The 72,089-nt window shown below is 38.3% G+C and overlaps 2 long non-coding RNA genes across 3 annotated transcripts; both read right to left on the reverse strand.

Moving 5' to 3' along the window:
* Positions 1 to 9,628: 9,628 nt before the first annotated feature.
* On the reverse strand, positions 9,629 to 17,175 carry LOC118157422. Its single transcript, XR_004746637.1, has 4 exons — positions 16,368 to 17,175; positions 15,686 to 15,768; positions 13,644 to 13,701; positions 9,629 to 11,708 (listed from the first exon to the last, which is right to left on the reverse strand). It is a non-coding gene; the product is annotated as an uncharacterized LOC118157422 (long non-coding RNA).
* A 4,810-nt stretch (positions 17,176 to 21,985) lies between these two features.
* LOC118157423 lies at positions 21,986 to 41,701 on the reverse strand. Of its 2 annotated transcripts, none has more exons than XR_004746638.1 (3): positions 41,559 to 41,701; positions 34,652 to 34,789; positions 21,986 to 22,360 (listed from the first exon to the last, which is right to left on the reverse strand). It is a non-coding gene; the product is annotated as an uncharacterized LOC118157423 (long non-coding RNA). The 2 variants fall into 2 exon arrangements; XR_004746639.1 differs by lacking the exon at positions 41,559 to 41,701 and adding an exon at positions 41,385 to 41,521.
* Positions 41,702 to 72,089: the final 30,388 nt, after the last annotated feature.

Genomic DNA, 72,089 nt, shown 5'->3' on the forward strand with positions numbered 1-72,089 from the left:
TCAAAACGCCACCCTTCTTTATTTGTCTGTTCTTGTCTCTAATTGCATTTCTCCTTTTCACACACACACATACACATGCATACACACTTTTTTCTAATCCACCAATAACAATCTTCTCTGCTGTTTGTCAGCTTCTCACACGCATCTCCACCCTGCCCCTCACACATGGAGTGCTCTCCCTGAACTGAGCTGTCAGGAGATTGTCCTCGTACTTTGAAATCTATCCTTAAAAATCCACCTCTGTGGCAACATCTAAAAGAAATCAGCTAATTAATGATGGTTATGTTGAGGGGCAGATGGAATAGCTGACATTTACTTTACAACAATCAGAAAAAAAAAAAAAAGAAAAAAGAAAAAAAAGAAATGAAAAAAAAAAAAACTTTTGTGTATCTTTATCTATGCTAGACTGCGCTTCCAAAAGGACAGCAATACGGATGGAGCAGTGACTAGATCCTGCAGGCTGTGCACATCTTTCACTACTCTTCACCTGGTTTGCATGTTTAAACTATGAACTCCACAGGATAGCATCTGTAAATATGTCTACCCTTCATACCGTGTAGTAACTGATAACCTTTAAATGAAATCGGAGAGGATAGTCAGAGCAGCAGGGAGCTCCTAGCATGTAGCTAATTTATTCAGAACGTATTCTGTATCATGCACTACATGCCCACAGCAATTAACACACTGACAAAATTATCTTACTTAAATTATCTTGGAAGTGCGTAGCATAAACATAAATAACAATACTGAGTTGAGTAGCTTGCTACTATGACAATGTCAAATACTGAAAATACAACATAACTGGACTTACACTTAACCTGCAAAAAGCCAACTGTTCAAACTCATGTGTGCTTGACTTCAGAAATGCTGCCACCCAAAAGCATCCACTTGTATCTACTATATTTGTAGTTGCTCACAGGAAACAAACAAGATCTTACTGTGAATTGAAATCTGTAAGTTTCCTGACATCTGTAAAATTCTGCTACTTTGATAGCCTACCTATTAGGCTAGAAAGCAGAGACACACCTCTTGCTAACCTCTCCTTTTGGATTGCTCTTGGCTACAGAAATTGGCACGCCATAACCACATGAGCCCAATAAACAAATCAAACCTTTCTTTGCTTACTCATCTTCTGTGGAAAACCTGTTTTAAGTTCTTGGTGCGTCACTTTTCAATAACTAAGAAGTGTAAAATATCTACTTGTTGACAAATTTGTTGCAAAGCTTAAACATTTAGAGAAAGGCAAATGAAAAACAGTGGTAGAACAGGACTGCTGCCACAATAAACTGCTTCAGACTGGAACAGTTAATCCAGATAGTAATCTGCAGCAGGTGAATGAAAGTTTTCATCTATTCCAAAAGATGCAGCTAAACAGACAGTGACTCAGAAGAAAAGATTCATTTTCACTCCTTTTATATTGACAGAAAAACACTTATTTTATATTACACTTATATTTATAAAACAGTGCTCACTTTATAGACATTCTCCTTCTTCCAAAACCCACAAGGAAACTTAAACAGACTCACACACACAAAAAAATAATAAAATAAAACAAAATAAGAAAAAAAAGTTCTACTCCCTACTACAGTCTTATCTGAAAAGAACCCAGATCACGCCCAACCCACTAGCACTGACCCACTGCTATGAATTTTTGAATTTCTGAGATATCAGGACAGATCAGGTGCAATTATGCAAAGACATAATAACATCACCTGAGGAGCCCAAATGACTTTCCTAATTCATTTCCACACAATGTGACCCTATCATAATCATTCATAGGTGAACAGTTCATGGCTGTACCCAGAGTTTCCATTCCCAAATAGGCCCAGTGAGAACCAACACACAGCCCAGCAGTCACCTGCTGTGTAACACCTTCTCACAGGAGCCTCACCCAATGGGTCCTGAGACGAACAGGAGCACTGCAAAAGAGACACCCAAGCAAGCCTGCTGGGGTGGATGAGGAAGCTAATTGAAAAAGAGCATGCTCAGATCAAGTGAATGTAATTTGGACTAAAAACCTTAGATTATGCAATATGTCAAAGTCACTATCAATTTAGTATCAGGACCTTGTAATATTATTGTGATATTAGTTCTACCTATCAGAGAAATGTAAATGTCTTATTATTTCAGGTTCAGAAAACAACATACGAAATGAGGTGTTTACCCATTTTATGTATTAAGCAGGGAAACCTATACATGCTTTTTTCTTCATTTCTTCTTTTTTTTTTTTTCTTAATTAAATTGATGGTTCTAGCAGGTAGGGGAGGAACATGTAGCTCGTAATGGTAAGGAAAAGAAGTGTGTGGGATCTTCTTTTGAGTATAATTCTTTAGTACATTAAATGAGATGAACAAAAGAGAAATTAAACATAATACTGTGCCATGGTACTGTGACATAAGTGTCAACTTAGAATTTCAAATACAATTACAAGAGCCTTCTAATAATTATATAGGTGGCAAACAAGGCTTTAGGGCAAACATATGTGGCAAAAAATGACTAATGGCATTCTACAGAAAATCAGCTAAACCTGACCCCTCCTATGCATCGTATTCTGGTAAGGTCAACTTGGTGGAAAGGTTAAGAGCAGTTAATGTTAAACACTGACCCATCCCTCCCCAGTCTTTTCCATATTCATAAGAAACTATCATCCATATTCATGTAACAAGATAAGTACCTTCAACATACAGAGGTTAAAAAAAAAAATAAAAAATGAAGATTTTACTTCTTTACAATCTTATTCAGTGCCATGACACTAATTCCCAGAGCATGGATCAGGACATAAATTAGGGCATCTGTAAACCTGGGCAGGATGGGTGAGCAGAAAACACTGAGCAGCCTCTGGATGATCTTAAATATTGAAATTATGTGTACTGTAATCCTGAAATTGCAACAACTCGCAGAAAACACAATTTCAGTACATGGGTAGAGCACTTACAAATAATGCATGACGCATATAGATATATAAGATGCATGCAAGTGTCTGCCTTACAGATCCAGCTGCATGCCTGTAAATACATGGGTACCTAGAACCTGAACTTCTAGGCCTCACAGGTAAACTGCATGAGGCCCAAGGCTGATATATGAAATCTTAGGCCAGTGCCCTCCAAACACAATATAAACAAAAGGTACATACACCCCCTTGCCAATCCAAGACTGGAACTACTGATTCTTTTCTAGTAGAAAACTATCTAATAAATTCATAATGTAGTATGTTCCTCCTCCTTTTGTGTTTTCAATACTTTTGGTGCACAGCACTGAATACATTTGGAAATTAATATAACTCAGACCAGGGAAACTCCTGGATCTTTTGCAGAGTTATATAGGGTTTACGTGGCAAGGTTTTAGTAATAGGGGGGCTGCAGGGGTGGCCTCTGTGAGAAGAATCCAAAAGCTGCCCCATGTCAGATGACAGCCAGCTAGCTCCAGCTGTATCCAAAAGGGACCTGCCGCTTTTCTTGCTTTTTTTTTTTTTTTTTTTTTTCCAGGGTGGGGGAAGGAGGCTGGTTTGGTTTTGTTTGTTTGTTTTGTGAAGTGGGAGGAATTTTTCCCCTCAAACCCCTGTCGAGCCCTGTGGGGTTTCCAAGCAGTTTGTGGGCGTTGGGGCCATGCCACCCACCTCACACCGTAACGCGGCAGACACTGAGCAAGGGCACACGCTCCGACTTCCCACATGTGCAGGAGCCAGCCCCAGGCTGGCAGGCAGCAGGAAGGTGCGGGCTGATGGCAACACTGATAGGGGCAGAGGGCCCGCTGCCTTCACATCCCAGCCCTGGCACTGACGCCCACACCCGGTGCCTTGTGGCTTTGAGGAGGCGGCCGTGGCCATGGCGAGGTCTCAGGGGAGATTATGGGGAGAGGGTAGCTGGGTGCTCTGTACCTGGCAGTGAAGAGCCTGTAAACTGTCTCTGGAGATTAAAAAGTTTCTTTAAGATCTCCTCTCTTGTTTGTAATATACTACTAGGCTGTAGGGTGTCCTCTAATTCCCACCCTGGTGTTACAATGATACTGTGTTATCCTCCACCACAGTCATAGCAGCGTTTCATTTTCTTACCTTGCACTCCTTTCTCTTTAGAAGGATAGGGCATTTTTCCCCTTTTACGTTTACTTCAAAGAAAGTGAAACTGTGTCTGTATTAATCAACTTCTCTTCCTAAGGTGCTTAAATGATCCCATGGTCTCCCTCTAAAACTGTAATGTCTGAGCATCTTGCTGTCTTTAATGCATTTCATCCTTACAACAGCCCTCTGAAGCAAGGAAGCTGTCTCATTTTACTGGACACGAATGGAGAGTGAGGGAGGAAGGGGAGGAGGTCTCTGAGGCCAAGGGGCAGCAGAGCCCAGGTCTCCCAAAGCACATCCTCAGACAGGGCAGCCCCTCATTGTGGCTGTACATGCTCTATGATGGTAACATAGATCGTCAGCCCCTCACAGCAAAAAGAGTTTCTTCCCAGATTCATGCTGGGGTGCTTTGCTGAAGTGAATGTAACTCCCAGTACACTGCAGAGACCAGGCTGCATGTGAGTAAGGCAATAGCAGCCAAAACTCAACAAACAAGGTCCATAAGAGTTCTGAAGCTCCTAAATTCACATTATGACTTTTATGCTTTTCTGATATAAATTCCTTAAAAGGTGAAACAGAGAAAGATCCATTATGGCACAGTACATCTTCTAACCCAGCACTTTATTTTGCTTGAGCTCCTGAGGAGTTTCAGAAAAAGCATTGAGAAAGTTTACAAATATGTAAGAAAACTTTATTTCCCTCCCTTGAGAAACATTTTTTGTCACTAACTGCTGCAAAGGAAGTATATCACTAATGAAATCAACTGTCCCAGTTCTGATTTAGCAGACATGAAAAAAAAAAAAAAAAAAAAAAAAAAACTATTTCAAAATTGCTATATGAAGGAAATTATGTCTTTTAAAACTTCATAGATTTATTTGGATGGGGAAGAAGGCAGAAGTTAAATGTTGGTAAAAAATGATTTCTAAATAATTTGATTTCACTGTTGATTCTATACCAAGATTTTTCAGCATGTTTATTAGCACTAAAGCTGAGCTGTAACTGCAGAACTGGAACATTGCAGAATTAGCTGATGATACTGCAACTAACAAAAACTTTAGAAGAAAATAACTTAAAAATAAATGTGGCTTTTAAAATTTAGTGACCATACTTAATCAAATACTTATTTGATAAAATATTATCCAGAGTTGTCTTTAGACAGCAAAAATAAAGTAAGAGCAGTTGTGAAGGCACACCATAATGAAAACAGATTACTCAGAAAAATAATTTATAGTATTTTCTATATGGCAATGTGGTGATATCTAAGACAATTTGGGCAATGGTATATAATGTTATACCATAGAACGCTATGGAGACTACCTATGGAGATTAATTTACCCCACCAACACCCCCTTTTGTTTTAGCAGGACTTAATCAGACTAGGCAAAGCACCACACTGTCCCAGTTTGCTGCTGCCTAGCTCCATTGTGGATGTATCCTCTATATCAGATTTGTGATTGCTTCTGAAGGTCACTATATAATGATAAAACAGAAATATACTTTACATGCACAATTTTTAACCCTTTCTCACCAGAATAAATTGTTTGACCCTTACTTTCCTGATTCTATGCACCTTGTGGCCTCCTCTTTGGAGCAATTTCATATAACACAGACGTCAGTGAACGGACGGTTTGCTTGTGTAGTTGTGGTGGTTTTACCCGGCTGGGCAGCTGAGCTCCACCAGAACTGCTCTCTCTCACTCCCCCTCCTCAAAGGGAAAAAGAGAGAAAATAGGATGGAAAGGGCTCGGGGATTGACATACGAGCAGGAGATCATCACAGGCAAAACAGACTCAACATAGGGAGATTAATATAATTTATCACCTATCACTAGTGGACTAGAATAGTGAGAAACTAAAAACAAACTAGAAACACCTTGCCCTCCTCCCCCATCCACCCTCTTCTACGTCCTCCCCAAGTGGCACAGGGGAACAGGGAATGGGGGCTGTGGTCAGTCCCTAATGCTTCATCTCTGCTTCTCCTTCACAGTCACTCTCTGCCACTGCACCACGTGGGGTTCCACCCACAGGATGCTGTCCTTCCTGAACTGATCCTGCATGGACTTCCCACAGGCAGCAGCTCTTAAAGAACTGCTCCCACATGGCTCTGCACCACGGGGTCCATCCCCCATGAGCAAACTGCTCCAGCACAGGTCCCCACGGGTGGCAGCTCCCCCCAACCCCCCTGCTCCTGCGGGGGCTCTCCATGGGCCGCAGCCTCCTCCAGGCCACATCCACCTGCTCCACCGGGGGCTCCTCCACAGGCTGCAGCGTAGAGATCTGCTCCAGGTGGGACCCATGGGCTGCAGGGGGACAGCCTGCCCCACCAGGGGCCTCTCCACAGGCTGCAGGGGAACTGCTGCTGCATGCCTCCTGCCCTCTTTCTGCACTGACCTGCTTCTTATTCCTCACTCTCGCAGCTGCTGTTGCACAGCAGGGTTTGTTTTTTTTTTTCCTTTCTTAAATCTGCTCTAACAGAGGTCCAACCAACGCTGCTTATTGGCTCTGCTCTGGCCAGCGGTGGGTCCCTTTTGGAGCCTGCTTGAGCTGGCTGTCATCTGACAAGGGGCAACTTCTGGGCTTTTCTTAAAGAGGTCACCCCTGCAGCCCCCCCGCTACCAAAACATTGCCATGTAAACCCAACAATAGTGAGGAGAACATACCTGTGTAGAAACGTCACTAACAGTAATGGGAGTTTTACATGCAGACAAGGAGATCAGCAGATCCCCTGACAGGATCCTGCCCATTTTAGAAATCTGAATTTGTTAGTCAGAAAATTTTCAGCAAATATCATATAGTTTAAATGCCTTTGAGGGTATCTCTCTGCAGAATTCCACAGTTCTCTAAGAAAGTTATACAAAGAAACAATCTAGCACATTTTGTGCTTTCTTGGCAAATGAATGGGGAAAGTCCTGTCAGCATTGTGGGCTCTTCAGTGTGGAAAGGCTCAGTAGACATGCTGAGAGTACAGCAGTGGTTTGGGTTAAAATATAAATTGCTGCCTTAGATTACACACTTTTCTGTGTTTATGTTTCCATTTGTCAACGTATCTACACCAAATTCTTTGTGGCTTTGGCACATTTCAAGGGAGCAGTTCTTCATCCCACTAATCTACAGAATTACTTTAGTTCTTTGACAATGAGAATTACAGAGCCTTTTACTCAAGTAAATCGGGCACATCAGGATTCATGTAGATGTAGAGCTTCTTAAAGAAGCTGGACTACATAGGCTCAACCTCTTGCCATATGATTTTGATGGCCTTTAGTAGAGCCTCTCTTGGCTAATATCATGTAAAACAGTCTTTCATTCTGTTTGTCCCTAAAATCCTGAGTTTTCCACTTCACTCCCAAAATTTAGTTCAATGTGCAAGGTTACAGACTTTGTACCTTTTCTCCTCACTTGTCAGAGTGCAGGAGGGCTGTATTTGTTCTTGCTTTACCATTCAGTATGGCTGAAAAGAAGCTTCAGCAACACTCCCCTTTGCTCACAATAAGCAGTTTAACAGCAAATGTAGTTCCTGCCCTTGCTGGATATCCCAGCTTTCACTGACAGTGCAGTCTACAGACACAGCAGTCCTGCCAGGAACGGAGAGAGCTTTTGTCTGCTTAGTCTGTGAGGCCTGATATCAGCTCTGGACTCTATGCATGCCCAGATCTCCCTCTACTTTGCCTTTTATCTAGCAACTCTTTAGTCCTTTAAATAACAAAGCTCAGGCTGATTTTCACCTAATTCTGCTTTGTGCCTTTTTTAGACTTACATTTTAAAAAGTCTCTCCACCCCCATCTCTTGTAATCAATAGAATGGAATCAATATTTAAGGGTCAAGCCCTTTTCTTTTTCCTGTGGTTAAGCTTTTTCTAGCCTTGCATCTTAAATAAAACCTGTATTCCCAACCATCTGTAAAAAGGATAGGAGGAAAAAAGCCAGCTGATTAGTGTCTCTCTTTTAGGTCTTAGGGTAATGGCTGCTTTTACCTTTCTAGTTTAATTCAGCACATTTACAAAGCATTAAATCTGTCAGTATGGCATTAACTTCTATCATGTGCATATTAATAGGAATAATAATCAAAACATCAAATGAGTTTGGGTGTTAAAACTGGTAATATTTTCTTTAAGTGCTAGTACACGTTTGGCTTGGAAGGTGCTCAATATTGCAAAGAATTTTAAAACTAAGATTTATCTGCTATCCATATAGAAGTGTTTTGTGGTAAACCTGATCATTTGTACCTCAGAGGGCATGACTTTGTCATCATGCTGATGTTTTCATGGAACACATTTGTAAAACACAATTTCTAACTTTTGTCACTTCCATTAAGAAGAATGTTGATTAAGTGGAATCAGCATGTAAGAAAATATTTAGCAGCTGTTCTCTTATTGCAAAATCATAAATATATGGAAAAATAATCACACAGATATTTTATGCCAATTAGTAAATACTTTTAATTAAAGCATGTTAAACATTACAGCATCATCTTAATATTACTGAAATTCAAATAAAATGTAAGGATGGTGGAATTAGGGGGGGGAAATCTTCACTGATATATTAGAAGTGTTTTGTTAACAAACCAGCTGAATTGGTTCAGAAAGATTCCCATTTTGTATGATTTTTAATATCTTCCATCTATACATTTTATACCATTGCAGTGCTTTCATATATATATATATATAAAGCTGCTTTCCCTTTAAACAGCACAGACGATGGCAAAACTACTGCATTACCAGAAATTTTTTGCAGCTTTGATGTTGTCAACATAGAACAGTTGTAAATCAAGAATATATTTTGAAATATCCTAAATCAGTTTTTACAAATCAGGTCTTGTAGCAACAGCTTTCAAATAATAGAAGAATACAGCCATGGGAATTCATATTTATGGCTGAGGGTAAGTAGGAATTAAATGTATCTATTTCACTTATGTTGCAAAGTACTATTATTCAATGGTCTAAAATATTATCAATTTATTTGTATTCACTTTTTATTAGGAAAGAGGTGCATAACCATGTAGGTTTCAATGATAGATAATAATAATCAGGAAAAGAAATACTCCCTGGTGAGGATGAAAGGTATGCTACCTTCTCAGAGACTCAATACTATATCTTCAGGAAAAGCTGTGTACATACAAGAACACTGTCCTGGAACATACTAAAGGAGTTGACTGGCTTTGTCGACTTCAAAGTAAAAGCCTTTGCTATACCCTCTTCTCATATCTAATCATTTTTGCCTTGCACACACCACCTACACACCTAACACTTCACTGACAATGCTTGCCTTTCCCCACTACCCCCAAACACAATGGAAAGTTAATTGAATGTTTTATGCTTTAGCAATATCAAAGAAATGAAAAGAACGTAGGTTTCAACTGTATTTCAATAATAAGTGCATTAATTTTTACCTTTTAACTGACACTTGTACTAATTTCCTTAAATGCTCTTTTTTACTCTTTTTTGATCTGTCTGGCTTTGTCGGGTCTGATGATGAGGGCTTACTTCAAATGCAAAAAGATTAGCTCTCTTTCCTTTAATAGCACAATTATAGCTTGTGTGATGTCTAAATCATGAAAGATATCAGGGACAGACTTCTAAAGTCGCATCATTTTATTGCAAAAGTGGTAGTAATCATTTTAATATCAAAATTACTCTAATTTCTTAGTGGCATTTAGGAACCGTTGGGCACACATACACATACACACAAAGATTAGTAGCCATTTACTTCTAATTTGACTTAGACAATTGTTATAAATAACACAATGAAATTAAAAAGCTCTGTGTTATATTTTCATCTCTACCCAAGATGTTGTTCAGGCACTAGAAGAATATTGCCGCATCAAAGCAAGAACCAAGAGATCCAGCTCAACGTTTTTAGATATGCCAGAATCTACATTTCATTTTTGGATTTAGTTCAATGTGGGACTTAGTACTAAACTCTAAAGAATGAATGTGCCTTCCTTAAAGATATGTAGTATGTTTAATCCCATCAATGCTTAGTCTACTTTTTAAATCCTGGATTTAATATACTTTACCACAAGAGGGCAAGATGAAGATACCCTTCCTCATACTGGATCACACTAATCCCTCAAGTATTAGTATTAGTTATATTATGACATCAAGAAGAGTCCCTGTTCAAGATGAGGGCCTGCAAACGATGAAGTGGAATACAAATATAAGGGAGAAGGAAGAATTAGTTTATACTCCAAACTTTGATTCACAGCATTCATGGAATGGTCATTGCTGGCCAAGATAAAGAGGAATGTCAGAGCTCAGACAAGGAAGCAGCTACCTTTTTCAAGAATATCCAATGAATAAACTACACTACTTCTGCATTAGAGATAAAGTTTTACAAAAAATAATAACACCCCAAAACAAATACATAACATGTCGTATGCAAGAGGTGAAAGAGGTGAAAACGGAAGACTTGCAGTCATCTTTTTCAAATATTTTAGGATATTATGTCTAATAAACAGTAGTTTCAAAGGAGAATTTGATAGTTAAATCCAGGATCAAAAATACAAATTGTTCTGGGAAGAGTGAGTACTAGCTTTGATAAATTTTAAGTTCATAACAGATAAAGTGGAGCAGTTTGACCCATTGTCAGTCTATTTTAAGATGAACATTTGCTAAATTCTAATGAAAAAATGTAGCACTTAAACTTTGGCAGAAGGACAATTCATTTTTTTTTTTTTTTTTTTTTTTCCCCCGAATTGTATAAAATTGCATGGTACTGATTTTTACTTTAAATACAAGCAATAAATATGAGCTGCAACAAAAACTAACAGCTATTGGCCATATCTACATGGCTATGTTATACAAGCAAAGTTCACGTCAGTTTCAAGCACACAAAATTTATGTCTACACCATATAGCTTATCATGCATTAAGCCTGCTCACACAAGAGCCGATTTTCTAGCGTTAAGAACAACTTGCACCTTTTTGACGTGTAGGGCTATAATCAGTCCAGCCAATCAATGCTGTCTGCACCAAGAAGCAAGAAAAAACCTGAGCAGCTATTATACACCATCAGCTAACTCCTAACCACTTCAGGCAATTCAGCCTGAGAACTTTTAAGTCAATTTACATTAAAACATATCCTTCCTGCCTGTAACGTGCTATGCACATTAGGATTATTTGTTTGTTTTGCATTCTCAGAAATTGCTGGTGAAGCACAGTGATTGGGGAAACACACTGTGCCTCCAGCAGGCACTTGAGAAAGTTTATAGGGCAAACAAGCTCCCAGTTTCCCTAGTCACAGTCAGTAGATTTACATGTTACTATAATGAGAAAGAACAATAAGCTGTCATTCATCAGCAGATACTATACGAGTCTGTCCATGAAGAGAAGATACTGGAAGTGGATAATCTTCACATTCTTAGGCTCTGCTTTGAGTATGTCGACCTAGAGAAAAATAGCAGACAAATACAGGCAGACCAAAAAGAAACAGCAGAGGTCTGGAAAACCTCTGGAAGCAAAGCTGATAGTTAGTGTCATTTATGAGACTGAGCAAAGTAAGTGAGGAAGGGGTTGTCTGCACAAGTTTCACTTCTGGGACTGACTTTTGCACAAACCCAGAACAATTAGAGGATAAACCAGCTTAGGACTTTTTGCTCTGACACATCACATTGTGGAATGCATAATGTGGATTCATGTCTTGAACACTGGCCCATTATCCTATAAACACAAGCAATGAGATCCTGTACTCAAATTTTAAGCAAGCTGTACTCAAATTTTAAGATCCAAAACACAATATGTCATTTTGTTTCAAACTCTTCCAGAGATTAGCATCAATATTCCCATCCCAGCACAACAGGACAAAGATAGGCAAAGGATGGTTACAAAAATATTAGTAAAAATGTTCTCTTTAAACAACTGAGATGTGCATGCTTGAGAATAACATATGAGATGAATGTTGTATGCTGTTGTTTATTTGAATTTCATTTTGTCTTCTAAATACATTAAGTTCTGTGTTTCTTACCATTTAAATATGATGAATGGGGGGAAAGTTTTGCTTTTATCATCTTAGTATAAAATAATAAAATTTAACAAAATATTTTCCTTTCATTTCATGAATTCATGATTATAGATGGAAAATAAAATTTTATTTTAACCACCAATAAGATCGTCAAACTTATTGTCTTATGTTACAAAGTTAAGAGGAAATGAAGATAAACTTTGTTACAGAATTTCCAGAACAGAAATTTTAAGGAAGAGACCAGAGCATAAATAAGACCCGAGATGAGAACTTTTTACTACAATGCACTCAGCTCTTTCTAGAATCTCCTGCACTGATTTATGGCAATAACAATGAAGTATATGGCAAGAAGTCTTTTTAACCTTTAACATGTATATGTATTGTCCTATATACCTCTGCCATTATGATCCAGTCTTCCTCTCCCTCTCTTGCCAAGCTTATCGAATTTCTATCTGTCTACATCATCTACAATTTCCTGCTGAATTAGTTTCTTGTAGCCTACTCCTTGAACCTATTCAATCATATTTTTAGTCTTTACTGCACTGAAACTTCACAAGGGTTTTCTATTTTTCTACTAGACAAGTTTCAGGGTCTGAATCTTCTTACATCTCTCTGGGACATCTCAACAGCTTTCCATATAACCAGCCATCTTTTCTCTATGAAATCTTGTCCTCAGCACCTTATGTTATTCTAAATTCTTGCGTTCTCCTTGCTATCTAAATAACACCTTTTGATGTCTCACTGAGTGAGACATTCCTAATCACTATTCACTACTGTCTGGGGTGACCTCCCACCCCCATCTAAAGCTGCCTTTTTTTACTAACATGTCTTTTCCACAATGTGATATGTGTGAGTAAGTAAGTATTTATTATGTAGTAGCTATGAAGATAAGAAGAAGTCAAAGCTATAGTAGATAAAGATGTTAAAGCTGCCTTTAAAAATAAAAATAAAAAATTGAATGAGCGAGTGAAAAAAAGTATAAGGAGGCTAATTTAGCCTTATGCATAAGCTTCATAAATTCACATGTGCTCCAGGGAGGAAGATAATGCAACCCTAATAGAGTCTTGTTGAACTTGGTCATTTAGATGGCTAACCCTTTTCTAACATGGTCTTTTCTATATTAATAACTGTTCCAACTGATGTCTTTTCCTATTAGAGTGATATTCTGTCAGCAGTTTGGGCCTGATGAAAAAGACGATGAGGCAGTGAGGCAAAGCAGTCTTGGCAAAATGGAGAGCATGATATTTGGCAGGATCTAATGTTAATTCCTTACAAACATCTTCAAAGAGTGTTTTTAATTTAAGTCAAAGGCTAGAAGTAAACTCTTTCTTTCAGACCTTATTTGGTAAAGGGGCAAAAGAGTTGTCTACTGTAAAATGACATTGTTTTTCCAAAAAGGAGGCATCAGACCACTTGGTCAGTATGATCTGGCTTTCCAGATTGTTCTCATAGCTTTTCAAAAGTATTGCTTGTATTTTGGATGACCTGTACTCTCTTCCTACACAGAGTTCTCTAAAGCTTGCCAGGAATGCAAGCTTTTCTTATTTTTTTTTAGCCAGCAAAGAGTGTGTGGAATTAATGTAGTTCACACAGTGGGTCAAGTCTTGGTCTTATCATCTATATACATGAATTACCTTTTCTTTTTTTCTCATGTTTCTAAGATGGTTTTGCCCACTTTGGATCAAACAGTTCCTGCAGCAGATAAAAATAGATGAGATGCAATCACACAGCAATGGCACTGACTTTAGTCAGATTAAATGCAAGAAGAGGAGGTCAATTCTTTTTTTTTTTTTTAATTGCAAGTGGCTAATTCACTGATTGCTAAAAACTATTCATGAATAATTTATATCTCAAAAATTAAACTACATATGGGATGAGTTACTGGGGAGAGTAAGGAACCATAAACCTACAACTCTTCTTCTCTATAAAATCTATGCTGAGCTTTAACCTGTGTATCTACTTCTTAGTTCTTTTAATGATTGATCTTAATGTGTGTAAATAGCTAAGCAATTTATAAAAAGTTATTAAATTATTTATCAATTTTAAGAAGAAATGGTGATGTACAAAATAAATACAAAGAAAATAAAAACCTTGTAGGCCAAAATTGGAGCCTGTAATTTGTCACTGCTTCACTTACAGATTGTGATGACTTTGTTTCTCCATTCCAGCCCACTTATGGCATTTTTAATGACCATAATGTACTATATATGTGTGTGTATATATACACACACGCCCAAAGCGTCCAGGAGGTAGTCTTCATAATGAGCTTCTTCATCATAAAAACAAATATGAACACAATGCTCAATTCATTCATTTTTTTTATCAAGCACATCACAACCATTTACATATTGTGGCTTATAGGCATATAGTAAGACATGAAGACCTTCACCATTCCATTTTACAGACAAAACATTAAGGCACAGAGAAGTGAAGATGAGCACTTCATAAACAAAGGTGCCCAGTTTGAGACATTTGGAACCTGGCTGCTGAAGCTCTTTGAACTACAAAATTACAAAATTACTTTAAATGGAACTGCAAATGTCACCTTCTGAAGGCCTAACAAGCAAACAAGCTCCTCTCAAATTTACCAAGCAAGATTGGTAAGCTTTTCTTTGAAAGCATTAGCCTAAAAATCATGCTGGACATCAGAGCTGTGTCTCACTGACCTCTCGGCTTTGTTTCCATACCATTATATCTTCATTTTCTGTCTTTGGGTGGAACTGTAGCCTGAAGGTCAGTGTTGCCCAGATGAAGAGGACAGTCCACACTGCTGACCTTTGCATGAGGCAGGTGTGCAGGATCCTGCTATGGCAGCCAAGGATGCTACACAAACTGCATCCAGTGGATGACACAGTCCAATCTGAGCGATGGCAAATGTTAATCCCTGACACCCCAGCAGTGTGAGTTGTGGGTCTGTAGTCTAGTTTCCTGCAGGCCTACTGCTTTGTGTACCGTGTAACACCTGGGACACCGGCTTGGACTGATCTAAGGGGAAGAGTGCCACCTACTGAACCACCCACACGAGCTATCAGCGCCTTCAATTCAGGAGAACTCTATTCTATTGAGAGCCTGGACACAGTATGAAGCAAATTGTTTGCCACAAATTTGAGCAGGAAAACAAACATACACAATCAGATTGGAATGAAGTGAAAAAAAAATGTGCTGGATCATAGAGCAGATGTTGCTAAGTGTTACTAGGCAGTGCCGGAACACGCCTGTGACTGTCATGCGTATGTCAGTGTGCAAGAAAATAAAGTGTGTACTAAATATACTGATTTGTGATATTCACTCAACTAGAGAAAGACTAGACTGAGCTTTTCTCTCAACCATTTACCAGTAGGGTTGCTGAAGCCCACCAGAGAAGAGGATGCAGTGTTGGATCATGTAAAAGCAAAACGTAGAGCTTAAACAACTCCTACTTTAAAAAATTTTATTTCCAGTACTCTTATGGATGCTTTTATTTTAATCTTGAGATCTGTCAGTCTGTCTACACAATTTCATAACTATTATGCAGCTGCTTAGCTTGCACTGCTGAAATACTTCCACAGCTCATTCAATAAGTCCTGTTTTATTTACAGCTACCATCAAAATCACCTGAAAATGACATTTTTCATGTAGAATCCATTGTGTCACAAAGTTCCATATTTATATCAACATCTAAAAATACATAACTTACTTGGAAAACACAGCTAGCTTACTTTTCAGTCGTGCTCATGTTCTGAAGTAATGTGGAATTTAGATCTTCAGCAATATTCCAACCTCAAACATAAAAAACAAACAAACAAAAAAAAAAAAACAGAAGTGAAATAGTTAAACATTTTATTATTCATGTTGCATTCATAGTAAATTGTGTAATAGTTTTCATGTCTTAATTACTTAAATTTTATATTGAGCTATAGTGATATTATCTCTCTTTTTGTCTCCACACAATTGTATTTTATAATAGCTTTTATTAGGGCCTACATGAATGGAATTTAAAATGAACACATCATTTCTGTTACTTCCACAGTTGAGAAAAGAGAGCACTTTTCTGATATTTGGTGTGAAAAGTGCTTTCCTTTCTGTTTTATGACATATAGCAAATTGTATTAGTTAGGGACATATTTTGAGCAGGAAGGTAACCAAGAGGAGTACAGAACAGATCTGCCACTTTTAGTAGCTTCATCTCTGTCTGCAAGGGGGTGCAATGCCCAGCGTATCGTGGAGGAATATTTCCCTCCCCACCACCACCACCACCACCACCACCACCCCCGAAGGTTTGCTCTTGTTCTTATTGAAATAAAAGGCAAAACTTCCACTGACTTCCATGAGAGAAACAGATACACAGACTAGTGCATGTTTATACAATGTCTACCTACCTCCGAAACTGAGGTCAGCTCCCCTGCCTCACAAACTGCACCTGCTCTGCCAGCAGTGCCTACCTCGATACCATCACAAATGCCTCCACAGTCTCACGTTGCTCCTTGCATTTGGGGAGTCTCCTTGAAACCTAGCTGCTAAGCCATTTCCTTCACCTTTATGAAAGCCTTCCTAAAGTCTCACTCCTGCCAGCACACCTACACTCAATCTGTGTGTGGGATGTGTAAATAAATTTAAATAAACATTTGTTTTCAATTGTTAACAGAACTAGCAAGGCATGCACATCCATGGCTTATACACACAAACAAGATACCACAAGATATCAAGTTTCTTCTGAGCTGCAGGAACTGCCTGCATGCTCAATATCTCCCCACAGCAAACACAAGGTGAGGCAATCTCCCCTCACCCACCTGCACGGGGGGCTGAGCCCACTCCAACTGCCAGCTGCTTGTTAGAGGCTGAGAGGATGCACAGGGGCAGCTACCATGCGTCAGCTGCTACATGGTAACCTTTTCCTGATCAACGTGCTCAGTCAAATTTATTACTGATACCCTGCCATTTCTCACAGGTACTTTTGGAACTGTAGAATAATCAATTGAAATGTGTCAATAAATACATATTATGAAACCAAGGAATTTTTTTTAAATTATTTTTTTGGAAGTGGGTAAGGTAGGGCTAACTTGAATCTATTAGTTCTATTACAAAGCTAATCGGCACATAGACTTTTGCTCATTCTTTTGTTATAATTCAATAAATGATACTTAAAAGCCTTTTTGAAAAAAAATCTGGAAACATCAAAGTACAATAACAAACTATGTACAGTTCTTAGGCCAATGAATGTCAGTGAAAAAGGAAGGCAGACAAAGAGCATCATTCCAAAATGATGATGAATTATTATTATTTTTTTTAATCTGAATTTCACTCAGCCCTCTGCAAATCTCTGCTAGTGAGCATCAGTCTCCCTGTTCAAACTATGGGCCAGATTCTGCCTTCAGCTATCATGCCAGTAAAAAAAGGAACTTTAGTTTTTAATTTCTTCCCCTCCCTCCCCCTAAAATTTGTGAAATGTCACCCTATTCTTTCCATTTTACACACTTCAGTTCTTTGTACAAATGCCAGAATTTGCCTAATCGTCCCATTCAGTCTTTCTGTTTACTGCCTTCTTTGCTGATATCTAAGAGCAGTTCCTCATTCTGGGCGTTTTTTTAGTCTGAAGATTGGTTCCGTTGCTTTTTTTCCCCCCCTCTCTTTTTTCTTTTTCTTTTTTTTTTTTTTTTTTTATTAACATGTCCACACTGTTACTAAACATAAAGGGTTTCTCAAGGAACCAATTTTACCACATTTGTTTGGGTGTTATATGGATGTTCGGAATAGAAATCAAGAGTACAAAAATAGATTTTCTTGATTTATGAGACATTCCTGTTTTCAATTCACCATCAGTATGTGCAGACACGATGCAGTCAAGAAATGAAGCATCTGGTTCTCCCACGTTTCATTTATGAACTTTAGCACCAGATGTAAATCATTCATAAAATCCCAAAGTGTTGGAAGAATCTCTTCCTTCATTTCAACAAACATATACTCCAAGTACTGTACCTAACACTTCACATCATTTGTTACAAATGATGGGATCTGAATTTTAATGACTTCCAGAAATAAATTTTAAGAAGGAAGAAAAAACGAAGGAAAACAGGTGAGTGTGGCATTCCTTGTTTCTGACCGTGAATTCTCTTTGAAACCAAAAGATGTCACTTTAAGTTATTACAAACAAAGTCTGTACATGTTATTACCTGCATGCAGAATGTTTTGAAGAGAACAAATCTATTAGCTTATAACGGTTCTTCTCCCAAATCCTTTCCATTAGTGTCACATTCATGTCAGCAAATGCTGATTCAACATCAGATCTGAATTGCCTTCCTATTCTTATCCGCCAATCGCCCTTCCTCTCCTCCTTCAATCCCTCTTTCAGTCCCATTTGTTCAGAAGGCTCCTCTTGCCTTTCTCTCAACATCTGTAATCCCTTCCTCCTCCCTTCCCACTCCTTTGTCTCACTGTGTGCATTGAATTTCATAGGATAACTCACACTTTGGGAATTAAGCACCTGCCAAAATAATTATGGGATCGAGGCCTATTCTTTATGTCAAGGAAACCTGTCTTCTTCTCTGTGTAGAAGAGTCTTTTCAATGATTATGCATTAAACAACACTTTCAACAACAGATCAGTCTTTTCTGGCCCTTTTTTAGTACTACGTTTCTTACGTATTAATTTAAGTGCAGAATTGTCAGGCATGCATTTCATGCACTGAGATTGCCTTATACCACAGAGGGCTGAGGAATTGCAAAGTGCAAGGAAAAATATAGCAAGAAGGCTCCCCTAAGGACCCTTGCTGGAAAAACCTGTCCACGAGGGGCCAGAGAGGTTAAAAGTATTCACAGAGTCACAGACCCTCCTCAGCTCTGCGCTACACATACGTGCCACCCAGCTGCTTTGCAGGCTGCCTTTCAGGGCAGCAATCCTTGCTGTCCTCTCTCCCAGCCCATAAAGGAATGGGCGTAATTGGCCCCAGAGTACAGATACCAGCAGTAGAAATCTTATGGTACCATTCATATGCATCCAGTAATAATAAGTCCCTATATGAAATTTCTGACACCAAATTTTTCCTTATACTTTAGTGGTAATATCTGGCATTTATTTAGCTCTTTATTGGCAACTTTTTCATGGAGCATGAATCACAGCAGTTGCTGTGCACCTAGAGTCACATACAATACAACATTTACCTTCAAGAATGGACTTGAGACAAGGAAGTGCCTCTCCACTAGCGGCCAGTCTGTGGGTAGTCTACACAAATGGATAAAGCCATGGAGCAGCCCCCAGATAACCTCCAGCCTGACTGATGTGCAACACTTCCTACAGGGCCATGCTGGGAACATAGCGGGTTGCTTTAAGCAGGCTGGAAACACAGCAGGGGCAGATCCATTGGCTGCAAATCTCATGCAGAAATCACAGCTGCAACTACAGCCCACACTTTATAGCACAAGCTGTGGATGCATTCCTTGGGTGCCCTAAGCCCTTGGGTGGAGAAGGATTCTTCCCAGTCTCTTGCAGCCTTGTTCTCCAGCACAAGCACCAATTGTTCTGCACCTGCCCAGGGAGAGTTACAGCTCTGCTTGGGTTGGTTCCCCTTACCACTGGGAAAAGATAGAAATAAAAATATCTCTTGTCTCACAAGCCAAACTCGGTGACTTTTGAGGTGAAGCAGAGCAGGTGTTCAGCAGGGCAGGCAGCAGCACTGCACGGTATAGTTTAAGGCACAAAATGAACAGCACTGTATCAAATCTAAACTTCAGGGGAGATTTATGTAGGCACAGGATAAATACTGAAAATGAAACCTGGACTGAATATGGGAGTTAACAGCTCCATTCCTGAGAAATGTGATACAGGCATTTTAATGATGGCACGTGCTCAGCATCCCAGCCTCCCACATTACCCCAAAGACCATCGCCAGGAACATAGCCAACACCCTGCTGAGACGTGGGTTATGGAAGGCAGAGCATTTACAAAACACCAGCATCACCCCTCTGTGGTCACAGGTCCCCTGACTGGTGTTAAAAGGTGAGCTTGTCACGCGGAGTGGTTTCCTCTTTCCATAAGTAGTTCCCACTGATTTCAATGGGCAATTTGTGATACAAGATGCTGCTCAATGTCAATGAGACCATCAGACTTTGACTTCTCAAAGTCTGTAGTGGCAAACAGTGAAAAAAATACATAATATATTATTAATATTTATTTGGAATTGCATCTAAACATCAATGTGTTTCCAAAATAGGCATCATTATTACAGCCTTGTCATTTTTTTTTCTTTTCTTTTTGTCTTTTTATCTATACTGGCAACCTTGTCAAAGCCAAAAATAAATAAATAAATAAATAAATAAAAACAGTCTTAGCAACAAAAGTTCAGATAAATGACTAGTCATGCCTGCTATTTGAGAAATATTTTGTTTCTTTTATTTTACTCCCCACCCTCTTACCATGTCAAAGGCTGCAGCCCTAGCCTTTCAGAACTCTACAGGCACAACTTACAGTCTCATCGTAGTCCCACAGTGCTTGGGTGGTCTCCCTCAAACTAACCAAGGAAGAAATAACACCTCCTTGATCCATAATGCGCTCATCTATTTCCCTTGTCTGTTCAGACATCCTAGGCCAATGATTTATTTGCAGAGGTGAAGCTAGGAAAATCTCCCCCCTTCCAAACACATGCACACATACTTTTATAAACTGGCTGAAATATTCAGTAACTTCCCAAAGGGGAACGGGTTTCCCCCCTCCCTCTCCTATATGTTTTATACGGTTTCCACTCTTATTTGATAAATGTGTTATGACACACTATTTACCTCGGTCAGCAGCTCTGGGGAGCTTTGTAGAGCTCTGCTCCCCACCTCTGCCACCCACAAGATATTTCACATATAAATCACATTTCCAGATTAAGACAATACAGTTTGGTACTGAGAAGGGAGAAGAGAGTTAGGATGAGATATGCTGCAGGAGGCTTTGGTTTCATCTCTCTCTTTCACTTCTGAGCCGTGAAGAGCTGATTCTCAGCCTGTAACAGTGGCTCTGTCAACTCATTTTTTTTCTTTTAAGCACTGAAAGACATTCTCTGTTCACTGCTATAACTCTCTGAGTCTGAGGTTGCCAGAGAAATACTCAGACCACAGTCTTCAGCCCAAGCAGGAGTAAGTGTAAGGAGGTTTATCACCCTGCACATATCCACAGTTATTGAAGTGATCTTTTCCAACTGAGGGCAGCAAGTGTGCTAGGATGTACAGTAAGAAAGACGTGGTGCAGACCTGTTCTGCTGAAAATAAGAATTATATTTAAAGTGGATGGCCAGAGTTCTGTGTGGAATTGCTCAATACTAGATGACAATCAAAAATTTGTTGGGAGGAGTTTTCCTCCAAAGCTCTTACTAAATTATATTACTGCAGCAACCGCACATCAGAAGAAAAGTTGTAACACAGAAGTATTTGGAGTAACTATCATTTATTTTTATACAAATTGGATACAAAAATTCACAGGGAGCACCATTTGTAGGGTTTGCAGACACAGTGAGCAGTTTGGGAAGCATTCTGAAATCAGTGCTGCAGATGTGTATGCACACACGTGTGTGTCAGAATGGGGCAATACCAAACCTGATTAAGCCTGCTCTCTTGAAAATTACTGAAAATCAGAGTCTTCCTGGAATCACAGGCTGACTTTCCAAAACCAGAGACAACCAAAACCTCAATCGAAATTAGACCCAGGAGAAAAACCAGCCAGCTGTACCAGCTGAAAGTGTTTCAGAGAACACCACTGTTCCAAAGACTGCATTGCTAATCCCACTGACACATAGCAGAATCCAAAGAAAAGGCAAGAGAACCCAGTCACAGTACTGTCAACTCCAAGTATTTAAAAAGCATGAATTAATAGTCTCTTCTTCTTCCCCCAAAATGAATAAATTAAAAAAAAAAAAAAAAGAGAGAGAGAGAGAGGCTGAGAGTCACAGAGATCTTGTATGTTTTCTTCTGTGTGTTTTTAAGTGTTTTTTTGTTTGTTTGTTTGTTTGTTTGTTTTTAATAAATGAATTATGGAAGAAGCATACTAGCCTAAGATAAAGGATGTTTCCTCTCTCACTTATTCAGGGTACCTGACACCCCCAGTTAGGTTAGTGGAAAAGCACCTTTGGACTATGTAATGGATACTTCTCACCACTTTCACACTCAGATAACCAGGGTCCTCCCAATCCATGAGCTCATTCACAAAACAAACATGGGTACAACCTTTCTTCAGGGAACATATGAGTTCTCATTACTTTTTCCCCTCCTCACATGCTTCTACAGAATCTTTAAGCCATTTGTACTCAATATTATTCCTTATAGCCATCAAAGGAGGTGAGCTATCCTTTCTCATCGAGGTTCCCAGGGTAGGCTTCACATTTCAGGTACGAAGAGTCAGCCTGTAAAGAAAAATAGAGCATAAGAGAACAGCGCTGTGATAACTTTTGTCATAGTTTTTATCCTTTACAAATTTTAAAATATTCATTAAAAAATATTGTTAAAGATTTTTAAAAAGGTTGTTTCATCAGAAGAACCCCCAATGTCTTATAAGCGATTATCCTATTTCCTTTTTTCCCCTGTCGCAATAACTCCAGTTCACCTATCAGCCCTATTCTCCCCCCACCCTGTGTAACCCCCAACAAGCGAAGACAATTCTTGCTATAGTGAGTCTGGAACTGTAAGCAAGCTGTTTGGCTACCCAGTACATGTCTGTTAATTGGTTACTGAGGGATAATTAGCATACACTGTTTGTTCTAGACACATGCTCATTTTCAGTAAATTTACAGGAATTTAAATAGGGACTTTGACTCTTCAATCAAGTTTTTTGTCAAGATTGGGCCTTGTTTTCAATTGACTTTGGGGATGACAGACAGATAGTACGGTTGCATCAACCTTCATTCCCAAGGGAACTGAAGTAAAAATTGAAGTATCTCTAGTATTACAAATTCAGTACTACATATTGGGCTACAGCTTGTTACATACTCATTAGATAAAGAGGAGGGGAGCATGACCTGAGCATGCAGAAATTAGGTTGTAAGTTAAACTACAGTAATTTATTGAAACCAGGAGGAACTGAAAGAGTTTTACTAAGAATAAAGCTGGCTAAAAAATAACTAGCAAAGAGTCCTGTCATACATACAATTTACTCTGTGCACAGCAGCAAAAGTGAATCCTGTTTTATAGTGATACAAATGTATATATTGTATGTATAGTGTATAATGTATGTACACTTCCTTATATTGTTATATATATATAGTAATCCTCTATATCCACAACCCTTTCTGCCAGCATGTGTTATCACAGGGTCTTCTATGTCACTCTGCAGGTCTTTATTGCCACCTCATTCTTCCACAACCTCTCCCACATCCTTTAGGACTACCCAGCCTTGTGGCAGCTCCAGCTCCATCTGGGACCGGAGAGCAAGCATGGTGCCCTGTGCTGGGCTGAGCCACAAAGACACTGCTGGGGCAGCCAGTGAGGGAGTAAAAGACATAGCCCTGCCTGATAAAAGAAACAACCCCTACAAAATGCATAAGAACTTCATATTTTTAAGACCCCCCTAGCACTTTGACAAATTTGATTGAGAGAGTCCAGTGGCTTACAAAGTTAGTGGGGAACAGAAGCTGACAGGTAAACATCATGATAGCACATGTCTCACTTCCTTGAAAAACAGGCTGAGAAGATGAGAAGGCTCACGTTCACCTGATTGTAAATGATTTCCTGTCACTGGGCTGTGTTTCTGTGACCCTGGTCATTTAATATGCTTGCTTTTCCCTATGTTGTCTGATAGTGGCTTGGCAGCCACTCTCCCTATGACAATGACTCAATGTGCTGCTTTTCCTGTCTTATTCTATGAAACACATCATTTGATGTGACTAACACAACTCATTTTGATGAGTCACAGAGACAGGAAATGTAAAGAAGATGTGGTTTTCTGAAGTGTGCAGTTCAAGAAAATGTTAGAAAAACAAAGTTTAAAAATAATTCTTCATCTTAAAATTGTGCATATGGATAGCTCCTGTCTTCCTACCTACATAGTAAAAGTCCCGTTTGTATTGCTTGAAGTTATTAGTGTTAACATTCCTGGTAGCATGTCTGGTTAAGCTGGGAGATGGGTGGAGAGAATACATGAAGGGACATTGTCTTTGTTCATGTTACAAATTTGACACACAGGTTCCATCACTCTTAAAGAATCCTCAAAAAAACGAGCCTTACTTTCTAATTTCTAATGTACAGTCTGTAACTGCTGCCTCTATTTCAGTCCACAGTTTAAGAAACTGATATCTAATTTGATGGGTCCAGTGAAAGAAAAATAATAATAATAGTCTTTTTTTTTTTTTTTTTGGCCTGTGCTCACCAAAAAAAAAAAAGAAGGAAAAAAAAAAAAGTAAAAAAGAGAGAGACACTGAGTCTCTGAATCCAGTTCTTCCCATTTGCAGTCTAGACTGTAGTCTAGTCTATACAAAACTATCCTTCCCTACAAGCAGTTATAAATGTTTTGCCTACCTACATAGGAAGGAAAACTAGTATGGATTTTCACATTTCTTCTTTAAGTATTCTTTATAACTGGGAAAGAAAATGGCCAAGAAAAGGAGACTGCCACAACCTTCCTTCTCTCTCTGACCTCAAGCTACTGGAAACTCCTCCAAGAAGGAAAGGGAGGGGAGGGGAGGGGAGAGGAGGAGAACCAGAACAATAATGTTGCTCTTATACACAGTTTTTAAGTATTGTTTTACTAGAGTAAAGAAACACCCCTCTGCTACAGCTATTGCTTCACTGAGGATGTGGAGAGATGCTTTCTTTCCCTTTAGAATACAGGAAAGTTTCTTTGTCATCTCCCTTGACAGAGCCACTAGCTCGATGAGCAGGAATGAAAGAAGAGCTTTTCCCTTACCTCCCCTTCTGTCTCCCCAGAAGTTTGCTGTTCCCATTGCCACATATCACAGGAGATACCTAGTGCTAATAGTTCTATAATTTCTCCTCCTTCCTCCTTGCAGCAGCTAATGGCAAAATAGAGAACACTGGTCAGGCAACCGCTCGCCACTCACTGCAGAAACGGAGTAGGAGCTCTGTCTAGCCAAGCAGAGAACATTTGGTCTGGACCTTGGCAAGAGGCAGGCTGACTTGGCTGGCAATTCTTTCCAGACTACAGGATGTCACAGTTGCAAGCAGCCAGACCACAGTCAAGCAGTGGAGAAATACAGAGCACTGTCATTTCTGCCTTTTTCTTTTTAAAGGCAGAGACACAGCTGAACCAAGAAGCCATCACCTCCTCTCAAATTATGACCAAATGAATACATTATAAAATATTTTTCTGAATAAAAATAATGTACTTATTTGAAAATAAAGCATGATTTTTTAAGGAAATGGCAGAGACCGAAGTGCACAAGGCCAAACTTTCTAATAAATGAGATTTATTATGGGAAAAAGTCCAATAATTGCATTTTCAGGGGAAAGGTCATTATTACTTAGAAGGAGGTTAATAGAACAATATTAATAGCTTTTTACAGGGCAAAAGAGATAGATGCAGTATTAATATGAATGAAAACAAGAATGAGGATGCTCCCTGTTACCAAAGTTTAGACTAAAAATTCAGAAGGTCAAATTCATCTTTCGTATTCCCCAAAATAAAGAACTAGACATTATAAAATGTTATCAAGCCTTTTCATTCAGTGAGTTTAACAGAAAGTAGCAGAAATAAAGTGATCAAAAGTTTTAGCCTGAAGCCAACAATTAGAAGCACAGCTCAAGTTCTGTGTCTCTGGGAGACTCTAAGGGAAGATTTTTGAAGATAAAAGTCAACGTGACTCCATCACTGAACTTTTACTAAAGGAATTGCAGCAATTCTGTCTATTTGGCCAATATTTTAGATTAGACTAATTTTCTAAAGTAATGGAAAATTGCCAAAGATAAAAATAATTTGCAATATATATTAATAATAATGCTATATTACACATCCATAATGCTTTTCAGGCAAAAGTCTTAAAGTACTTTAGAAACTTAATTAAAACTCCAAACACCCTGGGAGTAGCTGAATTTTTCTGAATCATTCACCAACTGGGGAAACTAAGGCACAGGCAATTTAAAGCAAAGAATTTGAGTCAAGTTATGCAACAACTAAAATTGGTGACAAAGCAAGCATCTAGGAATGAAGAGGGCATTTGCAAAAAATACTACCAAAACTAAATATTTTTTCAGTCAAAACAAAAATGTCCTTCATACTTTCCCAGTTTCAAGCACTCAGCAATCTCTTACAGACTTCTAAGAATCTTTTCCTTTACAAATATCTCTAAAGACATCAAGTAAAATACATTTTCTACCAATAAATAAATAGGCAAACAAACTAATAAATAATGAATGTTTATTTAACACTTTTTGAACACGGTGCAAAAATATTTGCTCATCCTCATTGGCAAAACTAGCTAAAAGATAAAAATAAAAATCAGGAATGTTGATTTTTAATCCCCAGCCTTGACCACTAACATTAATTTTCTGTTTTAGATAGTGTTGAGTGAGGAAGAAAAGAGAAATCCAAAGGTGATTATAAAGACAGTTATTAACAACTGTCACGCACACGTGTAAACTACTAGCATGCTTTAACTAGAAGGCTAAGCAGGATCTGTCTAACTAGTAATTCCAGCCTGAATGCACTCAGCAGTACCACACCAGGACTCACAATTATGTAAGTCTGCTATTAAAATGCAAGTTGGAATCAACTGTTAAATCTCCATAGTGATGAATACACTGAAAAGCTGTCCTACTTTGGAAGATTAAATTGACTTTATTTTTGGTTATTGTATCTAAACACTGTAACTTGCTGTATTGTACTCTCACTAATTTAGTTTTCCTTTACCAAGCACCCCAGACAAGAGAATTTGCTTGAAGTCTCAGTCAAGCTGGGAATCATATATATTTAGGACATCTTTACAGAATACTGTAATTATGTGAGTATAAGTATTTGAAGTCAAAACTCATAATTGTGTGTGATGAGAGAAAACTGAGGAATCTTTTTGTTGAATGTTTTGGCTGTAACGAGAGCCACCAACCCCACCAGTTTGAGGAAGTTTCAGAGCAGATGTCTGTATAGTGTTGCAATTTCGTGATGGAGTTAAATGAAGAAAATTATTTAAGGGTTACAATACTTAAAAAATCCCAATGTGAAATTTAATTTTACTAGTAGCGCTGCTTTGTATAGTCATTTGAGGAGGAGATTACTTAATAAAATGTAATGGGGGAGATTAATGTAAGAGATTAACTCTTCAGCCCTTACTCTTGTACTGTTCTTTATATACTAATCAGGTGAAGAGATGGATAGTAGCATTTTAAAGGCTTCCTTTTCTGTGATCTATTTATCTGAGTGAAAAGATGATGTCTAGCCTTCCTCACACTGAATTCATTGCTGTGGTCTATAGGAAAGGGCTTTTGGAAGAAAACCTTAATATAAGTCAAGGCAAATTAAATTGAGATAGTGGAAAAGGCATAATGTGAACAGAAGAAAATATCATGTGAGAATACGTAAGGGCTTAATTTTCCCATTACTAAGGCAAGACTAGGTGAAAGCTAATAAATCACAGCAGCACTGTACCACATGGAAATCAGTATCTCGCCTAGGTGGAAGTCACAGGTGATGACTGCTACAAAACGAAACCCAGGTTCCCCTATTACTAACGAGTACCCATTCACCACGTCTTTCACAAGGCATAGCAATACACTGAAAAGTAAGAACATGCACAAGTTTGGCTATTGCAGTGCACACAGTCTGCAGAAAATCATACGGGCAATTCAGCTTCCTTTGCTGGTGCCAACAGAAGCAGCCAAGTGAGAAGGACATACAGATCTGGGTTCCCTACCCTGCCCTGCCACCTCATCAGGAAATGAATGCCCTCTAATTCCTCTAGATTCTGCCTGGAAAACGGCTTTTTTGGGGGGGAGAGAGGGTTGATGAGAGACAAGACCTTTAGAGAAAGGTTTCAGAAACACCCCAGTGCAATTCAGAGCTTGGTGATGAAAGTATTTTGTTTCCTGGGACATATTCACAGATAGAGAACTCTGTCTTTTTTTTTTTTTTTTTTTTCCCCCAAATAGAGATATTTCTTAAACGTTTCAGTACTCCTTCTCCCTAAAAGTGACTCTTGCACTGACAATATTGAAATCTACTTATGTTTCAGACTCTGGTATTATATGATTTTGTTGGACAGAGAGACAGATAAAAAGGAAAAATAGACTTTGCATTTTTTTAATTTTTTTTTCTTAAATTATGCTATTTTAAGTCTTCTAATCTTAAAAAGCACTTACTCAATTTAATCACAATTTTCACAAAGTACTCTAGTTGTCACTAATTCTTAACCCTAGAAATGTGAATGCACAGGGATTTTTATGGGTTTGTCAGTGGGTTTTTTCAGTTTTAATATTTTAATTTTTACTTATTATTGAGCTGTTGGAGGGAAGGAAAAAAAATCTTATAATGGGACTGTAGCTGAATGCTTAATTGGGAACAGTTTATCACCTCTTCAAATAAGCTGAAGAGTTACATAACTAGGCCTTGCAATTCCTACAGATAAAGACAGTTTAACTTGGCTTTATATGGAAATAAGCTTTATGTAACTGTTTTGTCTGTCTCTCCATTTTTTTTCCCTCTCCCCTTTCCTTTCACTCCAACAAAAGACTGAACCATTAGCCAATTTGAACTTGAGGGCTAAAAATCTCAGAAATGATATTCCTACTGGTTTCATGAAGACAGCTGATGAGATAAGAAAGACCTAAATCAGTGCCCCAGTTTCCTCTAAAGGAAAACAGAGAAAGTTACAGAAGTGAAAACTTGGTGTGAGATTATACTACTTGTAAATCCTGAGCTGCAGAACAGGTTGACTCCTTTAGATTTCATGGACCCCATTTCCTTTCACGGTCAAATCAACAGACAATTTGCCAGCCTGAGGCCAGCATCAGATCATCACCATCTCCTGGGTCAGTCCAGATAAACTCTGCCCATGCTACAGGCTCAAAAAAAAAAAAACAAACAGCCATTAGGAAACACATGGCCACGACTACAATGAAGATGAATGATTTCCGTGGTTTTCTGTTTATCTGATTACTAATACAATTGACACTATTTTGACTTTTCTTTTGGCTGAATGCAGTGATAATAGCTGGTGGAAAATGAACTATCCAGAAGTGCTCATGATCGTCTACGTCAGCATAGGCTGAGGAAGAAACAGGTCAATGTTGAGAGCAATTTTGAAAATCAGAGCCCAGAATATTAATCCTTTGTTTATTCCCTAGACTAATGTCATTACAGGAAAACCTTCCTTATGCTGTAAAGCCAATTTACTCTGATGCTAAGAAATTCTGTGGTTCAGTCATAGTGCCATTGTCTACCTTTGATTTGCAAATTTCAAGGAGAGAAAATTGCTTGAGACAACAAATCATAGTTATCTGTGATGAATTCTTCTCCATTTTATGTTTACTGTATATGTTTGAGATATACTTTAAATTAAATATAAGCTCAGACCAGAATTCCTAAATTTTCAGAAATATTTGAAAATTGCTCGATTTTGAGAAAGATTGAACACAATCCAAATCACTGTTATCTTCACAGATCTAAAGAAAAAGCTAATCCAATTTCTGTGGATCTCTCTTATCTTCACAGATCTAAAACAAAAGCCCAAATCCTCATATTTTGGGAAATCCCACATGAAGATTTTAATATGGCAGTCCATGCTCATACACAAAGTAACAAGAAAAATCTAGTCAGCACTTTACTATAGTCTCAGTACTCTACTGAATGTCTCATTTCAGTATCGTTATATCTCACTGTACTTGAGGGTGAATTTTCTCCCATATTTTTCACCTGGTTGGTCTGCACAGCCAGGGATGAAACTGATCTAATGTGTGAAACACTCCTGGACTCATTCCTAAACCATCATGGACATGCTGCCAAAGTGAGCCAGGGAAGCAAAATATTTGTTGTCCATAGGAGTGCTATAATATTATTTTTTCCTCTGTGTGCTTTTCTCAGTTCTGGTTCATTAATTCAGTACATTGTTAGACTCTACTGGTCTACAGCTGTAATTTTTCTATGCCTCCTGTGTCACAATGTTCACAACAGGCCTATCTTAATATTATTTCACACAGGACTGCACAGAGAGTTTGTGAACATTTCATGATGCTCAAAAACTGAACCCAGAGACCTCCACAACTGCTTCCTTTGAGACAGATGTGAGGGGGAAGATGGTGAAGTTTGGGAGATGGCTTGAGACATATTTATTTCACAGATATAAGGCACTAATATTATCTTGATATGAGAAAACAAAAAACACACCACACTTTTTGCCAAATGGAAATTCATCAGAAGAGAAATAAAGATACGTTTATCTTAGCATAATGGTAAGATTGTACCACTAATAATCAGGTATGAACTCAGAGCCTAATGTTCAAGAATCAGTAAAAAAGATAAATATAGTAAAAACAACATAAATGAGCAGTCACTGAAATAGTCTCAAATAATGAAATATTTAGATAAATTATGAAGATGAATATAGTGCCTCATATATCTGAGTGTCAAAAAGAGTAGTAATATTTTTTGCATTAGTACAAAAATGAATAGTTTTGTCAAGTTTTTATCCTGATAAAGACTTTTTCTTATGGCTATAGAAATGTATTGAAGTATTTAAATCACCTGTCAAATGTAAGCCTACTCAAGCACTGACACTTTAAAAATATAATGTGAAATCAGACATCATTTATACTTGCTAGGATTTTTCATGTTGTTTTATACAAATGGTGAGGCTAGATGCAGAATAAGTAGATTTTCAATTTTAACCTTTTTTCTCCCTAATTTCCAGAATGTAATTCTGCCCCCAGCTGGTTAAGACATAGCTGACATAGGAAACTGAAAGGGAGAGAATATTGAACCTATGAACTCTGCTTCTTCTCAGATGATGACTACAATTTGCATGCAAAGTATCAGCAGCTTTACTGTTCAGCACAGGTGCTAATAGATTCTAAGTTCTTTATATAAGTATATACTGCACCCTCTTCATTATAGTACTAATAGCAGAAAGGTGAAACTGTTTTCAGGAAACAGAGTTCATTGATTACTCCTACAGAACATTACAATTAATGACATCGGTCTGTGGTAATTGCTACACCTGTATCAGATCAACTGAAAAGAAGAAATTTAATGCACGCTCCTATCACCATTACATTCTAGAAAGTTGCATACATCTACTGCCTGGGATGGATTTTCACATGTCTATTTGTCTTCCTAGTGCTCTTTTTCATCAGGTTCTAAGTCTGTCTTTTTGCAAACAGAACATATGTACAGAAAAATTTATATGATTTTCACTCTTTTTTCAGGTATAATTGCAGCCCATCCTTATCTCTCAGGGAGGAAGAAAAACAAAGGAAAAAGAAAAGTAAGACAACAGAAAAGCAGGGAGATAAGTTATTATTATTATCTTTTGAAACAAAAGCTTTGATTCACCCTTCAACCTCTTGCCACTATCTTCTATCATATTTCAGGACATCTCTTCTGATGCAGCAGAAGAATAGATTACAAATACCTTCAAATTCATCTAACTTACTTTCTATTCCATATATCACCTTTTCATATGCAGCTGTTTCTGTCACATCAGCAATCCACTCCCTCAGTCTTGGTGCATCCTCTCACTTTCTTGGTATTAGTTTTCATCACTGTGAGACTATAGGGGTCAGCGTCATGAAGCTTAGCCCCCGTATTTAGGCTCTATCTGTTCAAATAGATAAGACTGGCAAGAAAATATGGTGTAACTGGAAACAAGGCAGAAAGAAAGAAAATGAAAAAAGTTATGTTGGAAAAAAAAAAAAAAAAAAAAAAAAAAAAAAAAGGAAGTCTAGGTTTTAGCATCTAAGCTACAGTGCAAAGTACCAACAAAATGAAATGGTCCCTCTAGTAGAGCCCCACTGGGTGATACAGAGTCTGGTAACTGCTGCTTTGCAGTTTCCTGCTGTCCCCAATTCCTGGCATCCTAAGCAAGCTCAGAGGAGAGGACAGCCTCGAGAACATATGGTCTGCCTGAGACCTGCAGAAACTGAGAAGACCAAACTGGACATTGTGAAATTTTGCAGAGCATTATAGCAATATAACTATTAAATGAATTTAGGAAGTTTACACCTCAGGAAGGTGGGATTATACAGCAGAACAGCTGCTGAGGGAGCACATTACTGAAATAAGGGGATGCGAGAATTCAATCCATATCCCTTGACAAAAAATCTCTGGCACAGTTTTGGGAAGAGGACAGAAAGAGGAGGAACATTGTTTGGAGGTGGGCAAGGCACAGGTCCAGTAGGTGCAAATAACAAAGAACGCTGCAAACTCACCAGATTACTCCTTGATGAAGTACTGACCACAAGCTGAGAATATCAAAATAGAAACATAAACACATGCCTGAAGTAGGAAGCAACAGACCTAGCCAGCCACACTGTGAAATGAATGGGTATCACGAATTTATCAGAGGCAGGGTGATACGACTTGGCTAGGTTTCATGCCTACTGGATGAGGTGTGGAACCCTGGTCAATATTTGCTAACTCTGAGGACACAATTACCTTATGCCCAATATACAAAACTTTTGAAATCCTCCTACAGTTGCTTTTAAAGGTTTAATTTCTTTTTAGCATTTCACTAACAGCAATTTTCTCCAGAAAAAAAAAAAAAAAAAAAAAAAAAAGTTGCAGGTGAGCTTTTTCCTTGCATTCAATAGCAGCTGGAGTTTCTTGTTTTCCTCCACCTTTTTCTTGTCACATAGCAGCACTTATGAAAAGTGTCTAATGAAATGAGCACTGGAAAAACTATCCTCTCCGTTGTCCTTTTTTAAAAATTATCTTCATTGCACCTTTGATTAGAAAGGATCAGGAGACAAAGCTAGGGGAGGGTATGAGCACATCCTAAAGACATTCAGAACAAAACTCTTGACAAATAGCCAGGCTATGAAGTACTGTGTCTGCAGAGGAAAAATATTAATAATAATAATAAAATAACTTTCAGTCTGTCAGCAAAGATCCAATAAGAATAAAAGTGTTCTCCATTATGCGTTAGCTCTTGTGTTGTGATTATTTTATATGGGGCCTACTTCTCTGCTGATTCATCTGAATACACTGCACTGATCTGCACTAACAGAAAATTTGGGCCATAGCATGATCTGAAGTTATAGTCCTCCATACTTGCAAAGAACATAAACCACAAAGGCCAGTAAAAGGAATGAGAGTAGCCAAGATAATCTGGCACACTTCCAGTCTGATTTTTCTTTTCCTTTTAACCTTCTAATTTAAAGTATACCTCCATATTATAATCCTAGTATCTCTGGCTCCATTGCTCTCCTTTTCAAGGTTTGCTTGACCCCCCTCCCCCAGCTCCACCAGAATTCTTTTAAAATCCTGGCCCAATTTGTGGTCAAAACTAAATCCCAATTAGGTCCATCTGGGGAAAGTGGAAAAACCTGAACTCCATCTTGTTGTCTTGAACATCCTATGGTTGCATAATAACAAAATGCCTTTGTTCTCACAACTAAAGTATGCATCAAGAATCAAAGAAGCAAGAAAAAAAGGGAATGTTCCAAGCTATTACTGTAACAATCCAATTACAATGCCTATCAAACTTAACTTCACAGGTTATAGCTCCTAATTGCCTGACAAAAATTGACACTTCAGTCGCAACAGCATAATATAATCAGAGTCCAAATTAAATTTGATCGTGGGCAGAAAACGATGCTATCATTCGGCGGCATGGAAACAGGAGATCAACTAGCATGATATCAAGGATCAGAAATGAAAATTATTCATTAATGGCAATGGTTTTCTGATAATGGAAATGACACAGTTCAGACGGCTTCGTAAAAACACTATTAATTAAAAAGATGATAGACCTAACAAGGCATAGAAACCAGTGGAACCTTTCTCTGTGCTTGTTAAGGTGAAGGATGACAATGTTTAAGAACAGAAGTTTATGCACTTTTGTGAAAAGTATTCCGCTGATTCTGTAGCAAGTTTACTGGTTCTTGCTTAGTGAAGCATCTTTCTCTAGGGTGCTATGTTATAGGGACATAAAAAGTGTCTAAGGCCATAATATGGCATTGTAATAAGCATGAATACTACCAGCTATAAAACAGAAGGGTCCAATTCATAAAAAAATGCACATGGGATTTTTGCATACTCCCAAGAAAAAAGTGCAGAGAAAACTATTTTATTTCCCTGTGCAAGCAGCTCTGTCTCCATTTTACTTTGGAGAAATACAGAGGTGCTTTATGCCAAAGAGAGAGCACGCCAGAAATTCACCCTCAACAGAAGTTTTCCTGAGCAAGAAAAGGAAAGGCCAGTGTCTCAGATTGCTGAAGTTCAGACAACACCGCTGTGTTCTTTACACAGACCTCCAGATACTACCACAAGGAAAAAAAAAAATACTAATACAATTTTCACAAACTTTGCATTTGAAATAACCATCTCAAAGGGTTGATGGCCCCACTATTGAAACCACTGGGTGCCTTTGCCACAGCTGGAACAAATCAAACTGCAGTTACCCAGTTTGTGGAAGAAAAGGTCTATTGGTTTGCTAACATTCTCCACGATCTCCTCCAATGCATTATGTCTGCGCACCACACCCTGCAGGATGGCTCATTGCCCAGCACTCAGAATGAAAACTACTCTCAAGGACCCTCACCTCTTTCTTCCTCAGTAGCTGAGAGTAGCAAACAGGCATCCCCTGCTGCAATTCCTTGTTCAACAGGCATCTGATTTGGAAACGCACCAGCAAAGGCCTCTGAGACTTCTTGCTGTGGGAAACTGAGGTTTCAAAAGCCTGAAAAATAAAGGACTTTTGTAAAGAACAGAAGGGAAGAGCAGGCAAAGTTAGATGCTTTCCTTGGGAAAGGATGACTCAGAGCAGATCCTCTTGACCCCTAGAAAGCAAATAGTCAGTTTTAGCAAATCAGAGACCCAGGAAAAAACATTATGTTCCTTAAACTATATAACTGAGCCTCAATCAAATCCAAAATGCATCATCCAAAGCTGCCTCTAACCCTTCTTCACCTGATAAGTAACATCCTTGAAGATCACCTCACTTCCAAATAAAATACAATACAATAAAATAAATAAAATATTTAATGCAAATATGCTTGGAGCAGCTCTAAGAACAGAAAAGAATGCAAATAATGGATGCACTTTTCACTGTCCTTGATTATTTGATAGTCTTTGTACAAACACAATGCACAAAGCCTGACTAAATTGTCAACATTCTTTAAAAGAATAACAATTCAGAAGAGTGATGATATTACCTAAAATGTATATCAGCATTGCATTGCACCTCACCGATAAGAGCTCTAGGGCAGGTCCTCCAGTTTCAGTGCATCTTTCTGGAATACTTTTTAGCCCTTTAAACATGATCATTTAAGACAGATGCAAGGAGTGTTGGAATTCAACATGCAGACAGCTCTGGAGGAGACAGTAATATATTAATGGAGAAAACAGCTACCCTATAACATCAGCCAACACGTTATTAAGCCATGTTGCAGCTACCACATGATTATCTCTTGGGTTTTGGTAACTTGACCTCATGAAAGGGTGTTTATAGATAGTTCCAGAATTTTTTTAATATACTGTATTGATAATATTTTCATGTGTTGGTCTGGGTTGTTTTGTTTGTTTGTTTTTGTTGAATAAAAAAGGTTAGAAGCAGGAGAAACAAGTGAAGGAAACAAAGACCAGAGTTTGTGTTAATGGTGGGTTTTGTTTGTCTGTTTTTAAATAACTATATTACATTGCCTATGATGTATTATGAGCTATAATGTAAATCTCCTTCTGATAAGAGAGCTTGTGTTCAGCAGTGAAAATGGGCATACTTATTAATCCCTGCAAGCAGTGTATTTAAAATAGACGCAGCCAAAAAAAAAAAAAAACAAAAACAAATCCATTGTGACCATTGATCCTGTAGTGTAAGTTTATGGATTGAGTCATTTTATAGATAAATTCCCCCTCTAAATTCCAGCAAATTAAATCCCAGGTATGTCCCTTAAGGAATCCAAGGTCAGATTCATACCCACTGACTCTCAAGTTTATTGGGAATTTTCTGATGAAAAGTTTTGGTTGAAAAAAAGTGTTTGCTTGTCAACTTGTCACGTTTTGTGGGAATCCTCTGTTCAGGGATGGTATTTCATGTATAAAAGAGAGCGAGAACACGTAGACTAACAAGTAGGTCAGCAGTCAGGTTGGCCTGTGAACAAAAGGAATCCACGTATGTGTCTCTGCAAAACTCTCGATGAGGCCACATTGGTAATTCTGGATTACTGAGTCACTCCACTCTTACTCCCCTGCCTCTCTGCTCATCCCACACCCCTTTCCTGTGAAAATTCTGAGTGGTCCCAAGCTCATGCTACTGAGAGCTCAGTGTCTCCAGTGAAGCCATTTCCACCTTATCTCATCTAACAGTGTAAAATCAAACCATTTGCCATTCGTTAGTTCAATCCTGGCAACAGAAGAATCACCGGACAAAGGGATTCACCTCCCTGCACCCTACAGGTGTTTGAAGTTCATAAAACCTGCAAGGAGGAAACAGGCGGAAAATATAGCTCAGGTAGGGCTGGCAGCACTCGTACAGTCTCACCGCAGATTTTAACTTTTGATGGGCACAACCTAGAATTCTTTGGTTTTCCAGCAGTACTCACTGAACCAGGAAATACACAGCATTAAGAGGAAAATAAATAATGAAATTAAGCTTAACAGGGTTGCTGGCCCCTTTTCAGATCCCCCATTCTAAAACTTGCAAGAATCACCATTAGGCACTTTGCCAGTTCTATTTCCCTGGTGTATTCAGGCTTATGCACCACTCAAGAGGAGTCTGTTAATGACTACAAAGATCCACAGCTGTTTACAGTTCAGACTCAGTGGTGGACCAGGCAATAAGCTTGATCCAACAATGAAGTTGTTGGACTCTCACAGCAAGAGGAGACATTGTGTCAACTATTTGCTTGCTCATAGCGCGAGTGACGACCAGGACAGCTTAGTGGGGCTGTAACAAACAGGGAAAGAGGTAGGTATGGACTGGAAGAAGCTGTGCAGGGCCTTGAAAATGACAGAAGAAATGCATAAAGAAACCAGGCTCAAGTAGCTCACAGAAGCACAAATGAAGCAGCAAAATAAATAAGCCCAGGAATCTATTTCCCACACATGCAGAAAGACAAAAAAAATGTATTCTGAAAAATATTTCAAAATAGAACTATATTCATTTGTAGAAGTCTCCTGTGATATTATCTACTGCATTTTTGTTGTTGTTGCTTATGTATTGGTTGTTTTTGTTTGTTTGTTTTGTTTTCTTTGTTGTTGTGTTTTTTTGTGGGAAGCCTAGGGTTTTTCATGAATGAATAAATGAGAGCAACAGCTTCTCACAGTAGAGTCTGGTCTTTGGGAAATGATAGTTGAAGGACAGAAAGAATACCAAAAACCTGCAATAAATGGGGGGAAGTATAAGAGCGGCTTACATTAAGCTTCTTCTCATTTTTAGACACAGAACATAATGTTAACAAAAGATATGTAAGAAGGTATTTGAGGTAAAAAATAAGGGAAGCAGACAAAAGGCAAGAATGATTCTATTAGGGGGCACAATCTTTCAACAACATAGTAAAGTAATATGTTTTGAGAGCATCTACTCTAGCCGTGCTCTGACCACAAGTTCAAAGTGTCTGATGACCAGGAACAGATGTAGCAATCTACTTTTTTTCCTCTCTCTCTCTTTTTTTTTTTTTTTTAAATGTACTTTTAAAAGAAGGATTCCTAGATATCAAGATCATTTGGCATATCAGCAGCTCTAGAAAAAAGATGTCAAATAATAACAATTGATGAAATCAGAAAATTTGCTAAAGAGGCACCTTTGCCGATGCTAGATTTTAAAGCATGACCTGACAATGTGCACTGGTCCAAGTTCGTTTCACTTAGAAGCAGTGCATTTATCATTAGGACAGCATTTTCAGTCTTTTCAGCTAAGATGGTTCCCAGAACTTCCACATCTGGTGCCAAAGGGTAGTTAGAAGCTTATAGAAAGCATTAAGGACATGTCTGTGTGGGTGGGCAGCTGATCAAGCAATTTATTGATTAGCCATATAGTATTAAGTACAAAAATTCAAAGAGAAAGGATGAAACTATTTCTGGTAAGGTGAAACCCTCCATATTTACTGAGTAGATTATCCACAACAGGAAATGCTTGCTTGATTGCAAAGTCAGGCAGGTCCTCAGCCCCACTGACTTCACTGGAGCTATGACAATTTAGCAACGGAAGATCTGTAGATCTGCGCCCCCAGATAATTTGTTAATGCAGTGGCAAGCTCTGAAAAAAAAAAAAAAAAAAAAAAAAAAAAAAAAAAAGGACATCAGGAAATGCAACCACGAAAGCTCTTTCATTTGGTCACTTTTCTCACATACGGGATTTTCTAATATACAATAATTCAAAAAGCAGGAAGAGTACAAATGTGTAAGCTTGCAAAGTTCTGTTTCAAACTGAACTTTTTTTTTTTTTCTGACAAGTGTAAAGTGCATCTATAATATAAATTGGGGAGCAGAATACTTACAGAAAACAAACCTCATCCAAGGTCACAGTCTCACTGAAGCTTTCATCAACTCACTGTCTGCCCAAGCCTTTGAGCACTCCAGACTTACAGCACAACTTTAGTCAGAGCCCTACCCACCTTTAGCTCTGAAAATTCTCTTGTCTTATATTAAAGTTAAAATCAGATGCCCACACTAGTCTTTGCCTCTGAACAGCCCTCTGAAAATGTACCACTCTATGCCACTGATGCTTAAAAGAACAATTACCAGAGAAGATAAAGGGCTTTCTATGATCATCCAGCTCCTTCTAATTCAAGCTAATGTCAGGACATGAAGGAATGTCATTGTGTGGCACCTGCTTACATATTTTCTAGAGTGACTGCAATCTAAATATTGGCATCCAGTAAGAATGAGAATACTATACCATGCCATAAAGCATGAGTCACTGTGAACTACTGCCCAAGGTGGTTGTTATTAAGCAACTGGATGTCAAGAATTGAAAGGCAAAAATCTGTACCATAAACGTACCACATTTCAGAGCCCAGACCTCATGGACCGAAGCACTGCATGGCTACACAGCTGTGCTCAGTTCCCTCACCCTCATCTTCCATTCAATTTCTTCAAGGGTGCAGAAAACTCTTTCGGTATCAAGTAAGTCAGATCAAAGTAAATTCATAATATGCATGAATGGGTTCACTTTGTATAATATTAACAACGTAATTCCTGTCAGAAAAATGAAATAAAAGGTAAAATAAAATAAAATATGATTAAAAGCAACAAAGCAGCAAGCAAAGAAAAAGATGTCTGGGCTTTGGGGGGAAGTTACAATAACAGACATGAGGTTTTGTCATCCCACTCAGCCCTCTTTATAGCCCCTTGCTACAACAGCATCTTGGATTCTGGATACTATTCTCTACTGATACCTAAGGGACTCAACCTGCAGATGGTCCCCATTTCAAATGTTTCTTCTGGAACCATTTAAGATACCAATTTATACTCCCTGACAAAATGGAAACTACATTTTTTTGTAGGTTATTCTCTTATTTCTGACTTGGTACGAGTGAAGTGCAAGTCACAAATATTTGTGCCCTTTCCTCCTACTCATTTTTACCTGTACATAACATAGTAGAAGCAACTATTGCGGTGAGTGCATGGCACGCTGTCAGGTTATGGGATATCACATGATCTAACAAAACCTGCTAACAAATTAGATGTGCCATGATCCATCAATTAGGTGGAGAAATCTTACTTTTATTTTCTTTAAAAAAAAAAAAATATTAGAAGAAAATAAATAGGTACTTCCCCAAAGCTAAGATATCATTCTGCACATGCATAGGAGTTTGCTGCTATCTGCAGGTAAAATATTCTATTACTGAGTAAAAATGTGTAAAGCAAGCCAAGCATTTAGCTTCTGTTTTTTTAATTGCAGCTTCACACAGTTCCATATAAAATGGAATTCCACAGGTCTAGGCAAGATGAATGAAAGTACAGATCCCTCACATGGGGCTGAGAGAAATGTTTTCTTCCATCTAATATGACAAACTGCAGTCACACCACTCAGCATGTTTTGCTGCCAACATCTGCTGTTAACTGAGGCAGAATCAAGTTTTCACACAGCCACGTAGGGCAACTGACACTTCCTAGCTACTGAAGAAGCAAGGAACTCCTGGAACATAAGAGTGTCCTCTTAATGCTCAGTAGTCCTTAGATGTCCCCTGAGCTGTGACAGGCTGCAAAATCAATGAGACATCGAGCTGATTTCACAAATGCCAAAACTTTCAGGAATACTGAAATCAGGAAAGACAATGCAGAAGGGTTACGGAAAAGTTGTGATTTTGGCCCTTTGTTCGCACAGCATGGGTAAAGAGACAGCCATCATAAAGATCAGCTCTCAAACTCCTCTACTCCACTCACTCTATTTTATTGTATGGTAGCAGATTTTGTCTTCTTTTTTCTTTTTTTATTTAGTTTCAGTTCATTCCATTGCAGTGAAAAGAGGAGTATCATTACTTAACTTCCCCGAATTTAAAAGTCAGGAAGAGACAAAAAAACCTGCATCAACCTGTGAGAAAACTACAGCCATGAAAACTAATCTGCAATTGTTGCGAATAATTTGTGGGTTTATATTGGCACAGTGCTTTACCTGTTAGGAAAAGTTTACCAGGAATACTAGCACAATTCCTTTGGAATTCTAGGGATGACACACTTTGTCTTCTTCTTGAGCCTGAAATGGATTGTTTAAGATTTCTTCCAAATGCAACAAGACGGCTTTGATTATTCTGTAGATTGAAAGACAGACATAACAGACGTGGTTAAACAACACTTCATCAAGTAAGATCATACCGAAGGAGTCATTACAGGAAATATTGACCAGGGGAAATGACATGTCCAATATTATTTCATCAAGGCATGGATGATTATCTTGCCATTTTGCTGTGCTGTGTTGTACTACAATTGTACAGCTTGAGCTTGCTATCAAACTCTCATCCCCAAGGGTCTGATCAAAAACTAAAGAGTCACCAGTGTTAAACCTTTCCTACACCACCATTTTCTTTACTGTGGCCTAAATTTAAGAAAAACTGACATAACTTTTGCTTTGTTGTCAAAGAATAGTTTCAGTATGCACTGATTTCAGCTTGTGGGTAAAGAGGTGAGCACCAGAACTGCTTCACACAAAGAGAATACATAAGAACACAATAGAAAGAAAATTACAAAATATCCAACACCAGAGATGCTCCTTTTAACCTTTAAGTGTAGTTGAAACCTAATGACTTGCTAATTATCAGGAGTTTAATGATGCCTCTAAGCAGAGGTTGTACTACAGGGCACAACGTCCATGAACCTCTAGGTTCTGGGGTTACCTTGTGACTTCAGCCTGCAGTGAATTCTCCTCTTCTACAAATCTGCTTCTAAGCAAGCTTTAACCTCCCCAGCCCCCCAGTTGTTGCTACTAACAGGGAAGGAAACAATTTTGAACTCTGGCGTAGGCTGGGCTCCAGATGGCTGCCAGCTTTTTAAGCGCTGAGTTGACTAACCTTGCTCAAAGCAGGTCTATAGAACACAGTGCTTCAAATATCAGTGTCTGCTGGGATTGCATCTATATATGTGGAGTCCCACAGTTCCTATCACTAGCATAGTTGAATGAGTGAATCAGGAGCATGAAGGATAAAATTGAGGAAAATGCAGGAGACCTCTCTCTCTCTCTGATGTTGAATCAGCCCATTAAACAGCAGGGAGCAGCTGAGCATAGATTTTCGATGAGTTTGCTGACCACTTAAAGCAAATGAGTATAACCTGAGGCTGGGAAAGACCAAAGGGTTGACTTCCACGTGGAGATGAAAAGGACTGTGCTGAATTCAGCCTAGGTTGAAGAAATGGTTCAGGATGTACCGGATGAAGGCGTTCATCCTCAGAGCCATTTTGTGTGAACAGAAACCATCGGCAATGATGAAAATTCAATCATTGTATTATGATATTTATAATTATTATTCTGGGCTGACAACAATAAAAGCACCAGCCAAACCATTCTGAAATGGAGTCACTCACTTTCTCAGAATAAACTTTATGGGGACTGTTTGATGCTGTTTGCCTGGAGTCTGTCAGTCTGAGCTCAGCCACAAATAAAGTCTTTTCAAATGTAAGGAAATAGCTCTGGGATATGTAATATCTGATGTAAAGAGAAAAGGCACCATCTTCATCCCTAGCCACAGGAAAGCCTGTTTTCTTTGGTTCTTGGCCCATATGAGAGTCAGTGCATGAAATATAAATTGCTGTTCAACATTTAAGCTTGGCAGAGCCAATTAATACTGCCTTCTCAACATGGGCTTAGAGGTTATTTCAATTAAATCCTCTGTACAAAAGTACACTGTATTTCTTGGTATTTCTGAGCGGCTGTCCTCAGTGGGTAGTTAAAGTTCTGCAGTGCATTCATCTCTCCCTTTGATTACAGCCTCCCTCTCCCTCCTGATATCCATGTCACCCTCCTGCAGGCCCACCAAACACTGCTGCCAAATAGATGGCCTGTTCAGATCTCTCAATCAGTTCCCATCAATCCATCACCTCATGTCTTATTTTTGTCCTGCTCCTCTAGGCTCTTCTCTTCTATCTTTGCTCAGATAATGTGTTCTGTTTCTCTTCTGAGAGTCTACAGACTTTCTGAAGGACAACTGACTATTGTTCCAACAAGAATAAGGAAAATTTGTATGTAAAAAAAATGAAGAAAGAGGGAGTAGGGAGACAAACAGGGGGGCACAGAACTGAAACATATTTTCTCTATATCTCTATAAGGATTTCTAAGGTCATAATGATTCAACCAGCTCCTTGAGACAAGGAAAATTAGGACTTGATACGCAGCCAAAACCAGAAAATCTTGAACCCAGTGTAAAGGACACCTTATTTTTTCCTTCCTCTAAGGGCTCATTACTTCTGTATAGTCTGTGGAATTCCTACTTATCCCATTTTCTCTCAAGTTTACTGTTAGTTGACTTACAGAGAGCAGAATAAATGATATTCCTGTCCAGATGCTATCCTAGCTCTCAATTCCCTCCTGTTCTGCTGACTTCCACTATAATCTCGGACATATTGTCAATCAGCCCATGCTTCCATGCTTCAAGTCTCCAGCAGTATTAAAGGGATAACAGTGCTTCCCAGCCTCACAGGTATTGTATGAGGAAGAACACATTCACTACTATGAGGTCCTCCTAATGGCAGAAAAGAGAAAGGAAACAGGGCATGTGGAAGTACTACAGGGAGAATAAATGCCTTCAGTACCTCACACTACTGCAATCAAAGTTTAACTATGGTAGGCACCCTCAGATAATAATAAAATAAAATTTAAAAAAGGTGGGATTCATCTGACAATTTTGTATATCTAGAACTGAGGCGATCCCATAGCCAGAGGAAAGAACTAGCGATTTTCCATGTGCAATTCACCTGGCCTCTTTGAGACATCTACTTCACATCTATTTCTCTCCACTTACATCTCAGGGAGTCTGTTGGCTTGAAAGGTCAGGAAAATTAGACTTATCTTGTACTTAGTTCCTTGGAGTAAGTGGGATGACAAAATACAAACAGCATGTAATAGCATCTACCGAACACATTTTGAAAATATATAAAGAATATCAAGAGAACAAGTATTTCTTTCATCTCTGTTTTCCAATCACTCACCTCAGACTTTATGAGGGATATTTAAGATCCCTCTTCTATCATATAAGCTGTGTTTCATTTATCTACTCATCTATCAGGAATACTAACTCTATGTGATAGCTGCATAAAAATGTGTCTTACAACTATTATGGAGAACAAACAAGCTTTCTCCTGCAGTCCTTCAGTGCTCTCCAGTTTGCTATGCACAACAGTAGCAACGTTCTTCAATGACAAAACTAAGGACCAGAGGATCTTTCAACCTTTTATCTTAACTAAGATAAAAGAAAGAAAAATAGAAAAGATAAAAGAAAGAAAAATAGACAGAAAATATGGCCTCAAAACTTAATGCACAATAAATTTGAAATTATAATCCTTGATGCAGCTGGTATACACAGGACACTATGTTCCTAACTTCGTCGGTATGTGTTACTAAGAATCTCAGTGAGATGAAACTAGCTTTCTTGAAGGCACTGTCAGACAGTTCACCAGACAGTTTTGAGTCCTAAAGGTAGAATGATTGGACTTTGGTTGTTCAGGCTGAGTTACATGGGGGTGTGTTTTTTTTTGAACTGCTTGTCTCTTGAATTGCTTTTCATTGTAGGAGGATCTTATTCCTTTGAAAATGCAGGAAAAGGCTTAAGAAACATGCTTTTCCAGCATGGCCTTCAATCTTTTTTGCAAGAAGAAATCACTGTCAAATTAAGGACCTCCATCCAATCTTTTTGATGGTACTTCTGCACACCCACTTTGTAGAGCTGTAAGTGAACATAGAATTTTAAAGACAATGAGAATTCTAATTCTTTGTCTTGATTTTTCACTTATGTTACCAATCTATTTCTCTCTTAAACCACATGAAGAACAAGTGTGACCATTGAAGATGCAGGCTTGGTGAGGTGTAGATATTATGCCTTAAACAAAGATAACTTTAATGAATTCACATTCAACCTTTTCAGCCCAGTGATAGAAAAAGATTTTCAGTCACTTTAGCCTGAGCTACATTTGCACTCAGGGTCACCTAAAGAAAAGGACAACACATTTATCTTTATCCTCCTTGAGTTGTGCAACCACTCAGATAATCTATAGTGAGTTACAAAGTGAAATTAAATACCTTAAAATGTCATCTATCTGATCCCCAATTAAAACATAATCTTTTTAAAGCTGTCAATAGCTGCTGACCAGAATCAATAAGGGAAAGATTATGACTGGCACTTCTCCAGTGATCTGCAGTCAGACAGGAAATACATTGCTGTTCTCAAGTCAGCAGGAAAAGGGGAAAGCTGGACCCCAAGCAGAACTACACATAGTGTAGTTGAAATTTGAAATACCCTGCAATGATTCTGCTGGGCAGGGTTTTGTTTTTGTTTTCTTTTATTGTTGTTGTTTGGTTTTTTTTTGGTGGTGATGGTAGTGGTGGTGTTTGTCTTGTTTGTTAATTTGTTTTAACTAACAAAAGAAGGAATATGATACATGTGAAGGTTTTAAAGAAATAACCTGAGGTCATAAAATTATGAAGCGTTAGAAAAGTATTTAGAAAAGAAGTTTCACTTTGATCCTCCTATATATACACACTGATGTTCCTGAGTAAGATTCGACTAGTATCTTAAGAATTTGAGGCATACTTCCTTTTCATTTGCATTTAAGAAATATAAGCTTACATTTATCTAAGGAGATCCTGGATATTCCTCACCATCGCTACAGGAGTTAAAGTTTTAGCTATCTAAATCTAGTGTTTGACATCAATGACGTGAATGATCCCTGGTACAGTATGTAAGCTTAGGGTAAGAGGCCTAAACGACTTCTTTTCCTCCTGACCTACATTAGGATAGCTTTTATTTCTAGGCCAGATTGGAAAGTTCAGGATAAAAAACAGTTTCCCGGTGTGCAGAGGGCTTAGTAGCCTTTCTACCCACAAGCTGTTGCTTTCCTCCAGCCTTCCACAGTACAGATTGTGGCACAAATGCTCCAACCTGCCTGTGAAGTTAGAGCAGTCAGAGCAATACGCTTATTGTACCGACAAAAAAATCACAAGAGCACTACCTCTAAAGAACATTCTTTCAACGCAGTCCATAGCTGGTGTTAAATTGTTCAACACTCCTTACATCTACATGCTGAAGAGTGGCTCATACATGTGATTTTTCCTCCTCTTGCTGCAAAAACCATGAAGCAGGCTCTAGATCCAGAAGTTAAGGCTTCTTCAGTGATCCAAACTTGCCTAGACCTTAGGAATGGTGAGCACAAGTACTTGCTCTGACAGAGTGTGAAACACTAAATCATTTTATCTCTATGCATCACTTCCCATCTGCAGAAAAGTGAGTGACAAATATTCCATGCCTCTGCTGATCTGGGGAGAAGCACAAAAATCATTCAAAATGTGGACTTCATAAGCACCTAAAATCAGCAGAAGCAAAGCTGTGGTCTGAGACTGTTTATGTGAGAAAACATATATGGGATTGTAGCACAAATGCTGAAACAGCACTTTTAGGTGCTGCTTGCATTTAAGTAGGTTAATGGAAGACATATCTGACTTTTTTCTCGTTATTCTTTGTTTAAACATAACCTTTTAAATGTCCAGTTTTCTCAGAAAACTTTGTGATATTTTGCAAATAATTTGGGCAAGAAGATCTCTTTTCAAATAAGACCACTTCTAGTTACTTTCCCCAAATAACTTGTAAAGCACAAAATGTTAGTTGTACTTTCCTGATCACTGGGAAAACTGACTCAGAAGCATGCATAACATCTCAAAATGCAATAGCAAACACGCCAGTATAAAATTTCTGAAATCAGTCTGGTCCTGTTCTTTTTAGAGGTCCTTTTCTGGATCCCTGTAGATTTCCATATTACAACTCTTGGATATTGGTCGTTTCTGTTGTTTCTTGGATGGCATTACGTATGATGCTACTGTTTTCTTCAGAGAATTAGTTTTATGCCCTGTTTAAATAGCAGAGACAAGGTTTCTTAAAAAATGACTGCACTGCATTGATATTTTGTAGCTCCTCTCTACCTATTAATGGGACAGAAAATGCTACTGAAACCACACAGAACTCCGTCTGGTCAAGATTAGTTTCAAAAACTAATTAATGCTACTCATAAAACAAATGTAAATAATCTAGTTATTGAAAAGTTGTTAGCACTCAGGTAGCAGAACATGTGACACCACAATCACTAGCAAACTTTATCCAATCCCCCTCCCCCCCAAAAAAAGAAAAAAAAAAAAAAAAAAAAAGCCAAGCATTAGTCCCTAATATTGGTCCCTAATAAATGTAATAATCTTTTTGTTCTCTATTGCTTTCTTTGCCAAACTTCTCATTCAAAAGTAAGGAACCATCCTCAGAGAATAAGAACACTTCCAACAGCTTCCAAAATCTTTTTTCTATGCAAGACTGCGACATATAACAAATAATCACTGAAATCAAAATGATCCAAGGCTAAGTGACTAGAAACAGACTTTGGACACATACTCCTTCTTAGAAGAACAAAAATAGGTATTTCTCATTTTTCTTGATTGGGGAGGAGAGTGATAAATAAGGCAATAACATTCCAAAATCATTCAAAATTAATTTTATGATTTATAATGACCTAACTCTCATACCAGAAGGTCAAAAACATCCAAAACTCCAGCATCTACTTCCATAGTAATTAGAGGGGTCTAGTAAAGAGAAAAATCAGGCCCAGAAAAAGCAAGAAAGTTGCTTCCAGATTATTTTCAAAGTCTCACTTTAATCAGCCAGGTTTGAAAATGTTGGCACATGCACAAAGGAAATTCTTGTCCTGTGTTTGAACACGGGCTGCCTTACTGCGTGTTTCAAGCAGTATTTTAATGGTTCATCAATACATTATTAATTGTACCAAAAAAAAAAAAAAACAAAAGAAAAAAAAAAAAAAAAAAGCCAGCTGTAAACAGCTACAACCTCTTGTTCTTCCTAATCATTTAATTCCATACATCTATATTGAAATTTCACAGTATGCCTTAGCAGGGCATTGTCACAGCAAAACACTAGAATGCTGATATTGTGCTAGGTCAAGAGTTAAGTAAGTTCATTCCACCCCTGCTATTTTGTGTTTTAAAGCAGTCCTTACTCTAGGCAGACTCTCTCTGTTATTATTACTTCTTGAATGATAAGAGCTGGGATTGACCTTCAAAAGAGATTTAAATGGCCTTATCCGAAAAACAGTCTGTGAACATCTATAAACTAATGTGCTGCCTTTACACCTCCTTTCTCAGAGAGGAGGTGTAAAGGCAGCACATCAAAGTCAGCAAGAAACTTACAATAATGGATTTCAAAGTCAAAAATCTAATGCAAATCTAAGTATTTGCTTATAGACTCTTTGAAGTCTTGACAGATTAAGTTTAGAAGTATTTTCATAGATGGTATCTACATAATCTAATAGAGATGATTTCAGGAACTGAGTAGATGTTTCCAGTAGATGTTTAGACTGTGGAACACCATTTTTCAACAACATTAATAAAGAATACGTTTTTGTTTAATTTCTTTTAAGTTTATAGCACAATGCTGAGCAGTTATAAATGATATTCTTCATCTATGGAAAGGTTTTTATCTCAACAGAAAAAAAATGGCAGATGCATGGGATAAAGGAGTTCCATCTCTGTTATGCTTATATAATGTAATTGACTTAGTTAAAGGACATTTAGGTGTTGTTTGATTTACATCCTATGTCAGCTTAATGCATCAACAATGTAAGGTTCCACTTGTTTAAATATTTCATTTTAAAAGGTGCAGTAAGCTCATAACTTCACCAACATCCACTCTTCCCTGACTAAAATGGATTCTCCAGTCTAATCTATTATAGTAGAAGTAAATGAAGACTTCACCCTTTCCCTTGTCAGAGGAACTGAGGCTATTGTATTAGTTATTACCATCAAAGTTGCACAAGGCACTTGTAAAAGCGTGATACTAACTATATGGTATTTTTCCTCTTAAGAACCGTGTAAAGACTTAAAATGTAAAAATGAAAAAAAAAAAAAAAAAAAAAAAAGTAATGTTTGCATTGTTTCTTGAAGCCATTCTCTACTGTTATTTTTGTTATAAGAATTTTTAAGTAACAAAAAAAGAAAATGTTTCTACTTTTCCAGGTTCAGTTTGATTTATGTTTATTTGTTAACATTATCAGAGCAATCTTTTTCAAATTAGATACACTTACAGCTGTTGGAATTGCTTGGAATTGCTTGAAATGTGTTTGTAGACCTAGTCTGCAGTAGAAAAATTGTTGTATGTTCAGTGAAATATCCAGATAGAATTTATTTTACTGGTGCATTTTTTTTGTTAGAGCTTTTGCTAGAAATATTAGAAACAACCAAATAAATAAATAATAATCTTAACTACCACAGCTTTCCAGGAAATCACTGGCATAGACATGTTTATACTTTTCCTAAGATTTCAGAGGACCTCTGTCACCTGAGGATACCTACTATAAATTGTAAACCAGACATACGTAATACTGGGCATCTTAAAATAATAATAATAATAATAAATCTTTGCAGACTTAATTTTCAAAGAATTTTAGAAAGAGCAAATACATCACCCCACCTTTTTGAACATCAGTAAATTGAGGCCCCAAAACTGTACATGATACACCAAATAATCTACAGACAACAAAGAAAAGCATAAAACAACCTGGATATCCCACGTTCTCTCTTGGTAGACATTTGTTCAACTTACAGGTAGGTGTGTAAAATTACACAGGACAAAAAACTACAAATTCAAGGCCTCAGTCTCTCATATGCAGGCTATCAGAAAACACAGTGATGCTGCCCCTAAGCTTTAATTGGATTCTTTCCCACACACTCAGGAAAACGTGGCAGAGAAGTGGATCTGCAGTCTTCTGTGTGTCTCAAAATTGTATTATAGAGTTACTTAACACCTGCAAAGGTTTGAAATAGTTAAGTTCCAAATATTATCAGATGTGGGGTTGAACAAAAACATCAGTTCTAAACTATATACCCAAGAAGTTTGACTGCTTCATATAGCAAAGTATGCACGGCACAATTTTAAAACTGAAGTGAAGTTCAGATCTGACCTGGTTTCTGGACAGGCCATTCTCTACTCTGAGGAATTAAACTACTTAAACAAGCTGCCACGCTGTTTTGCCTTCCTGAATCACAAAATTATCTTGACTAAACTCCAGTCACACAGAGAGAACATACTGTGTTCATCAAGCTGCCTGCTTCTCTGAGTCCAAACCAGAACATATATGAATATACTTGCCCTCTTTCTTTCCCAGTAGGTGTTCATAAGACAGCACTAGATTGAAACAGAGATCTGGGATTTTTACCTTTCACAGCCTGGATAGCTGGGATAAGCCATTTCATATCTCCCTTCTCCTGTTCCCTGTCTAAAATGGAACTGACAACACCAGTTCTGCAGTTCTGCAATCCACAGACATTCTCCACACAAGTTGGTATTATTTCATTTTCTGTTTTTGGTACACTGGCTCTTTTTTTCCACTGGTGTTGATCTCCAGCTATTTGATGACTTCTGTGTTACGTTACATGCATAGGACTGCACAAAGTGCACTAGCTAGACCCCAGTTGCTTCCAGATACATTACAGGTATGCAAAGGTTGACAGCAGCCCCCTTCTCTCCCTGGGGATGATGTGAAACTGCAGGGTTACACCAGTGTCCTAAGCAGAGTCCCATTCAAGGCCTCAGTCTTGAGGCCATCCCCATTACAATGGGGATGAAGGATTTAAAACACCAAGTCATGTTTGGTGTTAGAGTGCCCTAGAATGCTTGTTCCTTAATGAATTCATTCTTGTAGGATATATTGGGGGAAAAAGGAGAAAAAAAAAAAAAAAAAACTTTCCGCTTTATGCTTGTGTTTGTTTTACTTTTGAGGTGTGATCAAAGTAAGTCCTGACCGTGTAATCATTTAATGCATTTTGGCTGCAGTTTCAGCCTCCTTTGAAATTTATCCCTTTTCTCTTGCCTGTGACAGCCAAACTTTACCTCCAGGTAGTAAAGAAGGCTTACATACTCTTTTATATCTCACATCTGCTTTCAGCCCATTAATCACCCAGACTGTAGACAGCTTCTCTCCTGTCTTATGTAGTGTGACTTTGTCTAGACTAGGAATTAAAGGGTGAATTTTAATATGGTCCAGCTAACATGTTAAATGTGGACCAGGCCATGTATCCTTTAACTCATGTTCAACCAGGCAAGTTGAACACTTAGGAAGAAATTATGCTTCAGCATGACAAGTTTAGAATGTGCCAAAAGATGTTCTTTCTCGTTTAAATTACAAGCAAAATCTTGGCCCATACAAATTCAACATAAATTTGCTATTGACTTCAAGTGACCCAGAATTTCCCCCGTAACTTTAAGAATACATTAATCAGAACAAGTTGAGTAAGAGAGCTGACTTCTTACTACAGCTGTGATTTAGGATCTAGGAAAAATTACGCTGGGTCTCCATATCTTGTGGGGGCCCAACTCCTTTACCATGGTGACCCAACTGCCCAGCACTTTTGAATCAGAACTTCTGGGTACAGAAGATCAGAAGCAAAACAATAACCTGCCTAGCAAACATTGGTTCACAGCTGGTAGCCAAATTACCCTTTAAGATTAATTGCAGAAGGTCTACTAATTTATTCTCCTTATACTCCTGGCTGCTTATTTCTACCTTTCTCCATAGATTTCCATTCAGTTTTGTAGTTTTCTCCACCAGTAGTCCTACTGTCAGTGGTTCCTGCTACTCCCCAGCCTCCAGAGCTCATTTTTGCATCCCAGCCTGGCATTTCCTCAGCTGCCATGAGTATTCCATGCTCACACTTGGAGTGCTGAAGCCTCTAGCAGAGGAGAGCTAATCTGAGAGGGAGGAGGTTGGTTGTGTTTCCCAAATCTATTAGTTCTTGGTCATACAAAGCTAAGTAAACAGCACACATTTATTCACTGGGCTTTGAACAGAGGGATGGGAAAACCATTCACTTAACAGTAAATGATGGAGCAAGGAAAATGGAAGAAAACTGTGATGCAGTAGACAGGTAGACTTTTGTGTAGAGTAACCTTTTACACCAAGAACAGGCAAAACCCTTGAGTCAAAGACCCATGTCTAGACAGAGCCAGTGAGTCAGTACTGGGATGTATTCCTGTTCTTGGAGTCTGAACTTTTAAAAGCAAATTAAGAATGATGGAGAACTGGCTCCCACCAGCTTTCACATCCAAAGAGAGATAAGGCCAGCATCGCCTCTGTTTTCTGATTTTGGAAGCATTTTGTTTTAAAGTATCCATTTGATTAATAAGCTTTGTATAAATGATTAATAAGCCATCAAAGTCTTTAATATCATTTTAACTTGGGTTTTGTTTACTCTCTATTTGCCATCTAAAAAATGTTTATGCAATATTATGAGGCAATGCATATTTATCAAAGACTGCAGGTTAATGGAGGATGATCAGGAAAGCAGAGAGAAAACATGATTTGCCTATTAAGTTGAATTAGGAGAATTTGGAGGAAAAATGCATGGTAACTGTTACACAACGTCTGCCAAACCTTAAATCATCATCTTATATCAATGCAGGGCCTTCTGTCCCAAACTACATTGCAAGCTATGAGAGAATTATTTTACATTACCTTCAAAACTCATCCACCTCTTGAGAGAAATACAGTGACTATGCAGCAGCCTAGCACAATAATTTTGGCTACTAAAATGAACTAAAACACCAGATCAGAGTGAAACAACAGGCTGAACAATGGAAGGCAGAGTACCGCTAGCCAACTGGAATATAACCAAGACATGAGCTTATGTATTAGTATTGTTTTTCCCCTAAAACATTTTTTTAAAATTACACTATCTGTAATGCCCCCCAACTGCCAAACTATGAACAGAGAGGACTTAAGGAAAGTCAGTACAGGACAGCCATGTTACAAGCTAACAGTACATTTCTTCTCTCTTGCACTGTACATTTTCTTCCTGGTCTCACAATTGTTGTGACATGACTGGGTAGACATATACCAGCAGCAACCAGGAATACATTATAAAGATGATATACCCTGCCAGCTGGAGCTACACTCCCTCTTTTTTGTTGTTTATTGATGGTGCATGTGTAATGAATTTCACAGAAGGTAACAGCTGATCTCCAGAAGACAAGTCTGCATTCGAGAAAGTAACCAGAAAGCTATATAGTTTCAAGGCCACATTAACAAGTCTGAGGCATACCAGATTATCCAGCAGTGTCCACCATTTTATAAATTCTCCTTCATGCTAATTTAATGAAATTATCATCTTTCCATACATGACCCTGATCCATGATGCCAACACAGACAACATGCAGTCAAAATGACTACCTCTCATTGGTGTTAAGCTATATCTCTAAAGGAACTTTCCTACAGTTTACATACGCCTGTCAAACCCTCATGGTCAAACAGCTCCAGAAATCCAAAGATCAATCTCTGAGATTTCCCTAAGACTCCATAGTGCCTCGACCCTGAACTTTGGCACAAAGTGGTAAGGATGCAAGTAATATAGGCACACAGGAGATTTCAAGGAAGTGCTTACCTACAGCCAGCTCACCACTGAGCAAATGGGCCTCTGAAGTTTTGTTCTTCGGGCACATTTCACCATCATCAGCCGTGCTAATCATGCTTTAGACTTTTAACTACTGTGTTCCCATATAAAGTGCATAATCCAGTTTGAGAATGAAGGAACCCACACACTGTTCATCAAAAGAAAGTCTGATGTGTTGAACACATAGTTCCTTTACATTAATACAAGCAGGAAGCAAGCATTTTGTATGTTATAAAGAGATTATGTTCTGGAACTTAGAAGGTAATTACAGCAATTATAATGGACTTTAATGTAGTCAAAAGACCTGATAAGTGTCATCACTACAGCTACAGCCCTTTGTTTACAGCCTGAAAATGACGACTACAGACAGAGATGGGAGACTTCAGTGTCAAATGGAATTACTTTGGATTTATCAGGGAGTAAAAGAACTCAGAATATGGTCCCACTGAACATCACTGGGAAAAAACTCCAGGGAAAACAACAGAAAAGCATAATTCAACAATACAATACATTCACATCAAATCAGACGCTGGCTCTTGTAAAGAAAGACTAATGAATCATCAAATCAATTATTTTTTTCTTATGCAAATATATATAAGTATATATATTTGGCTAAAATTATGCCATTTTAATATATGCCCATCTCCACTGAGAGGGAGATGTATGGGAAGATATTTTTCAGAAGAATTTTGTTCCACAATGCAGTATACAAAAGCTCAAAAGCAACTTAAGAAACCATATAATTGGAGCACACTAACAACAAAAATACACTTCTTCATTGGGTTTGACTTACCTTAAGTTTTAAATCAAACTAAAGCAATCAAATTTTTAGAGTCTGATCAGCTGAGAAATAAGGATATTAAATATGATTAAATGTGATTGCATTTGAGTGTAAGGACTGTTCTTCCATTACTGCTTTGATTAAAAAAAGCAATCTGAGCTGTGAGGTAGAAAAGTTTAATGCAGCAGGAAAAAAGAAAAAGAGCTTGAAGTTTCTTTTCTTTCTTTTTTTAATATATATTATTTCTTGTATGAGAAAATAGCATTATTTCAAGAATGCACTTTTGCAAAACTGAAAGCACATTGCCAAAGTTTCTGTAATTTAATATTCCTTCATGCTTTTTAATTATAGGAAATATGAAGATGAAAAAACAGAAGAATAAAAAGTTGTTCTTATGGGACGTCTGGGAACAAGAATAAGAGATACATTTTCAAATGAAAAGTGGACTGGAAACCTTAGTTCTTAAGCTGGAATTTAATTGGTGCAATATTGGAGTATAAAGAGTAATAAAGTTTTTGTCCTCAGGTTATGAGAAGAAAATTACCCATAACATTTTTTTGGATTATAATATCTTAGCTGCTTCATCAGTCTCTTTTTTCTGGTATTATCATCATCACTACTCTGATCATTTTCTGCATTTCATACCTTCACCTCCAAGCATTTTGAATGGTGCTGAGAACCCCAGTGAACTTTTCAGATGTGAGGCGGAGATCAGCCACTGATCAAAATGCACTCAAACTGCAGAGTCTTCCAAGCTGTTTTCAGAAAGGCAAAATGTGTCTCTCCTTAGAGATGAGATAAATGGCAAAAACAGCACAGATCACTCGCTCTCACCTCCTAATTGAAAAGTTGGCTGCTGATCAAGAGCTGGCACTGACCAGCTCAAGCCATCAGGATGCCAATATATGCTTTGACCTTATTCCTCCACCTCGGAAAAGATCAATCACAAATTAATGTTATATTAGTGAAAGCAAGGACTTTTATCGAAGAGGGAAATCTATAAAAATAGCATCCGATGAAATGATAAAAAACATGCTAGAGAGAAAACTAGCCTAGACTGTTAGTGGCACAGTCTGCTTACTCAGTACAAGATAATCTGAAATTTTCATCATATCTAAAACACGGTATCACAAAGCACTGCTATACAAAAGGTTCATTGTGGTTTGTTTCTGCAGCAGAAGTTGCAATATGTTTTTTGGTAAAGACATTTATTCAATGTAAGTTTTAACAGCACAGTAACACCATGTATTGTCATTCCTCCAAACCATCAAATGCAAGAAAAAATTCTTAAAATATTCTAGTTTTATGATAAAATGGCATATTAGAATGACTCTGAATCTTCTTTTTCTAAACATGTTTGAGTAGGTAAAAGCTCTGGGATCCATACAAATGAATCATCAGTCTCTGCATCTTATTCCTTGCTCTTCTCTCATTTTAAAAATATTAAACACACACTTCTGAACACAGTAATGTAACAGTACAATTTGACTCCTAGACATGGACCTGAGGTGGGTGTGCATGCCTGAATAGGCACTGTCTGTCTATTGATCCTCCCCAATGCACATGGAGTGCCTGCCTGCATCTGTACACCAGGCCTACAAGCCTTCAAGACTCAGGGGAGTGACACAAAGAAAATATATTGGTGTAGTCCAAGGACTAATTTTCAGGCTTGGGAAAAGGAGCTCAAAAGTGTTTATATAGTTAAGAACAGGGTTTACATACATGAAAAGCCTTAGGGCCAGACTTCCATGCTAAATGTTTGTGGCTCAGGTAAACAACTCGTAGAAAGGATGTAGTCTCTCTAAGCTTGACAGTCTTCTTTTCCTTTGGTAAGAGACACAAGGTAAACCAAAGACATCCCTTCTCCACTCATTCACACACGTGCATAATCCAGGTTTCTGCCTTAAACAAAAATACATCTAGGGAGAAAGGATGAACAAAAAGAAATGTGCCAAAAAGAAATGTTGCAAACAGCATTTTACAGGCTAGTATACTAAGGGCACTGCCTGACAAGCTCTGGTAATACATGCCAAGAGCCAAAGAAGTTATGATTCCCAACTGCCTACTGTCCTCACCAGGTGTGGTGGTTTTACAGTGCTAGGCAGCTGAACACCACAACCGCTCTCTCACTCCCCCTCCTCAGATGAGGAGGGGAAGAAGTAAAGGAAAGAACAACTCACGGGTTGAGATAAGGATAATTTAATTAAAGAGAAAAAAAAAATATTATTAAGGAATTATTAATTAAACAAATCAACTAAAGGGAAAAAAGGGAAAGGGGAAGAGGGAGGGGGAAAGGGAATAACAAAACAAAACAAGTAAAGGTTATGTGAAAGTGCAGAGGGAAGAAATTACTCTCTACTTCCCACAAATGAGCAATGCTTGACCACGTCCTTGAAGCAGGGCCTCAACACACGTAGCCGGTGTTCAGGAGGAGGACAGACGTTCTCACAACGAGAGCCCACCCCTCCCCTCTTCTTCCTTTTTCCACCTTCTATTGCTGAGTGTGACATCATATGGTATGGAATATCCCTTTGGTTGGTTTAGGTCTGCTGCCCTGGTGGTGTTTCTTTCTCATTTTTTTTGCCCACCCCCTAAGAGGGTTAGAGAGAGTCCTGATGCTGTGCCAGCACTTCTCAGCAGCAGACACAGCACTGGTGTGATATCACTGCTGTTCTAGCTACAAGTGCAGAGCGCAGCACTGTATGGGCTGCTGCGGGGAAAGGTAACATCCCAGCCAGACCCAGTACACCAGGTAAAGCATCTATTCTTCATCTATTCTCACTGTTTCATGGAGCCTCACAAACTGCTTTAGATGAGTACACCAGACCAGGAGCTATGGTGGTTGTGGAGTAGGTACACTGCCCATTCCGTTGGTCTGATACAGCTCTGGGGACATCGTCAGGCCCCCAGCAGATACCATCAGAGCTCAATGGTACATCAAGGCACAGAAATAAGTCACTGAAGAAATACCTGAAGTGCTCAACAGGGGCAAAGAGCACCTAGACAAACTCTGGCAGAACTAAGAACAGATGCTCGGTTTTCTAATTGCAAATCAAGGATCCTATCAGAAATCCTCACCTTTCAGTACACGAATGGGAAGAATAATGATGTATGGTGACATCCCCAAAGATTCAGCTAAAATTCCTCAAGACCAGACAGAGTTTAGGAGACAACAAGCAGTATACACAGTTTTAATGCTTAGAGTTAAGCCTAAATTCCTCCAAAATGAAGAAAGAAACCCCAATCAAGCAGCTCCCCTGGAAAACCAAACAAAACAAAAATGAAAATGAAAACAAGGCACTCCAGGACACAGAAACAGATGGAGCATGCCATCATTTACTTCAGTGGGAAAAAAAAAAAAAAAAAAAAAAAAAGAGTTCCTAATGGAGGCGCTGAAACAAGTTTAATTATAGAAGCATGAATGGCATCCCTATAATAAAACAAACTAAAAAGTCAACAGAACGTCCTTGCCCTTTATTAAAAGCTGAGTGCATTTGTTCTCTGATATAATGCTATGAAAGCTTACCTCCCTGTTACTAGTTCCTTTCACACTATCCTGGGTTATACAAAAATGCAAAGCTCAGAGGCACAGTGCTCTCATAAAACTGAAGAGCATTTATTTCTCATATTTAAGCCTTGGTTTGCCAGGACACCCTCAAAAGATAAACAATCTTGTTTTCATAAGGGCCTTGGTACAACAGGAATTATATTCATTCCAAATTTCAGTGCCATCATGCTAACATTTCCTATGAAGCAGAAAGTACTTCCCCACACATCAGTCTGAAAATGTGAGAGACATCCTGGCTTAATGCTACTTTAGGAGATCAGAATTCATCTTTCAGTGAGTGTATCACTCTCTCAGTAGTATAACAGAATAAAATCATATCACCATTCTCTGCCTAGGGAAATAAAAAAGGCATCTCTTTTTTCAGTAAGCAGGTTAAATTCTGAGTGAATTTTACTATTTAGCAAGAGCACAATGCAAAATCTGTTGAAATCAGTGAGATCCTTTCTACAGATTTCAGAAAGCTTTCAAACACGCCCTGTGGTATGAAGATGTCTGTGAAGCATTGTCCTGAGTTTGTTATCAAACACTGAAACACTTCATATGGAAAGTTGCCAAAGAGTTTTTAAATTCCAATTTTCTAACAATTCCCAATCTCTGAAGCTACAGAAGTCTGGAAAACTTAAGGAAAAATATCATTGAAATGCCTCTTTTTTATACTTTTTTTTTTTTTGAGAAAAAATAATTTTGAACTATCTTATCAGAATAGATGATGAATGTATAAGTTCTTTCCACTCTTGTTCCTACCCTCCAGTGAAGCAGGTATACACCACAGATGTAGAGAAGACACTGGGTCTTAGCCTCCAACCAGGGAAGCCACAAGCTGTATGAATCACTGTAGTTGTGTGATTTTCCAGTTCCTGCAACATTTGCAGTTCTGCCCCAGCAACAGACTTTGCAGAGCAAAGTCTGCCAGGAAGCCTATGGAGTTTATAAACCTCTGGATGGTTGTGATGGACTTAGCATTGCTCCAAATCTCTCCATAATTTACTCAACAAATTGGATAGATCTGATCCAGGACAGAACAGAAAAACAAGACATATGCTAGTATTTATAGCCGCAACCAAATCTCTTTTCATTGTATTATCTATTTTCCCCATTTTTTCTTTACTATAAGCATAAACATGTCTGTTTCAAGCCAAGTGTTTGAGAAATATCTCATCCAAAGCCCTTGCCAGACTTTAAAGTACCACCTCCATCAAGAAGTACAGTCACTAAACATTCATTTGTGGAGTACTGCTTACAGAATTAAGTTTAAGAATTAAGTTTAAGAATTAAGTTTAAGAATTAAGTTTAAGAATTAAGTACTGTTATGGAATTAAGTGCTGCTCAGGACCAGAGCTCCTTTGCACTGTTGGTTCTCTGCCCAAGAGCACAACGCCTTACCTTCCGATGCTCACTAAGAAAATGCTGACCTGCAGCAAAGCAAAGCAGATATTTGGGGCTAAAAGGAGAGTTAGAAATTGACTGGTGGCAAACAGTAAGCTGAGTTGCCCTCATAGAAGCACAGGTGCCACTAACAGCAGCTCCTAGAAGAGCCGTGGCTCCATTCAGTGACCCTATCCCTGTGCTGATAACCTTTTTGAGGGGACAGACGTGGTCCCCAGCTCGTTCCTGGTACCTTACTGCCTAAAGCTTTGTGACCTTTCGTTCACCTTCAGGATCCCTCCCATGGGCCAAAAATAATATGACCCTTAGCAGAACTATTTCTTCCTGATTAAGGCTGCAACACAAATGGACCAAAGCCAGGAAGTTTAAAATTAAACTGACACTTTGTCCTTTAATTCCAGCTGTCAAGGAGAAGAAGAAGAAAAAAGTAAATCAGCTTCACAGAACAAGTTCTCCAGCCTTAAGTTTTAATGAAGTTTCTATGTCCTGTTTTTTTATGGTTTATGTCCCAAGCCTATCATTATTAAGGGGGCTGAATTCCTTTTTTTTTTTTTTTTTTTCAACTCCTTTGCTTTTTAAAGTGAAAAAAGAGAGTCAAAAGTCTTTAATGGAAAGTTCTCCAATGCATATTAATTATCTAAGAGACCAGAATGACTGCTTTGGTTAGATACATATTTATAAAACTTTTTTAAATGTACAATATTTACTAAAAGACTAAAACTGTTCTAAAGATATCCACTTCTGTCTGAGCAGGTAAATATGCCTCTACAAATTTTAATTAAGTCATGTTATTTCAGTGATGGTGAAGAACAGCTCTTCTGATAGGAGACCACAGTCTCGCCTTTGCCTCTCTTGCTCACAGAATTCACCCACAGATATCAGGAATTTGTCACTTTATGTAAAATGTACACATCCCAAGAGTCACTAAAAATGTTCCACACATAGAGCCCCTAATCTGTAAAGATTTAGGAGGAAAGCTCCTTTTCTCATCTGTCACAACATATCTGTACCTTTAGCTTTAATTCTTTGACTCAGCACTGCAACTCCTACTGGTTTCAGTTCTTAGACTAATTTGCAATTTATAATCATATGCTTTCTACTCCCCAGGTTCTTCTCTGTGTAGGGGGCTGCTCAGGGGACACACGCACACACACACATCGACTCCAGCTAGTTATGTTGGAGGTGGAAGATGCTTGCAATCCACGACTCAAACTGATCGTTACGTCCCTGTCCTTTCTTTTTCTTCTACTCCCTCAGTTTTCTGGGGTTCAAAGTTTGGATCCAAAACATTCAGGTTATATCTATTGCACATCTAAAGATTTACTTGTGAAGTTCAAAATCATAGGCTTTGCTTCTGATTGACCAAGAGTTATTTAATCCACGTGCTTTCCATGATACCAGATAAAACCAGATGACACAAGCATGGCACTGAGCAATAAAAAAAAATCTTGCCACTTTGGAGAAATAATTTAGGTTTTTCTTTGCAAAGTTTGTTATGCAAATTCTACATAAAAACTCTTCTGGGTTTATTTCCACATTGAAACTCCAAACTACTAGAGGTTTTTGCATAACTTCAGATTTTGTTGTGAAGAGCTTACACAGCTCTAATCTGCACATGAAACATACTGACGTCAATGGCTGTTTTGTGCAAGGATCAAGGGCACACTGTGCAGTCAAGATCTCCCCTTCAGATAACCCAAAAGCAGGGTTTTGACCTTACAACTCAGCAGAGAAAGTAAGATGACAGGTGAGATATAGGTGGCCTAAAAATATTCACCTTCAGACCACAAACGTTTGAAATATAGAATTAAAAAAAAAAAAAAAAAAAAAAAAACTAACAACACCTTACACAGGGTTTATATTCATTTTATTTCCTTGTGCTATCATGCAAATTTTAATTTCCTACTAAAACCTGTTAAAGATATAAACTAGGTGAATTTAAAACAGGCTACCAACCTAGTTTCCATCTTATGCTAGTGATCTAAGACTCAGGGTAGAAAGTACTCAGTTCCACCTGACAGAACATACGGCCTTTGTCCCAGGGAATTTGCAAGACGTAGTAAAGAAATGCACTGTCTTCTCTGCCGTTAGAAAATGGAGACCTGCTGATGAGTTAATTTTAAACTGTCAGCCCCAGCCAAAATCCAGGATTCAATCACATCCTTGGTGAAGGCAGGGATGAGGACACAGGCTTGGTGATTGCTCACAGATAGTCTCTACAATAAACTACATGTTGAAAAGGAGAAGGGATCAAGGTGGACACAGACTCTGGAAGAAGTTATCTGAAAATGAACTTTGCTGCAGATTCTCCCTCCAATTAACTGAGCCCATGATGATCTTGTAGAAAGCAGAACTGCTTCAGGGTTTTACACACCAAACATATTGAGAGATTATTTTGATATAACTCTTATTTTAGGAAAAATATAGTTGGGAATATGTGAATGGTCCAAGAGACCAGAAAATCACAAACATACTGTGCTTTCAAGGAAAGAACAAAAAACCTGCTGTGATTACGCATTAATTATGAATTGGGCCTGCTTGTGGAGAAATTTTATAACCTGGTCACTGTGCTGTTATTACAGCCTTTCTATTGTTATTGAGGGTATTCTTCCCAAGTACAATTTTGAGGAGATAATAGCAAAGAAAAAAAAAAAAAAAAAAAAAAAGCAATAATAAAAAAAATAAATTAAAAAAAAAAAAAAAAAAAAAAAAAACAGTGAAAGGGAAAGAACTTTCTCACTTCCAAAAAAAGTATGGGGAATTTAACATGTTTAACAACAAGTATTTCCATCTAATATTTTGTGGTGTCATGATTTCTTGACCAAAATCATATGGCAACGTGAACCAGATGCTTACTGTGTATTATTTTACTGTGTATTATACAATCTCATATGCAAACCAGAATCTGATCAGTCTTACTGGTTGCTTACCCTTTATTATAAAGGGTAACAAAGAGAAACAAGTTTAACATATGTAGCTCTTGTTCATGTAGTTCTATCAGAATCACCCTTTTGTTCCTTTCTAAACTAGTCTTTAGTTTTCAGTTTTGTGTAATGTAAATTATTTTTTTTTTTTGAAATTACTACTTTTTCTTTGTTTGTTGGGAGAAAGAGTGCCACACACATCAAAACTTTTGGTTTGCTTTGTTGCATACTATTATTGCACAGGGTATGGAAGGTCATATAGAACTGTCCACAAGAATGTAATCAAATCTAAAACCAGCATGGTGAATAGAAGATATTGTATTACCATGTCTAAGTACAAAGGAACAAAGTTAAGGTTCTTTATTGAGCCTGAATTATTATTATTATTATTATTATTATTATTGATTCTCAGGTGTTAAACAGTAATATTCCCCTAATGATTTTTTTTTTTTTTTTCATAATTCAAAAGTTTTTAGCAGCATCTTACTGAACATTTTTAGGGTTGGTAAGATGAGCACAGGCACCAAAATGAAGCCAGTATGTTAGGAGCATCAGAGTGATGCTGTTTCTGTAAATCTTACATGATGCAAACCTATCTCTGCCAGATCACTTTACTTAATTTTCTGCAATGAGTAAAACAAGGGCTCAGCACAGTAAGCCATCTTCCCTAACCCATTTGTCAGGTTAGAAAATATTAATTTCACAGCGAAGTTAGCCTAGCCTTTCTCCCTCCCTCCACGTGCACACACGCACACAGAGCATGCCTCTCCTTAAGTTTTACAAGCTTAGCAAAAAGCCCTACACAAACTGTACAGAACCGTGTGTCCAAAGCATGCAATTTCTAAAGGGTCATGGTTCAGTCAACTGAAAACTGACATTTTCACCTGCAGAAATGCACTTTGCCAGTTGTGGTTATTTCTGTAGCCTGAGCCAGCTTTCCACGCTTAACCGCTTTGCTTAGAAGGCTATTCATATACAAAATGGTCACAAGGATTTTTGTTTCAATAAGCAGAATTCTATTTCTCTCCCTACTTTCCTCAGAGTAGCTCAGATTTTACCTCTGACTCCCTCTGCAACAGTTTTTTTTTTTATTTTTTGGTTTTTTTTTTTTTTTGATGTTGTTTTTAAACCATCTTAGTACAGAAAAAATTTGGCCCAAGAGGTGCCATTTCAGAAACTTATGTATGACTAAAAAGGAACAGGGACTAAAAACAGAAGAACAGTGTTGGTATTTTGTTATCTGTGACTTGACCTGACTTGACAGATTTATATTTTAATGTGAATTTCCTCCCACCAGGGAGATTGTTATGCCCCATAAATCCAATATTCACAGAACTCCAGTATCAACTAGGACTGTGGGATGAAAAATACTAGTGACAAATACAGTTTGCCTAGGGTATCCAAAAGAGAAACTGAAATCTTTGTGTTGGAAGGAACCCAGCCATCCTCTCCACAAAAGCAAACAACTGTCTCTCTCCCCACCACAAACTCCCAGCAGCATCTGAAGCTAAAGCACGTTTACAATTGACAGGGTTAAGAAATCTGGAAGCCACAGGTATGGGTTGTTATCCACGCTTCTGTGGTTAGCAGGCTATTACACCTCTGCAATAGCTTAAGACTGCCAGAATCGAATGCACTTGGGTTCTCCACTTCCTTGAATATTCGAGCTTCAGTCTCTCTCTCAAGAGTGAGGTATAAAGAGATTACTAGCAGCAGCACCTCATACCTTCTCCTATCCAACCTTGTAAATCTGAAGCTGCCCTTGGTTAAAAAGCACTGATGTTAAATACTAACACTGCTTCTCTCCTTGTGTCTTTCTCACTCTTTGCTTTTCTTTGCAGATTTCAAGGTGATGACAAAAGAGAGAACAGTCTTAGCATTTGTTAATACCCACTTGACCCACAAAAGAAATTCACTAGCATTCGCAGCTTCTAATTTAAAAACCATTAGACCGTTCCGCTTGGCGGACCAGATCTAAATATTCTTAAAGGGGTGGTTTAATTTAATCATTACCTTAACAAGCCCCCTTTTAAAATGATGATCCGCCAAATTCAGGGGATTTGTTTTGGAATCTGATCCAATAACTGGCTTTGTACAAAGAGAAGCATAGCCGCATCTGATTTGGTTCAGAACGGGGTGATAATCATGAAAATTACTTTGCATATTTAATCACTGTGAAAACATGAGTACAAACTACTTTCTAGAGATTACCTTAAAAAAAAAAAAAAAAAAAAAAAAAAAAAAAAAACCTTCAGGCTTTGCAGCAAGCATGCCAAGTACTTTGATTTACAGAGAATTATTTGGATTTTATAGAAAGCTCAGTGTTTCAAAGACTTCAAGCTAGTCAGCCACTGGCAAAGAAAAATCTAAAATAGTAAAAGCAAAAAGTTTTATATTGGAATAAAAAATTACGTTGAGACCAATTGCCTTCTGCCCCTACCCCCACCCCCAAGCCTATGCCACTTAACAATCTAGATTTGAAGAAACATATTACATAAAACCAGAGGTTCTCAGATCCTGTCAAGGGAGCAGATGCTCTCCAGGTCTGGTCTCGCATGATACCTGATTGCCAGGGCTGGGTCAGAAGCCAGCAAGTTGGGGTAGCAAGAACTTCCACGCGTTGGAAATTGGAAAACTTGCTTTGGCACTGCTCTGGTACCAGCATGCAGGGCTTAGGGGAAAAAAAAATAAAAAATATGATCAACAAACAACACACGAGTGTCATCATCCTGTAGCTTCAGATTTTTACATAGATCTCATAGTTAAGGTTCAGCTACATGTGGAGCATTTGGAGAGAAACACCCAGAGAGATTAAGTCTCACCCAGATTAGATAGATAAATAACAGTACACAGGCTGGCAGTTAGCAAGGGGGACAAAAAGACTCATACATATACAGAACTTGCAAAAATTTCTCCAAGCTGAATCAAATGGATGCTGGGTGAGTATCCCATGGCACGTAAAACTAAATTTGCTGCTGACATAAGCAGGTGCAGCTCCACAGAACCTATCCACGCTGCCTCTGCTCAACACTTGAAGTGAATTAGGCCCTACCTTTATCGTCAGCTGTTCTTACATCCTTGCACTTGTGATACATCAATATTTAGCTAAATAAATAACCTAGCACCCGAGAGAAACACCATAGGCAGAATAGCTGAGGGATAGCAGTCAGAGGCATCTTAGATTATGAAGCAAGCTGCACCAAATGTTTGTAGGAAGCTTCTTAGAGGTGTTTACCTATCAGTAGCTGTTGCACACATACAAAACTCCTACAAAAGGGTGCCTCAAGTTTGCTGTACAAACTAGTGTAATATATACAGAAATATATATGTATCATACCGGCTGGTCTCCTATGGATGTACATTTCTATATATGTTACACACAAATGTATGTACATAAATATGTATATACCTGTATCTTTTGCATACTTTTCATATAGAGTACTTATTCCTTGAAGCATTATATGTTCCACAGCTTCAGAAGTCTAGAGGTTAATGAACAGGCTTTTTCTCACATATGCACAGAACAGATAATTTTCTTTACTGTTCACGATAAGTTGAAGGAGCATTTGAGTGACAGACCAATTTGTCAATCAACCACAAAGTGTTGAGGAAGCTTCCTCTGCATAATTTTACACACACAGATCAAATGTGACCTCTGATTGTACAGTGGGTATGGACACTCAAGGTTATGAAGTCCAAAGGAGTCACGCAAATCGGTTACCTCTTCTGAGTGCCTTGTCTTTCCAGGGTTATTTGTATGCTAAAATAATCACCAGATTTCAAGAGAAAGATGAAAAAACCCTTCTTTATTACTTTTAAGTATGTGCATGCATGTGGAGGGTGTATGTATAAATTTGTTGTGGAGCTTGAATGTCTGTGTTTTTATTTTATAGCCCGAATTATGTTTTAAGGTCTCAACACAGAGCCCCTGGTTCTGACATCTCACGCAGTTTTTCTTGAAAGCTATGTTTTAATAGCAGCTCCGTTCATTTAATGTTAGCCACTTCAGATGATTTCTTTGCTAAAACCTGAATTATGAAAATCGCTTGTCAATTACCCTGGGTAGCTGTGTAAAAGAATTATTGCACATTCACAGTGAAAAGAAAACTTTATTTTCACCACTTTCCAGTAAAAGCTAATTCAGAATAACTCCATTTAACAGTTATTTTATGCTGAAATACTGAATACCTCAGGGAGTCTTTTAGGGATTTTAAAGTCTCTTTATTTATAAATGATTCATGCTGCATTTTCAGAAAAACCTACAATTAGTGTGGGAAGCACAGAGACTCCTTTGGGAAAGGTAAAAAAAAAAAAAAAAAAAAAAATACATGCATTATATACGGCCTTTTTATCTATTGTTGTTTTGCAGTGGACTATAAAAAGAAAAGAACTGGAAAAAAATGGCTAGGAGATATTTTATCTAACCTTTTAAATATATGCCTCAGTTGACAGTATTTTGTGAAGTAGTTACCCTTATGATTTGTACAGCCCACAAAATTCTTTTAATACAGGTTTCATTTTGGCTTGTACTTTCCAACCCCGGTTATAAATGAGCAAGCTAGCTAAGAGGAGAAGCTTTCTGTGGTAACGCAGAAGGACAAATCTTTCCTTCCACCAGCTACTGGTGAGAGCGATGGTCACTAATGTTTCCATATTGTTGGCTGCCTGGAGTGGTGCTGTAACTTAGAGGTCTTTTAAATGTTTACACTGGCAGATACCAGCGATCGCACAGCCTCATTCGGCTTTATGGAGAGCTGTTCTGCTCCCTCACCCTAGACAGCAGATGTATATTGCATTAGTTGCCAGTATTGCAGGAGCTTATGCACCCACTCTCCCTGTCTTGCGGTGGGCAGGGAACAAGCAGGCAAAGGCAAGGAGCACTCGAGACCCCCAGCACTCCCCCTCACCCCAAAGATCCAGCAGCTTTGCCCTGATTGGAGCCACGGCACAGCTTGCAGACAGCCTGCTGTACCCATCCAGTTAAACCGTGCTCTGTGTGCTGATGTTAGACCAGAGCCACAGCCTCTGTAAAAAGCCAGCATTACATTAAGGGTTGTACTCTTGCATGTCTATATGCCTTAATAATATCATACTCAGGAGCATGTCAGAAAGCAGCAGGAGCTGAAGGCTGGACACTTTACCATTTATGTAGTGACATACCTTTCCTCAGAGAAAAACAAATAAATAAATAAATAAATAAAATACTACTGGCTTCAGAGAGACAACGGCAACTTACATTTTTTTTTTCCCCATCTCCATGCTGGCTTTGCACTGCTGTTGGCACAAATGACTAAACCTCAAATGCAAACAAAGTTTCTCAGAGGTCAGACAGGTCACCCACAGATGGCAGCAGCATTTATAGCGTGGCAATTGCCGTGAATGGGAACTGCAACCATCCAGACATGCTCAACTCGTACCCAGAGAGCCTTCCACGAGACACACAAAGAAGTGGCAAGAATGTGCAGCGATTACATCAGTTACCTTGTCTCATTGACCAATGTATAAATGATGTAGGGTATGTTTGGGGTTTATTTTTGGTTTTATAATTATTTAACTAAAAACGGAACATCTTATATTGATCAAATTAAACCAACTATGAGAGAACTGCTACAGTCTTATTGGCTTGCATCCATCTCAACACTTTCCCAGCCTGCCGCAGTAAGGATTGCTCTAAAGTAAGCAGAAATACTTAATTTGCAGTTAGATTATATTTTCCAGTAAACCTCTATGAATGACACAAATGAAGTTGCAGACTGCATTCCTAACAGGACCTGCTCTGGCACTGCCCCAGTTGCTTGGATACCACCAGGTGGAAGGCAAAAAGGAAGCACTCAAATAAATGGGAACTCCAGCAAGAGGGATATTGCTAGGTAGCGGATGAAGCAGAACACTGCCACCGAGATACTCGCTGTGTGTCAGTCCACTAGAAAGAAAAATGGGACTCTTAACCGTAACTATTGACTTCTTAACACACTGGTCTATATTTTTTAATTCTTCACATAATCTCACATGACTGTGCTATAAACTTCAAAATATGGAGCTTATTCAGTATCAGTTTCAATGTAGTATCAATTGAAAAGCTACCCACAATTTCTTGTACACTGGGTTGGCTAAACCATCAACCGAAGAAGAAAAACATGGGCCTTTCATTCTCTTCTGAGATGATAAAAACAGCCTAACTAAGAATTCAAGTGTCCTCCAAGTAATTGCTCTAATTATACCTTTCCAATTAAGAGTAAACTGTCTGCAGAACAGTCCAGAACTGGGCAAACTGGTGAGCTGCCTTACCAGGAAAGGGAAGAAAAAAGGAAAAAGAAGGAAAGGGAAAAGGAAGGAACAGATTTTGTTTTAAAACAGTCTCTAAAATGAACACAATCTAGGTAGGTTTTCCTTAAGACATCAAATGATGGTGTGTGATTTCCTGAAAGGTGTGGACCTGACCTAAGAAACAGCACAATTTCTGTAGCAGAAGGTTCGTTCCCTCCTCCATTTATTTTGTCATAGATCTGCTCCTAACCAAAGAGCAGAAATACATCAAAATTTGTTTGGTTTTCAAGCCATGTAGATTTCTGGATGTCCTTATGGGAAAACTTTTGGAAAATAAGGAGTAGAGATCCTGAAAGTAGTGACAGGTGAATTAGCAGAGTGAGATAAGGTGGAATCTTGAGGGAAGCTGCACTATTTCAGCATCCTGGTAAAGAATGAAGAGCCAAAATTTTTAGACTTGTTTCTCAAAACCAAATTAAACATTCATAATTTGGAGCAACATCCTACATATTGCCAAAGCAAATTAAGCATTATTTATATGAGAGTCAGCCATGATCACTACCTCAAGTGCAATTGCTCGGATGAGCTGTGGTTTTAGGTATCTCATGGCCCAATTATCTTATATTTGTATGGATCCCCAAAATCCCACTGCTTCTATTTAATGCTGGTTCACTGTGGGCATATCAGCAAAAACAGAATACTATACTAAGGGATGTAGAAGCAATGCTGAACTAATAACAAACTTTATGTTTATGTTCCTTCTAGGAATAATGCCATCACAACTTCCACAACTTTAAAAATTTAGGTGTAATTGTTTCATTCACTTTTTCTTTACTTTTTTTTTCCCCTAAAGGGAAAAGCAAGATATGTTTTCTGAGCCAGCAATGTAGCATAAGATGACAATGTAAAATATTCAATGAAAAAAGAACGTATGCAACAAACCTCAGAAATATGCAAAATGGAAGAAATAGTTCTGCTTTACAAATAGGAAGATGAGATCATTATGCAACAAATGTTGGCAATGGACTCAAGCAGGTGGAATACCTGAAACTGCTTTTAGTCCTAAAAAATAATAATTATAATTAATTTCAATTTCACAATGGTGTCTAAAAATGAAAAGATTTAATTTCTCATTGTTTCCCTACCTTACTTTTTTGCTATCTGTTAGAATAATGCTTCAGCAATCAAATTGCAAACCTTATACTGACAATGATCTACTCCTCTTTCAAGCTGTAAACTGGTATTAAATCACAACATTTCAGCTTCTGAATAAGCATCATTGATAGAGAACCAATCCCAATTAAATTGATTAATATAATCCTGAAGTTTGATGCTGAGCAAATTCAAGAAGCCACCTGGGATCAGCTGGACAAGGTGGGAAATGCTCAGGATCAAGTTGGCCAGGGCCAGTTAAAATTGCAGGTCAGCCATTCCTCCATCAGGAGATCCAGCCCCTCAGGAACTGGAGCAGGAAGTTTTATTTTATAAAATAAAAAAATAAAAACAAAAAATAAAAAATAAAAAGCCCTTGCTGCAGAAGTAGTCTTCCAAGGAAGTTCATTTCAGAGGCCTTCAAGCTAACTTCAAAGTTTCCATAGATTTCAGGCCAGAGGATTAATGCCCAAATCTAGCAAAGCATATGACTAACTTTAAGCCTGTATGTAATCTCAGTTAAGTCAATTAGGCTGCCTGCATGCTCAAAGGTAAGCAGATCCTGAAGTATTTTGCTGGTCTGGTGTGATTATCCCTCCTGACATGTAGATACAGCAACTGCTAACCAAGGTATTGTGGAAACCTGGCTTCTGCCTTCAACTCAGTAGTGCATCTTTCTGGGGTACCTAATGCACATCATCTACAAGCCCCTGAACCCTCTGAGGGGCTGAATAAAGATTAAATAAGGAATGAATAAAGGGATGTTCCTTTCTGACTTTGTGCATTGTCATACAGATGTAAGATGTGCAGCTGGATTCTTTGACAGGTGAGCAATACCCTGTAAAAAGCAAGATGAAATAAACTTTCAGTTATGACTTTTTTTTTCTGTGCAGAGCTATTTTTGGGGTAACCCATGTTACATTAACATTGTTCCTGTATGTGGTATGACCTTATTAACATGTAACTCATTAAGCTGCTTAATCTAGGTGTAAGTGTATCACCAGTCAAGTTGCAAGAGTATTTCAGCCAGTTTGAGAGCATTGGTAACCTAAAAATAGTTTATTATATCCTGAATGTCACAACCAAACTATTTCAAAATCCCCAGGAACATTTCTGTGGGCAGGCTATGATCTGCTGAAACTATATTCAGCACTCTAAAGGCCTTCTGTTGAGTTTCTCTATCATCTCCAGCTACTAGTATATTACCAGAAATCCCAGCGAAGCTGTCCACACTTGCGTCTGCCTGACCTAGAACAGCTTCTTTGTTGGCCTGAAGGATGAACATGATGTGCAGTGGAAATGCCATTTCTCTGCACTATATTGCAGGCAGTGGAAGACCCCACCTGAAAACTGTGCAACATCTCCAGAGTAAATCATGTAAATCTGTCATGTAAATATGTATTTATGGGGTTTTCAGAGCTGGGATCGCTGCTGTACAGACAGCTCACTATCATCTGAATATATATTTAAAGACTTTAAAAAACAGAGCATTGACCTGAGCTGTTACACTATATCTCATTATCGCTATGGCTTCTGTGCATTTTCCCTTTCCCTTGGCTCAAGCATAACCACACCAAGCCTTACGAATGATGCAGGTTTATAAACAGGACGAGGTTCCTTCCTGATGCAGAAGGACCTTTGCTTAGGAGAAAAGACTACTGCATCTCCCGGAAAATACCTTTTGCTTTTGACTGGCATTGTTTGCCTGCTGCAGAAAAACAAACAAACAAACAAAACTCCCTTAGCACCCATGCACAGCAGCCAGACCTGGCTGGCCATCAAGGGCTGACAAAGCGCTGTTTTAACTCTGAGTTAGTCACCTCGCTGCAAGTCCAGCAGCGAAACACACATGCTTTTCTCTTCCAACCTACTTCTGCTACTACTAACAGCAAACAGACAGAAAGGTATCTTGTTGCTGCACCGTTTTCCTTCCACCAGTTATAAAAGACAACAAGTTACAAGGATTTCCCCACCTTCACTAGATTTTAACAGGCATTTGGACTTCTTAGTGAGGTTCTTTACCATCCTGTGGAAACCCCTTTGCTTTTGTGTTAGCGAGCAGACTACATCGTTGTAGCCAAGTTCATGTGCTCTAGTCTGGTTTTTGAAATGGAGAGAACAAAATTCCTCTTCCCTTAATAAGGGAAAACATTAAAGCAGTAGTACTACACCCTGGCAACAGTGTCCATCACAGAGCAGGATGGTATATTCAATCCTACTTCCCGATTTTATCTTGTTTTCAAATATAGACCCCATTCTTAGAGTTGAGTTCATCCTGAGATATCTGCTTTAATGCACTATGTGCTGGTATTTATCTGCAGAATTATCTGCTTTTTGCAACTACCCCAACCTGATAATTAATAACCTGAATTCACAATAGGAGTTCTCTAGCTGAAATCACAGCTTGAAATAGATAAGCAAACAGTAATTTTTTTTATTTTTAATAAACAGCATGCAGCAATTCTCCGGTCATATTCTATCATAGGTTGTGACATAATGAAACATGACATGATGTAACCGTTAAGATGACCCAGCACAGCATAACCAAACACAAAATGATTCATTCTGACTAAGCATGTCAGATATTTCTATTATTATTATTCTTAAGTCACACACTCCATCTTACTGCTAACTGGTTAATTCTATGTAGGTACCAGGTATATACAAACGATGTCTTTGCAGTATCAGTAGCCACACCACATACAGTTAAGCAAGAACATAACTGTCATGTTCAGGTGATGCTAAGGCTGTTTCTAAACTAAGGCCCCGCTTCTGTGTTGGGAACTATTCAGGCAACTCTCTGCAGAATAGAAAATCCAATGT

The sequence above is a fragment of the Oxyura jamaicensis genome (assembly GCF_011077185.1).
Source record: "Oxyura jamaicensis isolate SHBP4307 breed ruddy duck chromosome 5 unlocalized genomic scaffold, BPBGC_Ojam_1.0 oxy5_random_OJ106698, whole genome shotgun sequence".
Lineage (NCBI taxonomy): Eukaryota > Metazoa > Chordata > Aves > Anseriformes > Anatidae > Oxyura > Oxyura jamaicensis.